At 50.3% G+C, this 71,069-nt stretch overlaps 1 long non-coding RNA gene and 1 pseudogene across 1 annotated transcript; both read right to left on the minus strand.

Moving 5' to 3' along the window:
* Positions 1 to 17,271: 17,271 nt before the first annotated feature.
* On the minus strand, positions 17,272 to 33,444 carry LOC147116160 (uncharacterized). The gene is made up of 2 exons (XR_015078756.1): positions 32,968 to 33,444; positions 17,272 to 21,744 (listed from the first exon to the last, which is right to left on the minus strand). It is a non-coding gene; the product is annotated as an uncharacterized LOC147116160 (long non-coding RNA).
* Positions 30,501 to 32,208, minus strand: LOC147116161 (uncharacterized; annotated as a pseudogene).
* Positions 33,445 to 71,069: the final 37,625 nt, after the last annotated feature.

Genomic DNA, 71,069 nt, shown 5'->3' on the forward strand with positions numbered 1-71,069 from the left:
TGTTAGCTGTCCTCCAGTCCTCTGTGGCTAGAGAGGTTCTGAAAATTTGTGTCAGAGCACCTGCAATCTCTTCTCTTGCCTCACACAGCAGCCTGGGATACATCTCATCTGGGCGTGGGGATTTATTCACTTTTAAGCCCACTAAAACTGCTAGTACCTCCACCATCTCAATACTAATTTGCTCAAGTATATCACAATCCCAATGCCTGATTTCTATGTCTACATCGTCCTTCTCCATAGAAACATAGAAACATAGAAACATAGAAGATAGGAGCAGGAGTAGGCCATTCGGCCCTTCGAGCCTGCTCCGCCATTCAATGAGATCATGGCTGATCATCCAAATTCCGTACCATGTCCCTGCCTTCTCCCCATATCCCTTGATCCCTTTAGCCTTAAGATATATATCCAACTCTTTTTTGAATATATTTAATGAACTGGCCTCCACCGCCCTCTGTGGCAGAGAATTCCACAGGTTCACCACTCTCTGGGTGAAGAAATTCCTCCTCATTTCAGTCCTAAATGGCTTACCCCTTATCCTTAGACTATGACCCCTGGTTCTGGACTCCCCGGCCATCATAACCATCCTTCCTGCATCTAGCCTGTCCAGGCCTGACAGAATTTTCTAAGTTTCGATGACATCCCCTCTCAATCTTCTAAACTCCAGTGAGTATAAGCCCAATCGACACAATCTCTCCTCATACGTCATTCCTGCCATCCCAGGTATCAGCCTGGTGAATCTTCGCTGCACTCCTTCCATGGCAAGAACGTCCTTCCTCAGGTAAGGCGACCAAAACTGCGCACAGTACTCAAGGTGCGGTCTCACCAAGGCCCTGTACAACTGTAGCAAGACATCTTTATTCCTGTACTCGAACCCTCTTGCTACGAAGGCCAACATGCCATTTGCCTTCTTAACCGCCTGCTGCACCTGCATGCTTACCTTCAGCGACTGGTGCACAAGAACACCCAGGTCTCTTTGCACTTCCCCTTCTCCCAATCTATTGCCATTCAAATAATAATCTGCCTTCCTGTTTTTGCCACCAAAGTGGATAACTTCACATTTATCCACATTATAGTGCATTTGCCATGTTTCTGCCCAATCACCCAATCTGTCCAAATCGTACTGGAGTTTCACGACATCCTCCTCACAGCTTACCCTCCCACCCGGCTTTGTGTCGTCTGCAAATTTGGAGATATTACATCCAATTCTGTCATTCAGATCATTAATATATATTGTGAACAGCTGGGGTCCTAGGACCGATCCTTGCGGTACCTCACTAGTCATTGCCTGCCACTCGGAAAATGACTGGTTTATTCCAACTCTTTGCTTTCTGTCCACCAACCAGTTCTCTATCCAAGTCAATACCTTGCCCCCAATCCCATGTGCCTTAATTTTGCACGCTAATCTCTTATGTGGGACCTTATCGAAAGCCTTCTGAAAGTCCAAATACACCACATCCACTGGTTCTCCCTTATCGATTTTACCAGTTATATCCTCAAAAAATTCCAGTAGATTAGTCAAGCATGATTTACCTTTTGTAAATCCATGTTGACTTTGTCTGATCCTGTCACTGCTTACCAAGTGCTATGCTATTACATCTTTTATAATAGATTCTAGCATTTTCCCCACTACCGATGTCAGGCTTACCGGTCTATAATTCCCCGCTTTTTCTCGACCACCTTTTTTGAATAGTGGGGTAACTTTAGCTACCCTCCAATCCATGGGTACTGTTCCAGAGTCTATCGAGTTCTGGAAGATGACCAGCAATGCATCTACTATTTCCAGGGCCACTTCCTTAAGTACCCTGGGATGTAGATTATCAGGCCCTGGGGATTTATCGGCCTTTAGTCCCATCAATTTTCCAGCACCATTTCCCCACAAATACTGATTTCTTTCAGTTCCACCCTTTCATCAGGCCCTATGTTCCCCGGCATCTCTGGGAGGTTATTTGTGTCCTCCCTTGTGAAGACAGAACCAAAGTATGAATTTATTTGGCCTGCCATTTCTTTGTTTCCCATTGTAAATTCCCCTATTTTGCATAGAGAACACAGATGCAAAATATTAATTTAAAACCTCACCTACATCTTGCGGCTCTACACATAGATTGCCACTTTGGTCCCTAATGGGCCCTACCCTTTCCCTGGTTATCCTCTTGCCCTTAATATACTTATGAAACACCTTGGTATTTTACTTTATTTTACCCGCCAGTGTTTTTTCATGCCGCCTCTGCGCTCTCCTAATTTATTTTTAAGTACCCCCCTGCACTTTCTATACTCCTCTAGGGCTTCCACTGTTTTTAGTCCTTTGTATCTGCCAAAAGCCTCCCTTTTTTTCCTAATCCATTTTTGTATATCCCTTAACATCCAGGGTTCCCTGGATTTGTTGGTCCCACCCTTGACATTTACGGGAACATGTTAGCACTGTACTCTCTCTATTTCCTTTCTGAAAGACTCCCACTGCTCTGATGTGGATTTTCCAACAAGCAGCTGATCCCAGTCCACTTTGGCCAGATCCTGCCTTATCATTCTAAATTCGGCCTTCCCCCAATTTAGAACCTTTATTTCCGGTCCATCTTTGTCCTTTTCCATGGCTACCTGAAATCTCACCGAAATTATGGTCACTATCACCAAAATGCTCTCCTACTGACACTTCTACCAGTTGCCCAGCTACATTCCCTAGAATTAGATCCAGTACCGCCCCCTCTCTTGTAGGACATTCTACATGCTGGCTCAAAAAGCTCTCCTGCATGCACTTTAAGAATTCTGCACCCTCTAAGCCTTTTACACACTGACTATCCCAGTTAATATTGCGGAAGTTGAAATCCCCAACTATTATTACCCTATTATTTTGACACTTCTGAGATTTGCCTACATATCTGTTCCTCTATCTCGCCCTGACTGTTTGGAGGCCTACAATACACTTGCAGCAAAGTGCTTGCCCTCTTTTTGATTTTAAGCTCTACCCATATGGCCTCATTAATAATAATAATAATATAATAATAATAATCAACTTTATTGTCATTGTTAGTGCACAAGTGCAGTACAACGAAATGTAAGCTTGTGGCTCCCGAGAGTGTACATTTTGATTAAGACATTTAACATTCATTTGACTTGTAACATAAACATAAACATAATAAAGTGCATTGGCAGATGTGCAGGCTTTAGAGTTTATTTGCAGAGTTCAATAGGATGACAGCCCTGGGAAAGAAGCTGTTCCTAAATCTGGTCGTTCGGTTGCGAATGCATCTGTAACGTCTCCCAGATGGCAGGGGGGCAAACAAACTGTTGCTGGGGTGCGTAGGGTCTTTGTTGATGGTCAGTGACCTCCGTAAACAGCATTTCTGGTAGATGTTCTCAATGGTCGGTAGCCGGGTGCCGGTAATGCGTTGGGCAGTTTTGACTACCTGCTGCAGGGCTTTCCGGTCATAGGAGCTACAGCTGCCATACCACACTGTGATACAGTTCATCAGGAACCTGCTAAGATATCTTCCCTCCTTACTGCAGTAATTGACTCCTTGATTAATATTGTGACACCCCCTCTTTTACAGCCCCCTCTGTCTCACCTGAAGATTCTATACCCCGGAATATTGAGTTGCCAGTCCTGCCCCTACCTCAACCATGTCTCTGTGATAGCAACAATATCATACTCCCATGTGTTCATCAACACCTTCAATTCATCTGCCTTACTCGTAAGACACCTTGCATTAAAATAAATGCCATCCAGCCTTGCCACACTCCCTTGTGCCATTACGTATTTGCTCTGCCTTCCAGACTGACTTGCTTTTTCCCCTATATTTGGCTATGCATCACCCCCTACTATAGCTCCACTCTGTATCCCATTCCCCTGCCAAGTTTGTTTAACCCCCCCCCCGCAACAGCACTTGCAATCCTCTCCGCAAGAATGTTCATCCGACTTGTACAGGTCCCACATTCCCCAGAAACAGACCCAGTGATCCAGGAAACTAAAGCCCTCCCTCCTGCACCAACTCTTCAGCCACGCATTCATCTGCTCTATCCTCCTATTCCTATACTCACTCACACGTGGCACCGGGAGTAATCCAGAGATTACAACCTTTAAAGTCCTGCTTTATAATCTGCCGACTATCTCCCTAAATTCTTGTTGTATGACCTCATCCCTCTTTCTACCTATGTCGTTGGTACCAATGTGAACTACAACCTCTCACTGTTCACCCTCCCCCTTCAGAATGCCCTGCAGCCATTCAGTGACATCATACACCCTGGCACCAGGGAGGCAACATACCATCCTAGAGTCACATCTGTGGCCGCAGAAACGCCTGTCTGCACCCCTCACTATAGAGTCTCCTACCACTATTGCCCTTCCACTCTTACTTTTCCCCCCTTGTGCAGCCGAGCCACCCACAGTGTCGTGAACTTGGCTCTGGCTTCACTCCCCAGAGGAACCATCACTTTCACCATTTTCCAACACAGGCAAATGGTTGTTGAGTAAGATGCACTCCTGGGCGTTCCTGACTACCTGCCTGCCACCCTTCTTCTGACTGCTGGTCACCCATTCCCTCTCTGACGTCACTTTCTTAAGCTGCGGGGTGAGCACGTCTAAAAACATGCAATCCATGTAAGTCTCAGCCTAGCGGATACACCACAGTGCCTCCAGGTGATGCTCAAGTTCCGAAAACCAGATCTCAATTTGGCCAAACCGTTGGCACTTACTGCATATGTGGTGAAAGAAGCGTCTAGGAATTCCCACATGCTGCAGGCCGTGCAGCACACGGGACTGAGGTCCCCTGCCATACCTTTAATTAAAAAACTCTTCCCTCGAATTTAAACTCTCGTATTCTCACTCTGCTGAACTACCTTAACTATGAACTACCTTAAAAGAAATAAACTTAAAATTAAAGAAAATAAAGCACTCACCCACTGCTCACCAATTAGCTTCCTCCCCTGTGCCGGTGTCAATTTCTGTACTGTGATGTCACTCTCGAATTCTGCCCCGCTCCCGCTGCTGCCGCTGCTTGACTGGGCCTGCTGTCCAGTGAGGATTTTTTTGCTCTCTCTCCCCCACTCCCACTCCTTTTAACCCCACCGCTCTCGCTATGCTCTGAGGCCTTGGCTTACCACTCTCTCTCCTCCGCTCCTGCTCAGGAGGTTATTGTTTTCCTATTCATCTCCTGTTCTTTTCACACTTGGCGCTGCCCTGCTCTCTAGCCTTATATTTCATTTGAGAACATTGGTATCTGCTAACAACACTCCAAACTCATCTCCCTGAGAAGTGTACATTTCCCAAAACCTGTAAATAACAAAGATCTCAATAAAGAGATCCGGGCGGTGAGATACTGATCTCCCCGCACCCTCCACCCGCATTCCCACGGGGTGTATACATTTGTCTACGTTCTGGAGACATTTCTTTAATGCTAACCAATGAGCAGTATTGTGAGCGAGACTACCAGACTGTCATGGCTGTTTAATATACATTTCACTACACAAACAGGCAACATAAGTTAGATGGATGTGATTTGATATTCCACAAGTTCTAGGGCATCAAGATTTCTATGGGCTGCCACTCATTAGTCAATCCTAACTGCCAACCAGGGAATAATCAAGAATGTGGCTGAGAGTAATGAAGTTGCAAATACTCAATAATGGGTCATATGTATTATGGACATGAAATTGTGCATGGAGGCTTCCGGCGGGCGAATATCTCTGAACTGTAAGTAAAATCCACACTTAACTGATAGCCCTGGATCTACAAAGACTCACGCTCCTGGGCCTGCAGGCGTACGCCTGCCTAAAGGCCCACGTATTCCGGGGGCGCACGCGGTGTGCAACAGTCCCAGGGATCATGTGTGCTGGCCCAACCAATCAAGAATGGGATTCCCATTATGCTTATGATGATTCCATTTAGGTATGGAATCCCCGTAAGCATAATCGGAATCACATAAGAAATACATTTTCACAGAACCAAAATAAAAATTAATTATCACTTGTTTAGAATAAATTAAAATGCAATTTAATTAAACATGTAAAACAAACTTTTCTTTTAGAAAAATAAATTGAAACATTTTTCAGGGGTCCGAAAATAACCTAAATTAACATTAAATGTTTTTGAATGTTTAAATAATTTTTAAAATGTTATTTTAATATTTATTTAAACCCATACATTGGTAAAAGAAGGCCTTATGCCTACTCTTACAAGGCGTTAGAGTTTCATGGGCATTTGCTGGTGCAATTGTAATGATCAATAACATGTCATTCTATAGTGGACACTAGGTGGAGCCGTAGAGCTGTGTAGAGCTGTATATAGCTGTATGTATATAAGACTACACTACCCAGCTGTATGTATATCAAGACTACATGACCCATGAGGCACTAGGCTACCCACAAGGCAGCAGTCAAGATGGATGCCTCTACAGATACTGTACCTAGTCCACATGTGCTCAATAAAGTGTCTAGCAAAAGCTAGCTGTGTTCATAATAAGAATGTCTATTTATTAATGAACATAAGATGGTACCAGGATTGGTGAAGATCTGCTGAAAATTGTGAAAAGCGACATGGAGAATTTGAAGCAACCGGAGCATTTGAAACTCACAGGAAATATCGACTGCAATTGGCAGACTTTTAAACAACAATTCGAACTCTACATTGCAGCCATCGGATTCGGTACAAAGCCAGGCGCAAGGAAGATAGCGTTGCTGCCTATGGTTGCAGGCCCACAGGCGATAGAGGTATTTAATATATTTGTATTTAATCCAGAGGAGAACAGAGAAAAATTAGAAGATGTGCTAAAAAAATTTGATGCACATTGCTCTCCCAAAAAGAATGAGATCTGTGAAAGATACATCTTCCGTTCTCAGACACAGCAGCAAAATGAGACTTTTCATAGCTTTATAACTGATCTGAAACTGAAAGCACAGACATGTAATTTCTCTGAGCTCAAAGCATCCATGATTCGTGACCAGATTGTGTTTGGTGTTCATGATAAAATAGTCAGGGAACGTCTGTTGAGAGTAAACCGAACTAAATTTGGAAAATGCTGTGAAAATATGCCAAGCCAGTGAGCTAGCTCGAAAGCACGCGAAGACTTCCAGTGAAATCAATAATGATGCGATTGTAATGAGTGATAATGCTGCTGTCGGTGCTGTGCCCAACAAGGGGAAGAAACGTGGGCAGAACAGAAATGAAAAGCAATCGGAGGATGAAATTTTTAATTGTAAACGCTGTGGTTACAAACACCAGTTAAGACAATGCCCAGCGTTTGGAAAAATGTGCACAAAGTGGTGGCATAGTGGTTAGCACTGTTGCCTCACAGCACCAGGGACCCGGGTTCGAATCCGGCCTCGGGCGACTGTCTGTGTGGAGTTTGCACATTCTCCCCGTGTTTGCGTGGGTTTCCTCCGGGTGCTCCGGTTTCCTCCCACAGTCCAAAGATGTGCGGGTTAGGTTGATTGGCTATGATAAATTGACCCTTAGTGTTAGGGGGATTAAATATGTGGGGTTACGGGGATAGGGTGGGATATGTGTTGGTGTAGGGGTTACGGGGATCGGGTGGGATATGTGTCGGTGCAGGCTCGATGGGCCGAAATGGCCTCTATCTGTGCTGTGGGGTTTCTGTGATTCTGTCTGTGAAAGTGTAATGGAAAGAATCACTTTGCCAAATAATGCTTTTCAAAAGTAAAAACTAAGAAAGGGTGTAGTGTATGTGCCTTTAAGAGCCCCAGGTGTGCTGTAATGCCAGTAATGGCCACTCGGGCTATATAAGCCTATATATTGTGTATATTCGTTAGAACCCCCCCCAGACTATGAACCAACTCCTGTCTTCAGTGTCTTTATCAACACACGGACAATACAGTGGCGACGAAGTGGAGACGGACTTACCTGCAATTCAGCAGCAACTCAAGGACATCGATTTCTTGGGCATCCAGAAGACTCAAGAAAGTGAGAGAAGCTGTGGTTTCACCAGCTGGCCAAGCTGGTGGCAGGTACTGCGCTAATCCTTCCTGGGCGTCAGGCTGGGGCTCCAGCGGCTGGCTCTACAGCTGAGACAGGCAGCGAAATCGGAGGCAAGCAATAACGGACTGGGAGGGAGCACTCGGGAGATGGCCGGCGTGGCAAGCAGGTCAGCGTTCAGACCTGGAGAGAAAGTCCGGCGGGAATGAGTCTCCAACTGTAAATAAATTTTAATTTTTTTTAAAAAAGAACGGAAACCACGGGAAACAGCATTGTCATCGGCAGCAGCGGTGGGAAAGCACGGGAAGCGCCATATCTTTGCTGCAGAAAAGAAAGAAAAGCACGGGAAGCGCCATATCTTTTCTGAAATGCCTAAGTCTGGCAATATTGACGCTTTTGATAGCGAAATAGAGGATTGGACCACATACGTGGAAAGAGTAGAGGTATATTGCACTGCAAATGGAATAGAAGATGAAAAAAAAGCTTCAGTACTGCTGAACCTAATGGGCGCAAAGGCATACGGGCTGTTACGAAATTTAATCACTCCAGCCAAACCAAAGGACAAGAATTTTAAAGAAATTGTTGATACCCTGCAGGAGCACTTAAACCCAACACCGCTGCTGATAGCGGAATGATTCAAATTCTTCAAGAGAAATCAACACAAGAATGAAAGTAACGCTGATTACCTAACCGAATTAAGAAAGCTATCAAAGTACTGCCAATTCGGGGCAGGACTAGCAGATTATCTTCGAGACAAATTCGTCTACGGTCTCTTAAGTGAAGGAACACAAAAAATGCTGCTTTCTGAAAAAGATTTAACATTGGACAAAGCTTTCAGTATGGCTGTATCATACGAAGCAGCAGCAAGAGGAGCTGCAGAGATACAACAAAAGACACAGGACTTCGGCACCCATGAAATGACACAGGGTTTCGAAAGATGTTATCGCTGCAGCAGATCCACCCATAACCAGAGGGACTGCTGGTTCAAGGACAAAGCATGCAGGCAATGCGGAAAGATTGGACACATTGCACGGGTATGCCGATCTGGACAAAGTAAATCCACAGACAGAAAAAAAAAATCAATAAAGGAAAGTACAGGAAGGTACAAATGATGACGGACAGTAGCTCCGAAGACCAGAAGAGCGATAGCGACTCCGAAAACAAGAGACTAAGCTGTCTCAAATTACATAATGTACTTACCAAAGATGATTACCAAACCATTTGGGTTACCCTCATGATAGCACGGTCCCCAGTTAAAATGGAGCTAGATACAGGATCAGCTCTAACCGTAATAAATCGACCGGATTACGAGAGGCTATTTTCGCATATACCTCTAAAAGACACATCCATCATCTTAAAAACATATACGGGGCAGAAATATACCCCAAAGGAAAATTAAGGGTGCCTGTTGTATACAACGGCAAAGAAATACAAAAGTTATATTTATACATTCTACAAGATGGTGGTCCACCGTTGTTGGGATGTGAATGGATCAGAAAGATACGTTTAGACTGGCATTCCATTCAGGCACTGACGGTGACCAGTAAGAAAAAAAACAAGGATGACATCATACCTGAACGATTAAAAGACATCTTGGCCAATGCCAAAGAAGTGTTTCAAGAGAAACTAGGAATCTTGAAAGGCATCACCGCCTCAATAAAAGTGGAAGATACAGCAATTCCCAAATGTTCTAAGGCAAGACCGGTGGCATACGCAATTCGTCCAGCAGTCGAGGCAGAGCTGGAGAATTTGGAAAAGGCAGGCGTATTATCCAAAATAGATTGGAGCGAGTGGGCAACAACCATCGTTCCAGTCATGAAAAAAGCATTGAATAATGATAAATCTGAAGAACAGAGAAAAATTCGCATCTGTGGAGACTTCAAGGTGACTGTAAACCCGGTCCTTCACACAGTACAGTATCCTCTTCCGAGGATAGAAGATATTTTCGCCTCACTATCCAGAGGGAAACGTTTCACCAAAATTGACTTGGCACAGGCATATCTACAGATGGAGGTTGAGGAGGCCTCTAAAAAGTATCTCACGATAAACACACACAAAGGCCTGTACCAGTACAATCGACTGGTTTTTGGAGTAGCATCAGCTCCAGCTATCTGGCAAAGAGATATGGAGCAAGTCCTGCAAGGGATTCCGGGGACTCAATGCTACCTAGACGACATCCTTTTAACAGGAGAAAACGACAACGAGCACCTTGCCAATTTGGAGCAGGTGCTCACTAGGCTGAGAGAACGGGGCCTATGAGCAAATTGCCCCAAGTGCGAATTTTTCCAAAATCAGTTATCATATTGTGGCCACATAATTAATAAGGAAGGGTTGCATAAGACACCTGAAAAAATTGAAGCGGTCATAAAAGCCCCAGCACCTGAAAATGTTTCACAATTAAGGTCGTTCCTGGGATTAATAAATTACTATCATAAATTTTTAACGAACTTATCAACTCTTCTACACCCTCTTAATGAACTTCTACAAACAGGAGTGATTTGGAAATGAAACGAAGACTGTAAACGTGCCTTCCATAAATGCAAAGACTTAATCACATCCGAAGAAGTTTTGGCTCATTACAACCCATCGCTGCCAATCAGACTGGCGTGCGATGCATCCCCTTATGGCATAGGAGCAGTATTATCCCATAAATTCCCTGATGGCTCAGAATGGCCGATAGCTTTTGCATCACGCTCATTAAACTCAGCTGTGCGTAACTATGTCCAAATCGACAGGGAAGCACTCAGCCTGGTATGGGGAGTGAAGAAATTCAACCATTACCTACACGGACACAAATTTACCTTGTTGACTGACCACCAACCCCTCATCTACATATTCAAACCTAAAAAGGGTGTTCCCATTATGACAGCGCAAAGGCTACAGAGGTGGTCCCTTTTCCTAGGGGCACACCAATATGACATAGAATACAAAGGATCAAAACAGCATGGGAATGCTGATGGTTTATCATGCCTACCGTTGCCAACGGTAGAAGAGGCACCTACAGTAGACCCAGTAGAGATGTTCCACTCTACCATAGTGGAATGTCTACCAGTAACAAATTCTGCCATTGAAAGGGAGATGAGAAATGACCCGACTCTCTCACGGGTCTACGATTTAACAGTGAAGGGATGGCCAGCACATGGCGAACCACTGTTGCCAGCATTCTCGTAAAGAAGAGAACAGCTGTCAGTGTGCCGAGGAACCTTGATGTGTGGATCCAGAATGGTGATTCCACCCAAACTCCAGGAGAAAATGCTAAAGGAGCTTCACGAGGGGCATCTGGGTGGAGTGAAAATGAAGAACCTAGCTAGTGCATTTGTATGGCGGCCAGGTATCGATGGAGACATCGAAGAAATGACCAAGAGCTGCCTAGCATGCCAGAAGGTCCAAAACGCTCCACCACAAGCCCCTCTACATCCATGGGAGTGGCTTTCATCTCCCTGGCAAAGGGTGCACATCGACTTTGCTGGTACATTTATGGACTCAATGTTCTTAATCGTGGTTGATGCACACTCCAAGTGGCCGGAGGTAATAAAGATGTCCTCCACCACCACGGAAAAAACCATCACAGTATTAAGGACCATATTTGCCAGGAATGGGCTACCGGAACAGATATGTTCTGATAATGGACCGCAATTTGTGTCCGAAGAATTCAGAAAGTTCTTAAAAAACAATGGGGTTAAGCACTACACGTCCGCCCCATACCATCCCGCCACCAATGGATTGGCTGAAAGGTTTGTCCAGACCTTCAAGCAGGCCATAAAGGCCATGGGTAATGAAGACATAAAACTTCAGCACAAGGTGGATAACTTCTTATTCGCATACAGGAATGCAACACATATGGTTACCAGCCAAACTCCCGCCATGATGTTCTTCAATAGAAACTTAAGATGCCGGCTGGATTTGGTCAAGCCCAACATCAGAAGGGACGTGGAGAACCGACAGTTTCAAGGCATGAATGAAAGGCCAACTAGAACCTTCCAGATTGGTCAACAAGTTTTGGCCCGGGACTACCGTACCGAGAAATGGCAGCCTGGAACTATCTGCACATGACTAGGACCACTGATGTATACCGTGGACATCGGAGAAAGCATAATAAGGCGCCATGCTGAACAAATCATAAAGTCATCCGAAAAGGGACAACCTACACCACAACTCTATACGTTTAACGATGAAGTAGAGATACCCATATCTACACCTGATCCGGTGATACTGGAACCCGATGAACACGACACTGGCATTCAAGCCGAATCATCTTTGCCAAAAGAACCTACTACACCACCAGAAACTACTACACCCCCAAGGCGTTATCCGGACCAAGTCAGGAAGCCTCCTGAGATACTGACTTATAATTAATTAACTACAGCAATGTGTATATTATTTTTCTTATAACATGTAATTAATAATTACTTAAAATATGATGTACTGGTTAGATAAAAGGGGAGGAATTGTAGTGTATGTGCCTTTACGAGCCCCAGGTGTGCTGTAATGCCGGTAATGGCCACTCGGGCTATATAAGCCTGTATATTGAGTATATCCGCTAGAACCTCCCCCCAAGACTTTGCTTAGTAAACACCTATGAACCAACTCCTGTCTTCAGTGTCTTTATCAACACACGGACACTACAAAGGGCAACGAGTTAATGTAATTGAGGACACTGATTTAAGTGAGACATTTTTTGTAGGAATTGTGTCATGTGACAATATCAAAAAGGATACAGAAAATGTGCAGCCCTCAGAAATGGACAATGCTGAACATAAAGTTAATGCAGTAAAAGGGGACAAATGGATGATCCCACTGCAGGTAAATGGAGCATTAGTTACCTTGAAACTAGACACTGGGGCAAAAGCAAACTTAATCAGTATGAGTGACATTAACAATATGAAAGAAAAGCCCAAAATACAGAAAATGTCAGTACTACTGAGGGACTGTAATGGACACAAAATAGATAGCTTAGGTGTATGCAGATTTAAAGTGACAGTCAAAGACAAAGTGCATCATCTCATGTTTTCTGTTGTGACTGAAAGACTTGATTCACTACTGGGTGACAAAGCTTGTGAGGACTTAGAACTGGTCAAGAGAGTCTACCCTATAAACTGTGCCATAAGCAGACCAGATGACTCGGTGAATTCTATAGTGAATAATTTCCAGGATGTGTTCAAAGGATTTGGAGTTCTACCATTCACTTAGAAGATCCAGCTAAATGAGGATGCTCAGCCAGTGGTACATGCTCCACAAAGAGATCCAGCACCCCTGCGTGACCGGCTCAAGAATGAACTGGACGGAATGACCACACTAGGAGTCATCAGGAAAGTCGAAGAGCCAACAGATTGGGTTAACTCCATGGTATGTGTAAAGAAAAAGAACAATGATCCAAGAATATGCATGGATCCAAAGGACTTAAATGCAAACATAAAACGTGAACACTACCAGATTCCCAAGTGAGAAGAAATCACCAGTGAAATGTTAGGTGCCAGATACTTTACAAAGCTCGATGCCTCACAAGGATTTTGGCAACTAAAACTGGATGAAGAGAGCACCAAATACTGTACCTTCAACACACCATTTGGCAGGTATTGTTTCCTCAGAATGCCTTTCGGGATAATATCTGCATCTGAAATCTTTCATAGAGCAATGGAACACATAATTGAAGGTCTGGAAGGAGTTCGGGTCTATGTTGATGACATCATCATCTGGGGCTCCACACTGAAAGAACACAATGAGAGACTGACTAAAGTGCTACAGAGCATATGCCGGAATGGACTGAAGCTCAACAAAGCCAAGTGTCAGTTTGGCGTCCAGGAAGTCACTTTCCTTGGAGATAATCTATCTGGTAAAGGAATAGAGCCAGATATGGAAAAAGTAAATGCCATACTCAAAATGCCCCGACCCACTGACAAAAAAGGAGTGCTACGCATCATGGGGATGATAAACTTCATTGGAAAGTTCATTCCTAACTTGTCAGCCAAGACAGCCTGTCTGTGAGGCCTGCTACATAAAACAAATGAGTTTGCATGGACAGAAAGACATGAACAAGAGTGGATAAACCTCAAAACAGTGCTGACAACCACACCGGTGCCCACCTTCTTTGACCCAACAAAAAGAATCAAAGTGTCAATGGATGCATCAACAGATGGCCTAGGTGCAGTTTTGCTGCAAGCAGAGGGTGAAGATTGGAAGCCTATTGCCTATGCCTCCAGATCTATGACTGATACTGAGTGGCGATACGCCCAGATTGAAAAGGAGTGTCTAGGCTTGGTAGTTGGACTAGAAAAGTTTCATGGCTACATATATGGACTTCCCACCTTCACAGTTGAGACAGACCACAGCCCTCTGGTTGCCATCATAAAAAAAAACCTGAATGAGATGTCTCCAAGGATTCAACGACTCATGATGAAGCTGCAAAGATATGACTTTGAACTGATCTACACACCAGGCAAATACATAGTGTTAGCAAATGCACTATCCCGAGCACCCACAATGAGTCATGTGAGCTCTACTGAAGAAGACATGGATGTTCATGTGAGTATGGTCACTGCCGCGCTGCCCGTGTCAGACACAAAATCAAAGCAAATAGCAGAAGAAACAGTAAAAGATACAGTATTACAAACAGTAATAGAGAACATTCATCATGGCTGGCCAAAAGGTTCCTGTCCAAAATATTTTCACATAAGGTCAGAGTTGAGTGTCGCAAGTGGACTATTACTAAAACAGAACAGAATAGTCATTCCACAGGTTCTACATCAAGACATGCTCAAAAGGATTCACCTCGGAATTGAAAAATGCAAAAGGAGGGCAAGAGACCCTGTTTATTGGCCTGGCATAAATAAGGACATTGAGAACATGATAGGCAAATGTGAGACATGTCAGAAACACCAAACCAAACAAGCAAAGGAACCAATGATAGTAGCTGACATACCAAAAGCACCATGGCAAAAGGTTGGTATGGACCTTTTTCATTTAAATGGTAAAGACTATCTAATAGTGATTGACTACTATTCTAACTATCCTGAGATGGCACTGCTCTCAAGCACCACAGCAAGCAGTGTCATAATGCATGTGAAATCCATCTTCGCCAGACATGGAATTCCCAGGATTGCCATTAGCGACAATGGTCCATGCTTCAAATGTAAGGAGTGGCAACAGTTTGCAGCACATTATGACTTTCAGCACATCACATCCAGTCCTTTGTATGCTCAGTCAAATGGTAAGGCAGAGAAAGGTGTTCAAGTTCTCAAGCAGCTACTGAAGAAAGCGACAGAAAGCAAGTCTGATCCTTATCTCGCCCTGCTGAGCTACCGAGCCTCACCTTTAGACTGTGGTTCTTCACCTGCTGAACTACTAATGGGTCACAAGTTGCACAATGCTACCCTGCTGTGCAAAAGAACAGCAAAGTGAGGAACTGAGGCAGAGACTTCAACTGTTAAAGCTCAAACAGAAATCATACTATGACAAGTCATCCAAAACTCTAAAAACATTGACAAGGGATGATGTTGTCAGGATTGAGGATCCAGATGCATGGAACAGGAAAGCTACAGTTCTTGAGGAAGTAGGACCAAGGTCATACACTGTTAGAACTGAGGAAGGACAGATTCTCAGGAGGAACCGCCGTTCCCTCCTAAAAACACAAGAGACTATTCAAGACCAGATTTATGACAATGCCGCAGCTGCATCTTGTCATTCACCGCCAGAACAATCTCATGAAGACACATCAGACTTACCCATGTTGAGAAGATCCACACGTGAAGTAAAAAAGCCTGATAGACTTAATCTTTGAGTACAATGTAAAGCTTTGAAAATGTGTTGACTGTTTTAAAAATGTTTATTGTTATAGAGCACTAACAAAAGTGTTACTGATATTATCTTTATTGTTTTCTTGGAAGTTGATTGATATTGATTTTGTTAAACCTCAAGGAAAGGGGGATGTAATGATCAATAACATGTCATTCTATAGTGGACACTAGGTGGAGCCGTAGAGCTGTGTAGCGCTGTATATAGCTGTATGTATATAGACTACACTACCCAGCTGTATGGTTATCAAGACTACATGACCCATGAGGCACTAGGCTACCCACAAGGCAGCAGTCAAGATGGATGCCTCTACAGATACTGTACCTAGTCCACATGTGCTCAATAATGTGTCTAGCAAAAGCTGGCTGTGTTCATAATAAGAATGCCTATTTATTAATGAACATAAGAGCAATGTTGGGCTATTTGCCAGCGATTGTCCATTTCCTTCAGATTCGTACGATCTGTCAAGCTGAAACTTAACAAGTTCCGGGTTTTCACGGATCTCTTAGAAATCGGGAGTGAGGCAAAATGGCCTTTCAATACACTATCGGCCAAAATCACAATTCGCCGCTGATATCAACAAGAAAGCAGGATAAAGGCACGGTAATGTCGAAACAAATATTGATCATAAAAAATAAAGGTAAATTGCCCCAACAATTCTGGTCGGGATGACGGTGAACTGGCAATGTTCCACCTTTGAAACTGGCCGCAACTTATGGATTTGGCAGGTGTGCAGGTGGAAATCCCAAAGCTGCGGTCAGTCATTGACAGTTCCGTCACAGGCTACACTGTGCCCACCCCCTCCACAGAGCCAGCAATCCGTGTAATCAGCCAAATCAGGGAAAGTGATGAAAACTTCAGCTCTTCTGCAGTGAGTACGCTGTTAAATTCCCCACTAAAAGTTAAACCCAAAAGGATTAGGTGCAACTGGGGTTTTCACAGCATTATTACTGCTAAACAAACGTTAGGGGCCTCGAAAACTACTTTTAATTTTGTCTAGTATGAAATTAGTTCATTTTAATAAAAAATGAATTTTTAAAGAAATTTTCCAATAATGTTTTTTCAAGTTTGGCAATCTTTATTTAAGGTTTTCAATTTACCATCTGAGAGTCCCAATCTTTGTTTTCCTCCCTCGAACTATTTAAAAAAAATTAGAATTGGAGCTTACTCATTTCCTTTTTCACTGTCTGTGAAATCTGTGTTTTAATTGGCTGCTCAGACAGCTAGTTGATGCCACAGCAGTTCATACAAGGGGAACCCCACTACAGTTCATTGATTTGAATTGCACCATGGGAAACCCGAAGTTCTGGACACATGGATTGCAATATCTTTGTGCGAAGCGCACTTTGGGGCCAGTAGCGAAAACCTTCACTTCGCTGCTGACCGCAAATTCCGGGAATTATTTAGTATTTCTACTAAAGTAAGCACAACTTTTAAAACGGGAGCTGGAACTTCCAATTTCATGTAGAGAGAAAGTCAGGTGATTGTAAATGAACGGGTATTCATCCTACATTATTTCAAATGTAAGGATATACATAAGAGCATTTTAATCTATTAAATGCCATAATTCGCTCCATTTTATTCTGTCGCTCTAAAGATACATACAGAAATAGTGCAAAGTGAGAGCAGCACTTACGCAACATACACATGGAAACATTTTTCAATATCTGTGATAATAGGTCAGAGGCATCCGAATTACAAGTGACCTGTGTATTGTGAAATAAGGTGTAGTTTAAAAGATACCATCAGCTGCATTGAATAGTAAATAAAATCTGCTTTTACCTCTTGGACCCAGCGTATGTTGCGACATCGAACTAGCATAGTCTATAATTTTGTACCCATTAACTGACTCTAACTAAACTAACTAAATCCAGAAAACGCAAGTTAACAATGACAATTTGAGAATATGAATTCAGTTTAATAAAACCTGTAAACAAAAAGCTGGTATTAGTAAAAGTAACCACAAAGCTGTCGGATTGGTGTAAAACCCAACTGGTTCATGAATGTCCTTTGTGGTAGTAAACCTGCCATCCTTACCCGGTCTGGACTATATGTGACTCCAATCCGATACTAACTTGGTCGACTCTGAACTTCCCACTGAAGTATCCTATCAAGCGATGGGCAATAAATGTTGGCCTTGTCAACAATGTCCACATCCTGAGAATGAATAAGAAACATGACAGAATTCATGGCTGGCCGTGTCAGTGTGTGCCAGTTTGCGCCACTCACAGATACTTTTTTTATTATGCAGCGGTTGACCACGAAAAATGGCGAGAAATCGGCATAACCTTCAGTTGCCTCATTTACCCATCACAGCATCCAACTTGGACAACCCCAATGTCTTTGCCTCCAACTCCTTGGTCGGAATATGCTGCTCCACCACAGCAGCCGGACGACCAAGCAACCATGGAGAAGCTTATCGGAAAATTGCAGGTTATAATGCTCAATTTCACAAAGAACCTAAATGGTTTTGTCACTTTTTGCTGCAGCAAAAGTGTAACTTCAAGTATATAAACCTTGCCAGTTGCAGGTTATTGCCCCAGACTAGTCCTACCAGTGGACTACAAGAATGACCTATCATCCCTTATTTTTGAGTTGATTGGACTGATTCCACCAGTTGGGCACTGAAGGTGCTGGCATGGCATGCCGGCCGGCAGGCTGTGGGCCCATAGTGACTGAAGTTGCTTCCAATAATTTAATGGATGTTCTTTGGACCGACAATTCTTATGCCAGCTTGCATCGTTCTGTGCAGCAAGCACCCAAACAAGGTATCTGTCGAAGCATAGAATTATAGACTCATACAGCATAGACGGAGCCCATTTGGTCCATCACGTCTGTGCTGGATCTTTGGAAAAGCTATCCAATTGCTTCCACTCACCTGCTCTTTCCCCATATCCGTGCAAATTTCTCCTTTTTGAATATATCCAGTTACCTTTTTAAAGGTAGTATTGAATCTGCTTCCACCACCATTTCAGGAAGTGCATTCCAGATTATAACAAATAGCTGGATTTTTGCCAATTATCATAAATCTATGCCCTCTAGTTACGGACCCCACTGTCAGTGGAAACAGTTTATTCTGATCTACTCTATCAAAACCCTACATGATTATCAACACCTCTATTACATCTCCCATTAACTTTTTTTGCTATAAGGAGGACAATCTGACTTTCTCTCATCTCTCCACATAACTGGAGTCCCTCATCACCGGTACCCATTCTGGTGAATCTCCTCTGCACCCTCTCCAAGGCCTTGATATTCTATCTAAAATGTGGTGCGCAATATTGGCCACAATACCCCAGCTGAGGCCTAACCAGTGATTCATAAAGGTTCAGCATAACTTCCTTCCTTCTGTACTCTATGGCCGGAATTTTCCCGTCGCTGAAGCATACAGGTTTGGGGGCAGATCAGCAGTTAAACTCAGGGAAATTTACAGCATCTCAAGAACCCGCCGTTGATAATTCGGATTCTTTTACCCTCAGTCTGGTTCAGCAATCACTGAGCTGAATACAACTGGAGAGTTCAGCAGATATATTATCCGCGGAGTCTTACTCTGGTATATCGGCACCGACTCCTGCAAGAGTCTGACGAGTCCAACAGAGTAAGCAATTTGACATACAGCGTGCTACATATTTATACATGCATTGCGGAAGCATTAACACAGCATACATTCTGCGCCAATCATGAGCTGTACACATATACTTTTAACGTGATTTCCTTGTCTGGCAGTTCGAGCTGGGCAAGCTGCATTTTGTGATTGAGTTACAGCTAAGTAAAGATCCCGTGATGCGGTTAAGATTACTTGATTTCCTTATCTGGCAGTTCGGGCTGGGCAAGCTGCATTTTGTGATTGAGTTACAGCTAAGTAAATATCCCGTGATGCGGTTAAGATTACTTACTGTCTGTACAATTTTTGCACGCCGCCCTACATTGTTCCTTATCAGCATGGTGCAACATCGTAGGCACCAGCCATTTTAGCAACTTAAGTTCAGGTTAGCTTTTTACTTTTTTTGCTGCCTTTACAGTTTCTCGTTTCTTCTTCATTGACCTTTGTATTCTCATTCCCTCCTTTTATCATTCTATGATAATCAACCGTTATGGGACCCACTCGGTTACGTCTAACCTATTCAGTCGATCAAATTCTTCATCATCATCGTACTTTACTTCATCTTCCACTTCCTTCATTTCACATTCATTGGTCTGTCTTACTATTAACATCTTCGGGGCACCTATTTTCTCCAAAGCTAGCTGCATTTTTCCTAACACAAATTTCATGATTGCTAGTCCAACAAAGATACAGACGATTGCAACTGCTAAGTGCATAGCCATATTTATCAACCAGTCAGACCATCCTCCAAATCCCCAGTTTCCCCAGTTACTTGCTTCCTTCATATCATCCATTTGTTCCCTTATCTTAGTGATAAAACGGGTGATGTTCTCTGTCTGGTCTCGGACTCCCATAATGCATTTACCTTTTACTATTGCACAGACACCATCTTCTCGGGCCAGCAGGTAGTCTAGGGCATATCTATTCAGCATAGTGAATAACCTGAGTTCCGACAATTCTTCAGTGACTGCGTTGAGGGCCCCCATGGTAGCATTACCCAGGATGGTGAGGCCGCAGATAAGGTAGTTCCGGTTATTGGCGGCCAAATAGGCTCCAGTATAGCCTATAGAGAACAGACCAGCAAATCCATATCCTATAGAGGTTCCGTGTCCTCCTAGGGATTCAGGATCTTTCCACTTGGAGCAAAACTTTTCCGAGGCTGCCCTGGCTACTATTCTTCGGTGGGGTGTCCATTGGGAGGGGCAAGGTGCTGTGGTAGGGATTAAGGTAGCGATGGCTACAGTCTGGCGGGCGGTATCTATTACCATGTAATTAGTAGCTTTTCCTTGGCTCAAGAAAAAATAGCCGGGTTTGGTATATATCACGGATATACTTTTCTGCCTTGTGCTTAAATGGCTCGGGGGAAGGAAATAGTCCAAACCTCAGATCTCAAGAGTATCAGCAGGCTGGGTATTAGCTATTTCTACTAGAATAAAGGTTTCCCCCCCTACCTTCAGAGTTGTCCCATCCCCTTCTCCACATAAAACTTGTACTCCTTCGGTTATCGACATACATACGGATTGCTCACATGTGCAGCTACCGGTGTCAGGTCTTACCGTACATTGATGGTGGAGGCAGCGTGTCACCAAGCAGGTGTAGTTCTGTTTAACCCATACTGACCTACAACCATTGCCCGTCCCATTCCAACAATTCTCATAGCCACCAGGGTTCCTGCTTAGTCTCAGGCAATTGGCGGGCGGGGTTAAGGTATAGGGTAATGTTATATTGGTTGTGGGAGGGGGGAGATAAGTATCTAAATGAAAGTCTGTGGGAACAATAACCGGGGTTGGGGCAAACATCCCCTCAACAGATTTCAGGGGCGGATAACAAACAATTGACTTTGGTGAGTATAGGGCTGCGTGAGTCTGGAGGAATAGGTTACCCGTCGGGGTTTCTTCAGGGAAAGTGTGTTGGAGATCTCGTTTACGTCTTTTTGTGAGGGCACCTTCTAACCTAAAATAGTCGAAGCTGCTCATAGGGGGCAGCCCATTTCTCTTCCTTTCCTGATTGAACTTTAGATAACGATTTTGTCTTTTGGTATCTGTAGTTCTACGGCATGGCCCTGCAGTAACAGACTTGGTCACCTGGCATCGACAAACATAATCAAATTTACACTCAGTCCAATAGCATGGCAATGTCCCTCTGTGATTGTTTCTCAGCACTAGCGAGCGGTGGGGCTGTCTAAAAAGCCCAATGTCGGTGTCCAAGTTGATCACGTTCCATTTCCCGAACCCTCTTGGGTTATCATCATTGCACAGAAGCACATCTCCTTGGCATAGATGGTGTACCCGCTTGGGTTGGTCCCGCCGGCATGTTCTCCTTCTGGACTGTTGAGTTATTCCAGGAGTGAGCAGGACACCGATGGAGAGGATCCACTCTGGCGTCTACATGGCCAGTCGGCACGGCACGTCTGTTTAAGGAGAGATTTCTTGGAAGAAAGAGAGAGGTTAGTATTCTTTAAGTTTTAGGCATAACATTACTGACAATTTTACAGTGGTGGAGGTGAACCCAAGCACTCTTTCCCTCTACTTTAGCAGCAGTTGGGGTGGTGAGTAGGACTTGATAGGGTCCTTCCCAACGGGGTTCCAATCCTTTTCTTGTCCAATTCTTGATCAATACATAAGCTCCGGGCTCGATTTTGGACGGACTGGCTATAGGAGGGAGGTTGACGTAGGCAGCGCGCACCCGGGAGTGCAGACTTCTCAATGCCCTGGTTAACGACAAAATATAGTTAGTCATTTCTGCCGTCATGTGGTGAAAGTGGACAGTCTTTGGGACTTCCTGGTTCCACGGGGTTTTGAGAGGTCTGCCATATATGATTTCAGCAGGGCTCAACCTTGCTGCACCATCCGGGGTAGTACGTATTTGGAACAAGGCCACGGGGAGTAGTTTGAGCCAGGTAGTTCCCGTCTCGGCCTGTAATTTGGCAAGTTTATTTTTCAAGGTCTGATTAGCACGTTCGACCAGTCCGGCAGCCTGTGGCCTGTAGGCACAATGTAGCTGCTGTTGGATGCCCATCTGGGTGCAGAATTCCTTGTTTACCTGACCCACGAAGTGAGGGCCGTTGTCTGAACTTAATCGGTTTGGAATTCCGTACCTGGGAATAATTTCTCTCATTAAAACTTTTACAACAGTGGAGGCTTTGTTATCCGTAGTCGGGTAGGCCTCAATCCATTTACTAAATACATCAACAATAACCAGTACATATTTATAACACTGACACCTTTCCAACTCAATGTAGTCCAACTGGAGATTCTCAAAAGGACCCGTGGGTAACGGCGTCTTACCCATTTCACAAGGTATGCCTTTTCCCGGGTTATGCTGCTGACAAATGAGGCAGTGACTGCTAATACCTTGAGCCAGAGATTGTAATCTAGGATGCCACCATGTAGCTAATAATGTGTCACTAGTTGCTCTGGCACCAAAATGAGTTGCAAAGTTGAAATAAAGAATAGATTTGCCTTTCTAATCTAGGCTTTATTAACTTTAAAAACCCAGTAGCACATCTTTCAACACCAGTCTCCAACAATGACTAGAGAGAACTGAATTTAAGATGGCCACCACAAATCACCTGACATCCACTACCAATGAGTTTAAAACATATATCTCAAGGTAGAAACAAACAACCAATTACAATACTTCTTACTAATACAGAGAACAGCCACACCATTCACCAATCACAATACTTCTTATTAAAAATAGGAAATAATCACCACATGCACCCCTCCTTTTAAAACATGCTCCAACCTAAATAACCTTTACAATTTATAATTAATTTATTTACAACTAAAATACAAATATAATATTTCAACAACTTTAAAACATTACTATCAATTTAAAAGTCCACTTTCAATCGGTCAACCGGATATCTTGTTCGTGTCGACCTTCTTAACCTTGTTGAAATTCCTTGCCCTCCCACACCCGGAGGCACCGAAGTATCTTCTGCAGACAGGCTATCCATATCCCGATTATCAACGGTTTCCGGATTGGAAATCCCATCAGGAAGTAAACTAGGATGGTCATGAACATCCATCAAAGGCTGACTAATAGAAGTATAATTATCTGCAATAGGATTGGAAACATTCGTAGTATCTATAACAACATCCACATTATCTGAATCATGACTATTATTAGTATCCTCGGAAGAGGGCTGGCCACCACAAGGAGCCAAATCTTTAATTGAAACAGTACTTTCTTTCCCATCTTGGAATCAAATATGAGCATATTGGGAATTTGCCTCCAACAGCTCCACTTCCTCCACTAAAGGATCATATTTTGACAATCTAACATGACGTCGAAGCAACACAGGTCCCTGCATAGTAAGCCATGAAGGTACCGAATATCCCGTAGTAGATCTCCGCGGGTAATTAAAGAGCCTTTCATGGGGGGTCACATTAGTAGCCATTGAAAGCAATGATCTAATGGAATGCAGGGCATCAGGCAGTACCATTTTCCACTGTGTATTCTTAAGATTCCGGGATGTCAAAGCCAACACAACTGCCTTCCAGATCACCCCATTGTATCGTTCGCACTGTCCATTACCCTGGGGGTTATACGGGGTAGTTCTACTAGTAGAAATTCCCCGACTCTGAAGGTATTCCTTCAACTGGGAAGACATAAAAGAACTTCCTTGATCCGAATGGATATACGCCGGCATCCCAAAGATGACAAAAAGTTGAGTCAGACATTTGATAACTGTAGCAGCTGATACATCTGCGCAAGGAAAAGCAAAAGGAAACCTTGAAAACTCATCCACAACAGTAAATATGTATCGATTTTGAGTCGTTGAAGGAAGAGGCCCCTTAAAATCAACGCTCAAATGTTCAAAAGGAGAAGTAGCCTTTATAATATGAGCTCATTGAGGCTTAAAGAAATTCGGTTTACACCGAGCACAGATCGAACATGATGAAGTCATCCACTTGACGTCTTCAACTGAAAAGGGCAAATTCTTACTGCGTACGAAGTGTATCATCCTCGTAACCCCAGGATGACATAAAGCATTGTGAAGATTAATAAGCGTATCTCCGTGAATCACATAACAATAAGCCCTTGACAGTGCATCAGCAGCAACATTATCCTTCCCCGGACGATAAACTATATCAAAATGGTAACATGCCAACTCAATCCTCCACCTCATTATTTTATCATTCTTAATCTTTCCAAAATGTTTAACATCAAACATAAAGGACACCGATTTTTGATCGGTTACCAACGTGAAATGTCGCCCCGATAAATAATGTCTCCATTTTCGCAGTGCTTCTACTATTGCATATGCCTCTTTCTCTATTGAAGAATGCCTTTTTTCACTATTGTTCAAAGTACGTGAGAAAAAGGCCACAGGTCTTCCATTTTGGTTCAGAGTAGCCCCAATTGCAAAATCAGAAGCATCCGTCTCAATCACAAAGGGAACCTGCTCATCAATAGAATGCACAACTGCTCCTAGGATATCCTTTTTAAATTTATCAAAACATGTCCTGGCCTCCCATGATAGAGGATATGTCGTAACCCGTATAAGGGGCTGGATCTTCTGCGAAACGTTTGCAATCCAATTAGAATAGTAAGAAAACAGTCCAACAACTCGTTGCAAAGCCTGAGAATTAGTAGGATAAGGTAAATCGATCAATGGTCGCAGACGTTCTGGATCTGGTTTAATCTTATTTCCCGAGATAATATACCCCAGTAGATTTACCTCAGTAGTCGAAAAGATACACTTCTCTTTATTAAAAGTTAAACCAACTTTTTCCGCAGCTTGAAGGAATCTTTCTAAATTAGAATCATGCTCCACCCTTGATTTACCACACACCGTAATATCATCTAAATATGAAAAGGTGTCAGAGAGAGAGTTATCACTTATAAAAGCATCCATTGCCCGTTGAAAACAAGCAACACCATTAGTAGCACGGTGGCATAGTGGTTAGCACTGTTGCCTCACAGCGCCAGGGACCCGGGTTCAAATCCGGCCTCGGGCAACTGTCTGTGTGGAGTTTGCACATTCTCCCCGTGTTTGCGTGGGTTTACTCCGGGTGCTCCGGTTTCCTCCCACAGTCCAAAGATGTGCAGGTTAGGTTGATTGGCTATGATAAATTGACCCTTAGTGTTAGGGGGATTAAATATGTGGGGTTACGGGGATAGGGTGGGATATGTGTTGGTGTGGGGGTTACGGGGATCGGGTGGGATATGTGTCAGTGCAGGCTCGATGGGCCGAAATGGCCTCTATCTGCACTGTGGGGTTTCTGTGATTTCTGTGATTCTGTGATAACACCAAATGGTATTCGGCAAAACTGATACAGCTTTCCACCAGCCTCAAAGGCTGTATATGGTTGATCCCTCTTAACAATAGGAATCTGATAATAAGCACTCTTTAAATCAATAGTGCTAAAAAACTTATACTGAGACACTTTGTTGATAAGCTCATTAATCTTAGGCAAAGGGTACGCATCTAATTGAGTATACCTATTAATAGTTTGAGAGTAGTCTATCACCATTCGTTTCTTATGCCTCTCGTTAGTGGTGACAACTACCTGAGCCCGCCAAGGCGAACAACTAGGTTCAATGATTCCTTCCAATAAAAGATGTTGGACTTCAGAATTAATAAATTCTCTATCCTGACTGCTATACCTTCTTGACTTGGTAGCAATTGGCTTACATTCCGGCATCAAATTGGAAAAAAGTGATAATGGAGGAATGGATAAAGAAGTTAATCCACAAATGGATAAGGGTGGCTTAGTCCCTCCAAACGAAAGACTAAGACTCTCGTGTAATTTAAGCACATCATGACCAATCAAAATATCCACACAAAGATTAGGCAAAACAGATAGGCATATATCAGCATACGTATTACCTAGAAGAATCAATTTCACAAGGCAACAACCAGCTACTTGTGAAGTAAGGGTCGGCTGAGCCATACACACCTGATAAGTAACAGGCAAGATTTTCAAACACCTTTCCTTCACAAACTGAAGACTTATAAAACTCTCAGTACTGCCCGTATCTATGAGAGCCTTCACTTCTAACCCATTAACTTGGGCCACAACTATAGCTTTGTTTAGGCCATGAGCAAATGCAGCAGAAATTGATGCAATAAATGCCCTCTCTACAGGTTGAATAGTCGCAGAAGAGGAGGTAATTGAACCTAATGATTTACAAACACGTGCATAATGACCTCTCTTGCCGCATTTACTACATACAGCCTCCCGGGCAGGACACTTCAAACGAGGATGCCGGACGTTCCCACAAAAATAACACTTCTGAATCCTAGAGGCAACAGCCGCCAAAGTAAAAGGTGGAGCTGTTGGAGTAGAAACTATTTCAGAATCTAGTAAACCACTCCCATTAAGTCCACCTAATTCCTTTTCATCCGGAACTGCTGAAACCACAGTCACAGGCCGATTAGAAAGAGCATAAGAATCCGAACTTCTCTGAGCCATATCCAATGTAGAAGCTTGCTCAAAAGCACTCTTGAGAGCCAAAGTCTTATTTTCTAACAACCGCTGACGAATTGATCTAGACAGTAGTCCATTAATAAAAGCATCCCGTACCGGTTCTTCCTTATATTCTTCGGCCGTCACGGCTTTATAATTACAGTTAGCACCAAGGTGCCGAAGTGCTTGTAAATAAGTATCCAAAGATTCTCCCACCTGCTGCCTACGGGCAGATAGAAGGTAACGTGCAAATGCCTCATTCTTTGGTTTAACAAAAATCTTCTCCAATGTAGAAATAGCCAATTCGTAAGTTTTACAGTCCAAAATATACTTATACACATCCGGAGCAATGTAGTTGATCAGCATATTCAGCTTATTCAGAGACTCTTGTTCCAACACACCCAAAAAATTTGTAAATGTACAATACCAATGTTTCCATTTATCATCCACTCCTGCAGAATTAGGGTCAGCATTGAATCGTTCTGGTTGAAGATATCACTCCATTCTGATAAAAAGTTAATAAATTGAAATAAAGAATAGATTTGCCTTTCTAATCTAGGCTTTATTAACTTTAAAAACCCAGTAGCACATCTTTCAACACCAGTCTCCAACAATGACTAGAGAGAACTGAATTTAAGATGGCCACCACAAATCACCTGACATCCACTACCAAAGAGTTTACAACATATATCTCAATGTAGAAACAAACAACCAATTACAATACTTCTTACTAATACAGAGAACAACCACCCCATTCACCAATCACAATACTTCTTATTAAACATAGGAAATAATCACCACAAAAGTGTATACATTCAATAACCCATAATGCTAGCTCATCTGACATACAAGTTTGCTCGGCAGGGGTGACCCATAGTTTAGACACACAATCATATGTACAACCGAGCTGTTTCCACAGTCCCTTATCACAGTCAGGAGCGTCCTCCTGTAACTTAATGACCTCTTGGATGGTTGGCATTGGCTTTTCCGAGGGAGACTTGCTTTTATTTGAGCTTTTAGTCTGGCTCATCATTCTAGGCACAACCACTCGTTGTTCCTGGGACGCTTCCTTAGCTTCCTGGTCAGCGCATCTATTCCCTATATCTATTGGGGTTTGTCCTGCTGTGTGTGCGGAGCACTTTATCATGGAAATCTATTTTGGTAGTATGAGGGCTTGTAGCAAGTCAGGTATTAATTTCTGATGGGATATCTGTGTTCCTGCAGAGGTTAGGAACCCTCTGTTTTTCCATAATTGTCCGAAATCATGAACCACTCCGAAGGCATATCTCGAGTCTGTATAAACGTTAACCTTTAAGTCCTTTCCTAAGATACAAGCTCGTATTAATGCGAACAGTTCTGCTTGTTGGGCGGAATACGGAAACTCAAAGGCGGCAGACTCCAAAGTTTTACCGTCCTGATCTACGATGGCATATCCAGAAAGTCTTTTCCCAAGGGGACTGACGGACGCACTTCCATCTACATACATGGTTGTGTCAGGACTCTGCATTGGGGCATCAGATAGATCATCCGTGATGGAGGTATCTTCCTTGATTAAAAATAGACAATCATGTCCTGGGTCCGTTTGTTCGAGGGGTGGTTCTGTGAGAAAACATGCTGGGTTGATAGTAGTACAATGCTTAAATTGCAGTTTAGGATTATTCAACAGGTATATCTCGTACTTATTTTGTCGGGCCATAGTGAGGTGCTGAGTTTGTAATTGGCCTAATAGTGCAGTTACCGAGTGCGAACTGTATACTGTAATATCTTGTTGCAAAGTTAGATTGGCAGCCGACTGTAGGTTATTATAGATGGCGGTCAGAATCTGGGTGCATACGGGATGCCCTAGCGCTACCGGATATAACTTCGAGGAGTAGTAAGCCACCGGCCTATGCTTGTCCCCATGTTTTTGAGTTAGGACAGCAGTCGAACAATCAGTGAGGATAGTGCAGTATAGCTGGAAGGGCCTGTCATACAGGGGTCTCCCCAACGCTGGTGCTTGTGACAATGCTCCCTTTAGGTTTTCAAACGCTCTCAGGGCGACAGGATCTAGCTGAAACTTGCCCTCCATACTGGTGTATGGTGTCAGTCGTTTGGTTTCCAGAGCGATGTTGGGTATCCATTGTCTACAGTAGTTTACCATCCCCATCCATTGCCTCACTTGTTTCGCATTACGGGGTACGGGGAACTGACAGATTGGCTCAATCCTGCTTCTCTCTAGACTCCACTCGGTTGCTGAGAGCATGAAGCCGAGGAACTTAACTTTCTGTTGAGCCACTAGTACCTTTGATTGAGATACTACATACCCTAGTGAGGATAGGTGATTAAGCAACTGGGCAGTGTCTTCCCGGTTACTTTGTTCATCAGGGCTAGCTATTAGCAAATCGTCCATGTATTGGACCAGAGCGGAACCATGTTTTAAGGTCAAAGTCTGCAACTGTCCTTGTAGGCACCTAGAGAATAATGTTGGAGAGTTTACAAAACCTTGCGGCAGTCGGGTCCACGTATACTGTTGTCCATTATAAGTAAAGGCAAAGAGGTACTGGCTTGCCGGTTCCAGTGGCAAGGTGAAGAAGGCGTATTGGAGATCGACTACTGCAAAGATTTTCACTTGTGCAGGGGCCTGGGCCAGAATGTGAGCTGGATTAGGTACCAGTGCATGAAGCGGTTGTACAATAGCATTGATAGATCGTAAGTCCTGTACTAGTCTGTACTGGTTTGGCTTTCCTGGTTTTGAAACTGCAAGTATGGGCGTGTTGCACGGGGACTGGCATTTAATCAGGATTCCTTGTTTCAGTAGTCCCGTGATCAGTTTATCAATGCTTGGTATCGCTTGTTGTTTCAGCGGATACTGTCATATGGAGGGTAGTACAACATTTTCCTGTAGGGCGATTTGGATGAGAGTTATTTTAACGCATCCTACCTGTGTGGGGTCTTCTGCCCACACTCGCGGATTGACGTATTCCGGTACCTCATTCCCGACGTGGTGGTGCAACTGTGTCAAGGCTACCTTTGGTTCTTGGTAGAACAGGATAGTTCGACCGCCTGACAGGGCCTGCTCCTGCCGGTCATCTGGGTTAGCTTGTTCAACTGCCTGTTTTACCATGGGTCCCAGATCTTTCGCATGGTAGGGGAAGTTCACTTCCCGGGTGATGTGTGGGGCTACAGTTAGGGGTTGCTTCCACAATTCCGAGGGAGCCTCAACATATTCTGCTTTCCCCTCCGGTCCCGTAACTATGGCTTGGAGAACAACATCCCACTCAGTCCCTCCATAAGCTTGGTAAAAATTCTCCAACTCCTTATCTTTTCCACTTCGATCATAAGCTAGGGTTACATGAGATGGGGGTTCATCCTTTAAGTCCAGAGTCCACCATTGTGGGGTGATAGAGGCATAACATTGTCTTTTAGGGGCCCATGGTTTCACAGTTATTCCTTCGTTCCCACACTCAAGTCTTAATTGAAATGCACATAACAGGTCTCTGGCCATGAGATTGCAATCCAGCCCATTTGTGATTACGAATTGGTGTTTTACGGACTCATTTCGAAATGCTACTTCAACTGGTTCTGATATCGGGTACTGGCACACTTGTCCTTGGAATCTGGACAGGCTTTGTGTCTCCCCGGATTTAGGGAGATTGAGCTCCAATTGGACGGATGACATAGATGCTCCGGTGTCTACCAGAAACATATGCCAGTTCCCTCCAATCAGTAGTGATAGAACGGGCTCCTTGTCCGACTGGAACCCGTTCACCACGAGGTGGGCCAGTCAGTACTGGGGAAACGGATTATTTTGGGAGAAGTCTGTATATCTTCCTCGTCCCCGATTTCCCTGCCAACCTCCCCGTTGTCCTTGCATATGGTCTCCTCTTCCTTGTCTTCGGGAGGGACATTCCTTGCTCCAGTGGCCTTGCTGACCACAGTTGAAACAGGCATCTGACCCTGCTTGCCTCCCTCCTCTTCCTCTACCGCTGAAATTTTGTCTCGGGGGAGCGTAGGGTGGGCCATGATATCCGTACCCTTGTCCATCAACCTGCCCTGGGACACAGTACTGGGGCTCCGTCTGATATCCTATCACATCTTGGGTGGGCTTTGGCTCTTCCTTTTTCATCACATACTCAGTCTTGACTTTGACCTGGGGCTGACTCTCCTGATTCTTACTCTCTTTCCAATAATATTTCACTGCCCTGGCCATCTGGCTGGGACAATTCTCTGAACAGTCCATATTGTTAGTCTTAATTGCTTCAGACACCGAGGTTGGTAGACAATTTATCAGAATAGCACAGTATTGCGGCGAGTTTGCTCCATTCTGGTAATTAGCATCTCCTGACTGACTCCGATATACCTCAGAGAATCTCTCTAGAAATTCCTCTGCTCCCTCGCCCTTTCGTGGTTTAGTACCCAACACCTTGGATATGTCAATCGGCTTCTGTAGGGTGGTGGTTAAAGCAGTGAGTATGGCACGTTCACGAGCATCTCTCTGTGCATGTTGATTCTCTAATGCGGCATGGTCCGCAAGGCCTAGGTTAACCAAGAACCTTGCATGTTCGGCGGGAGTCAAGACCTGCTGTACTAACGCCCATAAGTCTCTTGATTCAGCATGATAGACGAGTATAGTAGTCCGGAGGAAGTCTACAAACAAGGTGGGGGATTTCTTCCTATCTGGCATCCTGGTTAAGTTAGCCATTATCTTGTTAGGTTTCCAGGGGTAGTAGATACCTATGGTCTGGGGGTTACCGGCGGCCACTGGATTAGCCGTGTTAAAGGCAGGGCTAGGCATTTGTTTCACTGGCAACTGCCGGGGTGTCGGTTTATGTCTGGCGGGTCTCTCGGTATCGGATTCTGATTCCAGGGATGACAAGTCGTCTCCTGAATCTCCACTGTCAATGTCACTATGGTCCCAGCACTCTAAAAAGGACCTTAAAGCCTTGAGGGTACTCTGGCTCTGACTCTCTAGTCTCTGACTTTGAATCATCTGCCTTTGATTTCTCCGTTTTCGTGACCTTGATGGGCTGGGTTGGGGTGGGGAGGGTGGCCTCGGGGGCCGATTATTCTTAGTCCTGAGTCGGGTGTAAAAAGCAACAGGGTCAGTATACTGGGGACCCGGTTGTTGGTCTCCCATCTGGACCGGCGGGGGATTATTCACTTGAACCGTGACTGACGGCGGCGGGGAAACGGCACTGGCAGATACTTGAGGTGTCGGCGCGGGGGTTTGTACAGTTGGTACGGGTGCCACCGGGGGATAAATGTTAACGTACAAGGGGGGGAGCATGGGGAACAACATGAGCCCTGTGATTCCATTCTTCCAAATCATCATCATCTCCCTCTGTTAAGGCAAGGCCAGCCATTGGATTACGTAATCCACTCTTATCAGTCTTTCCAGACTCGCCCATGGTCTTTTCAGACTCCTGTTTCAAGCGTTTCTCATGAGCGCATTCCTTTTTCAGTACCTCTACTGGTTTGACTACCCCTCCTCCGGTAAGTCCTATTCCTAATTTTAAGGCATTATCCTGCCAACTTGCTAACAAGGAAGTTTCTTTTAGTTCCTGGCAGTACTGTCTCCATAGGGCAATTAGTTCTTTGGCTGTGGTACCCCTGTTACTTCTCCAAATTAGTTCTTGAGCCTTTTTAGCGGCATCTAGATTCTTAGTTCCTCCTAGTGGCCAGTGATCACTTCCTAATTTCTTATTTAATCCTCCCGACAACTGTCTAAGTTGCTTTGCTTTGTCAGGATGTTGTTCACAAAGGGTCTGTAAGGCGCTACCCGATTCAGTCATGGTATCTAAACAATTGCCCATCTTACTCCCCTTGTGAACTTTACACAGTCGCGTTTTAAACTTGTTCAGAGCCTAGGCGGGCCAAGTGATATACAAGGTCAATGCTTTACCTGACACAAGTGCTTATTTCTAAGTTTACACAGTTCCTAGTTATTTCCTCAGTACGTATACTGACCCTCAGTGATATCCGATCACTGACCTAATCACCTATCTCTTCCAATATTCGCCAGACTGACCTGGATCTCGGCGGGACACCACACGGGAGCTAGCGATTGGCCGACTCGTCATCGGACTGGCGGAATCGGAGGAAAACCAAGGTAGTAAGAGAAAACTACTTACATCGGGGGCCCATTTCCTCCTTCCCTGTCCGAGAGGATTCAGCTCTTAATTCGCGAACTCTCGGTGACTGTCCGTTGAGATCCCACTTCTGACACCAAATGATAATTCGGATTCTTTTACCCTCAGTCTGGTTCAGCAGTCACTGAGTTGAATACAACTGGAGAGTTCAGCAGATTTATTATCCGCGGAGTCTTACTCTGGTATATCGGCACCGACTCCTGCAAGAGTCTGACAAGTCCAACAGAGTAAGCAATTTGACATACAGCGTGCTACATATTTATACATGCATTGCGGAAGCATTAACACAGCATACATTCTGCGCCAATCATGAGCTGTACACATATACTTTTAACGTGATTTCCTTGTCTGGCAGTTCGAGCTGGGCAAGCTGCATTTTGTGATTGAGTTACAGCTAAGTAAATATCCCGTGATGCGGTTAAGATTACTTACTGTCTGTACAATTTTTGCACGCCGCCCTACATTGTTCCTTATCAGCATGGTGCAACATCGTAGGCACCAGCCATTTTAGCAACTAAAGGTCAGATTAGCTTTTTACTTTTTTTGCTGCCTTTACAGTTTCTCGTTTCTTCTTCATTGACCTTTTTATTCTCACTGTCATCCCATCGACTTCTGCTTTTAACTTGGGAGTGTTTGGAGGTGTGCCACGGACCCGCTCAGGAGAGGCGGGCGACCTCATTCAAGTACATAAATGCTTGATGAGAGAACCTTAAGAGGGTTTTTACCAGCAGCTTTTGACTTTAACTTCAGGAGCATGGGTTTCATGCACGTCGGGAACCTCACCTGTGAAGGGGAGGTGGAAGCTCAGTGGCCATTGTGCGAGTCCATTAGTTGAGAGTTGGGAAAAACACATTACACCTGATTACTTGACTAATGGAAAGGATCTTGCTGACTCCATTTTGTGCAGAGATTTAGCTGTCAGCAGTTTGCAGATCATTTCTGTAACCTCGGAATCCACTTCCACCACTTTGCTAGTCGCTATGATTGAGGGATTGGCCCTTTGATCTCCACTTTACCTGCCCTCTATTACATCAGCTTGGGTGCCACTTATGCTGTCTCACCTTGGACCTCAGAATTGGAACAAGATGAGCCGCAGCACCAACAACACCAGCAGCAGCACCAACAACACCAGCAGCAGCAGCAGCAACCACTGAGGAGTTCTCCTCACCATGCTGATGCTGCACAGGAGGTGGTCAGCAGAGGGCTGCACCGTGCCAGAGGCGATGCCCCCAACACAGGGTATTCAGGAAGAGGATGAGCTTCCTGGACATGACTGAGCAGCAGTTCTTCAGAAGGCTCAGGCTATCACGCTAGGTCATCGCAGACATCTGTAGCTTGCTGGAGCAAAACCTGCTGCCCAGCAGACCTGGTGGGCGTGTCTGACCAGTGGCTGTCAAAGTCATCACTGCCCTCAACTTCTTCACCTCAGGCTCCTTCCAGGGATGTGCAACAGACATTTGGAGGAGCTCGCAGTCGACCGCCCACAGATACATCACCCAGGTGAATGATGGAATGTTTGACAAGTCAACCAATTATATCAACTTTGCCACTGATGAAGCCAGTGTTACTGATCGGGTGGTTGGCTTTGCCACACTGTCTGGCTCCCCACGGGTGCAGGGCGTCATCAACTGCACACATGTGGCCATCAGGGCACCCCATCATCACCCAGGAGTCTTTGTGAATGCAAGGGCTTCCACTCCCTCAAAGTGCAGCTCGTCTACAAACATAAAAAAATCATCATGCATGTGAGTGCCAGATTCTCTGGCAGCTGTCATGATTATTTCATGCTGCACCATTCCACCGTCCCTCAGACCTTTGCACCTCCAAATAGACTTACTGGCTGGCTGCTTGGAGACAAGGGCTATTCACTGAAGACATGGGCCATGACACCCTTGAGGAGGCCAAATACTGAGGCCCAGGAGTGTTATAATGAGAGCCACATGACCACACGATGTGTCATAGAGCAAGCAATAGACATGCGGAAGATGCACTTCAGTTACCTTGACAGATGTGGAGGAGCCCTTCAGTACACACCAGCCAGGGTCTCCAGAATCATCGTTGTTTGCTGTGTGCATCACCACATAGCACAGCAGCAAGGACTGGAGCTGCAGGAGGAGCAAGGCACAGATCGCATCTCCACTTCAGAGGAGGAGGAGGAGGAGCAGGTGGAAGACGAGGAGGTGGAGGAACTTGAGGAGGAGATGGCACCAGCAGTGGTGCACATTGCTGCCCGGGAGGCCTGGGATGGTCTCATCATGACCAGATTTACTTAAATTGCTCCAACGTACCCATGTGGCTGCCACATGCTGTACTAAGTCCCCCCCCCCACCAACAACAACACCATAAAGCATCCCTACAATGACCAAGCCATTCCTGTCACCGAAACCCCCATTGCTCGAGGTTAACTAATGCCTCACCATTCACCCCAAGTGACAAAGCCAATGCAAGATAGCAGGCAAAAATGGACAAGATCAGAAAGTGGTGCAAAAATACATTTGTCTGTGCCATAAAAATAACTGAATCTTAACATTAACATTTGTTCATATACCCATGTGCAGATGCTTGTGCATCTAGGATTGTGTCTTTTTTCTTTTCCGTGTGCTTCTACGAGATACAACCCCTGTGGCTTCAGCAGGGGTGGAGGCAGGCTGCTCACTTCCCTGCTGCGACTGGTTAGACACTTTTGGCGGACGTCCTCTGGGTCTTGGAGCCTGTGAGATCCCTGCCATACACTGCTCCTCCTGCAACTGTCAGGGGCAGACTCAGCCATCGGGATCCGAGGAAGCATGTGGGGCCCAGAATGAGGGGGAGGCAACGGGGAGAAGTGGGAGTGCTTTGAGAAAAGCCACCACTTCCATGTCCCCTCTCACCATCAACCCTTATATGGGACTCCCACACTTTCCTGCTAGCAAGGAGCTAGAGAACATCATGCTGCACAGCAGTGGGGTGATGAATGCTCAAATCAATGTTTATATCCCTCCTAGAGATGAGGTCTATGAGCCTCTGCCCTCTGTTGCCCACAGCGAGCACGTGCTCATTTGACTGGAACATTTGCTGTGCCATGCAGGTGGCCACCCTTTCCATGGAACAGCACATCATCGCCATCGGCAGCGACATGGTGGTTCTCATGTTGGAGATGGACTCCTCCATTCTCTGCACATTTGCAGAAATCGTGGCTGCAAAAGCTGCCAGAGCCTCATGCAATTGTTGCTGCCCCTCTGAGATCACCCTCTTTCTCGATGGCCCCCGAGGTTCAGCATCTGTATGCAGCTCAGCAGAGCTTGGAGCATTCTGTGCCCTCCGGCAAGGAGCCTCCACTGCTGTCCCTGTCAACACCAGCTGCTTTTGCTCACTTGTGAAGTAGAGACACCAGGTGACAACACTACTGTATCTCACACAGGACTCACCAAGGTGTGTATACCTGCGCTGGTGCTAGCTACGCTTGGGTCTGCTGACGGTGCATCCTCAAATGCTAGTGTTTGCTCTGAGGAGTCATCTTCCTCCTCTGGTTGTACAGTGGGAGACCGGTGGGAGAGTAAAGAGTGAATTAAAGGTGTTATGATAAGAATGGGAAAAGTTGCAATTATGCACATGATGATATTTCATGCTAGCTACTGACATCAGTCACCATAAGATTGACTATTGTATGCCATGTGGCTGTATTGGATGTAATTCTGTTACCAGGATGCTGGGGTGTCCCCCTCTCTCCGTCTCACATTGCCAGCAGCTCTGCAACTCGAGCGACCTCCATGGACTCCTGCTCTGCTGGAGTCAATTGAATGAATATTGGTGGGCCACCTCCGCTTCTCTGCCTCATTGAATCATAGAATGGTTACAGCACAGAAGTAGGCTATTCAGCCCGTTGAGCCCGTGCCAGCTCTCTGCAAGAGCACCTCTGCTCGTCCCACTCCCCTGCCCTTTCCCCGTAGTCCTGCAAGAAATGTTTCCTTCAGCTACTGTTCCGATTCCCTTTTGAAAGCCACAATTGAATCTGCCTCCAACACCCTTTCAGGCAGTGCATTCCAGATCCTAACCACTTGCTGCATAAAAAGGTTTCCCTCATGTCGCCTTTGGTTCTTCTGCCAATCACATTAAAACGGTGTCCTCTGGTTCTCGACCCTTCTGCTAATGGGAACAGTTTCTCGCTATCTACTCTGTCCAGACCCCTCATGATTGTGAACACCTCTATCAAATCTCCTCTCAACCTTCTCTGCTCTAACAACAACCCAAGCTTCTCCAGTCTATCCACATAACTGAAGTCCCTCATCCCTGGAACCATTCTTGTAAATCCTTTCTGCACTCCCTCTAAGGCCGTCACATCCTTCCTAAAGTGCGATGCCCAGAATTGGACACAATGCTCCAGTTGAGGCCGAACCAGTGTTTCATCATCACTTCCTTGCTTTTGTACTCTATGCCTCTATTTATGAAGCCCAGGATCCCGTATGCTTTTTTAACAGCGTTCTCAACCTGCCCTGCCACCTTCAACGATTTGTGCACATATACCCCCAGGACTCTCTGTTCATGCACTCCTTTTAGAATTGTATCCTTTCTTTATATTGCCCCTCCTCGTTCTTCCTACGAAAATGTTTTACTTCGCAATTTTCTGCGTTAAATTTCATCTGCCACATGTCTGCCCATTCCACCAGCCTGTCTATGTCCTCTTGAAGCCCTACTCTCCCACTTGTTCTGGACTCTCATCTCCTGCAAGGAGGGAAAGAAGAGAACTTTGAGTGAGAGTGATGGAATGAGTGTAAGGGATGGATGGGCTACATGTGTAGAGGGTGACTATGACGGAGTGGCGTGACATTGCCAAAGGGTGAGTTATTTTTTATTCATTGATGGGATGTGGGCGTCGCTGGCTGGCTAGGCCTGCATTTAGTGCCCCTCCCTAATTGCCCTTGAGAAGATGGTGGTGAGCCGCATTCTTGAACCGCTGCAGTCCCTATGGTGTAGGTACACCAACAATGCTGTTAGGAAGGGAGTTCCAGGATTTTGGCCCAGCGACAGTAAAGGAACAGTGATACAGGTCCAAGTCAGGATTGTGTGTGGCTTGGAGGGGAACTTGTATGTGGTGATGTTCCCATGCGTCTGCTGCCCTTGTCCTTCTAAGTGGTAGAGGTCGCGGGTTTGGAAGGTGCTGTTGAAGGAGCTTTGGCGAGTTGCTGCAGTGCATCTTGTAGATGGTACACACTGCAGCCACAGTGTGCCGGTGGTGGAGGGAGTGAATGTTGAAGGTGGATGGAGTGCCAATCAAGTGGGCTGCTTTATCCTGAATGGTGTCGAGCTTCTTGAGTGTTGTTGGAGCTGCACTCATTCAGGCAAGTGGAGAGTATTCCATCACACTCCTGACTTGTGCCTTGTAGATGGTGGAAAGGCTTTGGGGAGTCAGGAGGTGAGACGCTCGCCGCAGAATTCCTAGCCACTGGCCTGCTCTTGTAGCCACAGTATTTATATGGCTGGTCCAGTTCAGTTTCTGATCAATGGTAACCCCCAGGATGTTGATAGTGGGGGATTCAGTGATGGTAATGCCATTGAATGTCAAGGGGAGATGGTTAGTGTCTCTGTTGCTGGAGATGGTCATTGCCTGGCACTTGAGTGGTGCGAATGTTACTTGCCACTTGTCAGCCCAAGTCTGAATGTTGTCCAGGTCTTGCTGCATATGGACACGGACTGCGTCAGTATCTGATGAGTCTTGAATGGTGCTGAACTGTGTGCAATCATCAGCGAACATCCCCACTTCTGACCTTATGATGGAGGGAAGGTCATTGATGAAACAGCTGAAGATGGTTGGGCCTAGGGCACTGCCCTGAGGAACTCCTGCAGTGATGTCATGTGATTGAGATGAATGACCTCCAACAACCACAGCCAACTTCCTTTGTGCTAGGTATGATTCCAACCAATGGAGAGTTTTCCCCTTGATTCCCATTGACTTCAGTTTTGCTAGGGCTCCTTGATGCCACACTCGATCAAATGCTGCCTTGATGTCAAGGGCAGTCACTCTCACCTCACCTCTTGAGTTCAGCTCTTTTGTCCATGTTTGGACCAAGGCTGTAATGAGGTCAGGAGCTGAGTGACCCTGGCGGAACCCAAACTGGGCATCAGTTAGCAGGTTATTGCTGAATAAGTGCCGCTTGATAGCACTGTTGACGACACCTTCCATCACTTTGCTGATGATTGAGAGTAGACTGATGGGACGGTAATTGGCTGGGTCGGATTTGTCCTGCTTTTTGTAGACAGGACATACTTGGGCAATTTTCCACATTGCCGGGTAGATGCTAGTGTTGTAGCTGTACTGGAACAGCTTGGCTAGGGGCGCAGCTAGTTCTGGAGCACAAGTCTTCAGTACTATTGCCGGAATGTTGTCAGGGCCCATAGCCTTTGCAGTATCCAGTGTCTTCAGCCGTTTCTTGACATCATGTGGAGTGAATTGAATGGGCTGAAGACTGGCATCTGTGAAGCTGGGGGCCTCAGGAGGAGGCCGAGATGGATCATCCACTCGGCACTTCTGTCTGAAGATATTTGCAAATGCTTCAGCCTTGTATTTTGCACTCACGTGCTGGGCTCCACCATCATTGAGGATCAGGGTGGTGAGTCAGGTATGGATGTGAGTAGGTACATAGACAGAGAGGGATGGGTGGACCAGCAAGGTAGTTTGTTGTGAGGAATGATGTGCAGGAGTAGCCTTGGGAAGCCAGAGTGATGGGGATATGGTGACAGGCACATCAGGATGAAAGTGAGTGTGGCATTGAACTCACCCTTCCTGAACTCATGAGATCATTGAATATTTTCCTGCACAGGATCCACGTCCTACTGACCACTCACCTGCTGCTGACCTCCTCTGTGATCTCCAACCATACCCTTTTGGTGTCTTTGGGTTGTCTTTTGCGTCTATCGCCTGGAAGAGGGTCTCCCTGTGTGCTCTCACTGCGTGCACAAGAACATCGAGACCTGCAGCTCTTAATCTTGGTGTGGCCCTCTGCCTTTGTGCATCCATGACCGACAATTTTATAAGCTTTGTAACAGTAGTCAGGCCACTGTCAATCACCTTGAACACTCCTTCATCAACCTTCAATGAGATGTGTGCAAGGCTGCTTTAAATATCGGCGGTGGAAGCAAACCATCGATGACGTCGTCAGACCCACTCCATTTAATTGGACCAGGAAACATGCATGATTGGTGTAACTGGGGCCATTATGTAAAAGTTGCACTGAAGAACGCGCTGCTCACAACATCGGGTTCCCAACCCGCTATGCCGCCCGCACGCACGCAACCGGATTCCAGCCTATGTCTCTATTTATAATGCCTAGGATCCCGTATTCTTTTTTATCAGCGTTATCAACTTGACCTGCCACCTTCAAAATGTGTGCATGTGAAAACCCAGGTCTCTCTGTTCCTCCACCCCTTTTTAAAATGGTACCACGTAATTTATAATGCCTCTCTTCACTGTTCATTCGAAAATGCATCACTTCACACTTCACAGCTATGTGCTGAAGACCGGCACTTCCGATGTGTCAAGGATCCTCTTGACAGACCCTCCCCCTGGAGAAGGGCCTCTGCGGGCTGAGAGTTCCGCTTTCTGCACAACCTCCGCCCGCTGAAAACCTTTAAAAATCTTATGCCTGGTAAAAGCCTGGTAAGGCCTGCTTTTACCAGCATAGGAGTTTAAAATATAAAAAAATAAAACCATTTTCACTCATTTATAATTTAAAAATACTTTTAAAAAGGTAAGTTTATTTTTAGCCTCGTAAATAACTTTAATTTTTTTTCAAAAAATTAAATTTTTGTTTAATATATTTAATTTAATGTAATTTTAACTAATTTTAACTACATGATTTAAAAAAATGATTTAATGTTTTGATTGGTTCCCATGGCTCACGTGATCCCAGAGATGCTTGCGAACCGCCTGGGATACCTGGGCCTCTGCGCCCGCGCACCAGGAGAAGCCCAGGAGCAGAAGTGTTGGGACCTACGAAGTCAGCAGGTAAGTTCATAGATTTTTTCCAGGCCTGTAGTTACCTGGTTTATTTATCTCCTTTTTTGAACAGGGTTGTAACATTTGCAACTTTCCTGTCCTTTGGCACTACTCCCATATCCAAGGAAGATGGAAAGATTGTGGCCAAAGCCTCTGCTATTTCCACCCTTACTTCCCTCAGCAACATGGATGCATCCAATCTGGACCAGGTGACTTTTCTACTTTGCATGCTGCCAGACGTTTAAGTGCCTCCACTTTATCAATTGCTACCCTATCCAATGTTTCTACCGCCTGCTCCTTTACTGTGACATTAGCAGCATTAACCCAACATTTGGAGGTTTCTTGCGGGCGGATGCCTCCGACATGTAAAATATCTACGTATTTACCTGGTGGCACAGGAGATGTGGAGGCTTACGATCCTGGGCCTCTCCGGGTAAGCGAGGGCAGAGGCCCACGTATCCCAGGTGCGCACGCGGTTCACAAGCGCCCCGGGATCACGTGGGCTGGTCGAACCAATAAAAGAAGGGAATCCCCATTCATACTTATGGGGGTTGCGTACGTATGTTTTTTTTCATGTTTAAAATTAATTAAAATGCCATTTAAATACTTTAAACCAAAATTTAAATTTTTGAAAAAAAAAATTGATATGTTTTACGGGGCTAAAAATAAACTTACCTCATTGGACAATGTTTTTAATGCATAAATGAGTGATAAAATTTTATTTTTTTATGTTTTAAAACTTATGCTGGTAAACCAGGCAGAAGAATTTCACGGGCATTCAGTGGCTGGAAGTTGGGATTGCGGAGGATCTGTCAAGAAGATTCTTGACAGATGGCAAGTTCCGGGTTTTAGTGCAAGCGCTTCGCATACCTAAACCCGGAACTTGTGCGGCCCCTACAGGCGCTTACACGCCCATAATCTTCTTTAGTGAAGACAGATGTAAAGTAGTAATTTAGTACCTCCTCACTCTTTAATATATTTTCAAGTTTTGTGTCATCTGCACACTTTGAAATTATGCGCTGTATATCACAGTCCAGATCACTACTATATATCAAAAAGAGCAGTGGTCCTAATACCACCCCTGAGGAATATCACTGTATACTTCCCTCCTGTCTTAAAAACAACCATTAACCTGTATTCTCTGCTTTCTGTCTCTTACTAATGTCATATCCACACTGCCACTGTCCCCTTAATCCCACGGCCTTTAATTTTGCTAACAGCTCTATTATTGGCATTTTTTCAAACGCACTTTGAAAGGCCATATACACAACACCAACCACACAACCTTCATGTACCTTCTCTCATAGTTCAGTAAAGAAAGCAATCAAGTTTGTGGGACACGATTTTCCTTCAACAAATCATTTGGTTGGATCAAGGGATGAGCTCTATAATATAAGATATAATGAACGAGATGTGTTGCTGTGGTTTGGTAATTACGTTGGTGCGCATCCATACAGCTGAACTGCGCAGAATACAATACTCATTAGAATAATTTTATTAGAACAGGTCACACTATTGCAGATTTAATCATTGTAACAGTTATGAATGCTGATCTTGAACTACAATGCAGAATAAAACATTAAATAATATGGATAATGTCAATGCAGAAATGTCAAAGTAAATCTGGGAAGTAGTAGCAGAGTACAGAAAGTAACTAAAGTAAGAAATATTTTTAAAAGAGGTATCAGAAAATATTGTTTGTTACTCAGAGGCTGGAATATTTGGTCAGAGTGGCTACAGAACCAACACCAGGTGGATTGAAAATGTGTCTGGATGATATAACGGGAGAGCTGGGGTACTGGGGTGTCATCCAATCGGCGGCGAGTGTGGGTTCGTAGAGCCAGGTGTGGGTAAGGAGGGTCGGTGGTGGATAAGGTGGGCTGGGTGTGGGTAAGGAGGGTCGGTTGTGGGTAAGGAGGGCCGTGTGTGGGTAAGGTGGGCTGGGTGTGAGTAAGGAGGGTGGGGAGTGGCTTAGTAGGGTCGGGTTTGGGTGAGGAGGGCCGGGTATGGGTGAGGAGGGCCGGGTGTGGGTGAGGAGGGCCATGTGTGGGTAAGGAGGGCTGTGTGTGGGTAAGGTGGGCCAGGTGTGAGTAAGGAGGGTGGGGAGTGGCTTAGTAGGGTCGGGTTTGGGTGAGGAGGGCCGGGTATGGGTGAGGAGGGCCGGGTGTGGGTGAGGAGGGCCGTGTGTGGGTAAGGAGGGCCGTGTGTGGGTAAGGAGGGCCGAATGTGAGTAAGGACGGCCGGGTGTGAGTAAAGAGGGCTGGGTGTGAGTAAGGAGGGCCATGTGTGGTTAAGGAGGGTCGGGTGCGTGTAAGGAGGGCCGTGTGTGGGTAAGGAGGGCCGTGTGTGGGTAAGGAGGGCCTGGTGAGGGTAAGGAGGACCGAGTGTGGGTTAGCAGGGCCGGGTGTGGGTTAGGAGGGCCGAGTATGAGTAAGGAGTGCTGGGTGTGAATAAGAAGGGCCGGGAGTGGGTAAGGAGGGCCGGGTGTGGGTAAGGAGGGCCGGGTGTGGGTAAGGAGGGCCAGGTGTGGGTAAGGAGGGCCAGGTGTGAGTAAGGAGGGCTGGGTGTGAGTAAGGAGGGCCATGTGTGGGTAAGGAGGGTCGGGTGCATGTAAGGAGGGTCGAGAGCGTGTAAGGAGGGTCGGGTGCGGGTAAGGAGGGCCTGGTGCGGGTAAGGAGGGCCTGGTGTGGGTAAGGAGGGCATGGTGTAGGTAAGGAGGGCCTGTGTGGGTAAGGAGGGCCGAATGTGAGTAAGGAGGTCCGGGTGTGGGTGAGGAGGGCCGGGTGTGAGTAAGGAGGGTCATTTGTGGGAAAGTGGGGCCGGGTGTTGGTAAATAGGGCCATGTTTGTGTAAGGAGGGTTGGGTGTGTGTAAGGAGGTTCGGGTGTTGGTAAGGAGGGCCTGGTGTGGGTAAGGAGAGGCGGGTGTTGATAAGGAGAGTCGTGTGTAGGTTAGGCGGGCAGGGTGTGGATTAGGAGGGCCGAGTTTGGGTAAGGAGGGCCAGGAGTGTGTAAGGGGGTGTCGGGTGTGGGCAAAGAGGGTTGGGAGTGTATAATGAGGGCCAGGGGTGCGTAAGGAGGGTTGGGTGTGGGTAAGGAGTGCCGGGAGTGTGTAAGGAGGGCCGGGTGTGGGTACGGAGAGCCGGGAGTGGGTAAGGAGTGCTGGGAGTGGGTAAGGAAGGCCTTGTGTGGATAAGGAGGGCCAGGTGTGGGTAAGGAGGGATGGGTGTGGGTAAGGAGGGTCGGCTGCGTGTAAGGAGGGTTGGGTGTGGGTAAGGAGGGCCATGTGTGGGTAAGGAGGGCCTGGTGTGGCTAAGGAGAGTCGTGTGTAGGTTAGGAGGGTCAGGTGTGGTTTAGATGAGCGTGTGTGGGTTAGGTGGGCCGAGTGTGAGTAAGCAGGGCCAGGTGTGGGTGAGGAGGGCTGGCTGTGTGTAAGGAGGGTCATTTGTGGGTAAGGAGGGCCGTGTGTGGGTAAGGACGGTCAGGTGTGCGTAAGGGGGGCCGAGTGTGAATAAGAAGGGCCGGGTGTCGGTAAGGAGGGCCGGATGTGGGTAAGGAGGGCCGGGTGTCTTTAAGGAGGGCCGGGAATATGTTAGGAGGGCCGGGTGTGGGTTAGGAGGGTCGGCAGTGGGTAAGGTGCGCTGCGTTTGGGTTAGGAGGGTCAGGAGTGGGTAAGGAGGGCCGGGTGTGGATAAGGAGGGTCGGCTGTGCGTAAGGAGGGCAGGGAGTGGGTAAGGTGGGCCGGGTGTGGGCAAGGAGGGCTGGGTGTGAGTAAGGAGGGCCGTCTGTGAGTAAGGGCAGCCGAGTGTGAGTATGGAGTGCCATGTGTGCATAAGCAGGGCCATTTGTGGGTAAGGAGGGTCGGGTGTGTGTAAGGACAATTGGGTGTGGGTGAGGATGGCCGGATGTGGGTAAGGAGGGCTGGGCATGCGTAAGGAGGGCCAGGTGCAGGTAAGGATGGTCGGGTGTGTGTAAGGAGGGTAGGGTGTGGGTAAGGAGGGCCGGGTGTGGGTGAGGTGGGCTGGGTGTGGGTAAGGAGGGATGGGTGCGGGCAAGGAGGGTAGGGTGTGAGTAAGGAGGGCCAGGTGTGAGTAAGGAGGGCCATGTGTGGGTAAGGAGGGTCGGGTGCGTGTAAGGAGGGTCGGGTGCGTGTAAGGAGGGTCGGGTGCGGGTAAGGAGGGCCTGGTGTGCGTAATGTGGGCCTGGTGTTGGTAGGGAGGGCTGAATGTGGGTTAGTAGGGCCGGGTGTGGGATAGGAGGGCCGAGTTTGAGTAAGGAGGGCCGGGTGTGGGTAAGGTGGGTCGTGTGTGGGTAAGGAGGGCCGTGTGTGGGAAAGGAGGGCCGGGTGTGGGTTAGGAAGGGCCGAGTGTGAGTTAGGAGGGCCGGGTGTGGGTGAGGAGTGCCGGATGTGAGTAAGGAGGGCCGTGTGTGTGTGTAAGGAGGGTCGTTTGTGGGTAATGAGGGCCGTGTGTGGGTAAGGACGGCCAGGTGTGTGTAAGGGGGGCCGAGTGTGAATAAGAAGGGCCGGGTGTCGGTAAGGAGGGCCGGATGTGGGTAAGGAGGGCCAGGTGTGTGTAAGGAGGGCCGGGAATGTGTTAGGAGGGCCGGGGGTGTGTTAGAAGGGTTGGGAGTGGGTAAGGAGCACCGAGTGTGGGTTAGTAGGGTCGGGAGTGGGTAAGGAGGGCCGGGTGTGGGTAAGGAGAGTCGGTTGTGGATAAGGAGGGCGGGGTGAGTGTAAGGAGGGTCAGCTGTGCGTAAGGAGGGCAGGGAGTGGGTAAGGAGGGCAGGGAGTGGGTAAGGAGAGTCGAGTGTGTGTAAGAACGGCCGGGTGTGAGTAAGGACGGCCGGGTGTGAGTAAGGAGGGTCATGTGTTGGTAAGGAGGGTCAGGTGTGTGTGAAGAGTGTCGGGTGTGAGTGAGGAGGGCTGGGTGTGGGTAAGGAGGGCCATGTGTGGGTAAGAAGGGTTGGGTTTGGGTAAGGAGGGCCGTGTGTGGGTAAGGATGGTCGGGTGTGTGTAAGGAGGGTAGGGTGTGGGTAAGGAGGGCCAGGTGTGGGTAAGGAGAGTCGTGTGTGGGTAAGGATAGTTGTGTGTGAGTAATGAGAGTGATGTGTGGGTAATGAGAGTGCTGTGTGGGTTAGGAGGGCCGGGTGTGGGTAAGGAGGGCCGGGTGTGGGTAAGGAGGGCCGGGTGTGGGTAAGGAGGGCTTGGTGTGGGGAAGGAGGGCCTGGTGTGGGTAAGGAGGGTTGGGTGTGGATAAGGAGGGCCGTGTTTGTGTAAGGAGGGTGGGGAGTGGCTTAGGAGGGTCGGGTGTGGGTGAGGAGGGCCGGGTATGGGTGAGGAGTGCCGGGTGTTGATAAGGAGGGCTGTGTGTGGGTAAGGTGGTCCGGGTGTGAGTAAGGAGGGCTGGGTGTGAGAAAGGAGGGTGGGGACTGCCTTAGTAGGGTCGGGTGTGGGTTACGAGGGTCGGGTGTAGGTAAGGATGGCTGTGTGTGGGTAAGGAGGGCAGTGTGTGGGTAAGGAGGGCTGTGTGTGGGTAAGGAGGGCCGAGCGTGGGTTTGGAGGGCCGGGAGTAGATAAGGAGGGTCGGGTATAGGTAAGGATGGCTGTGTGTGGGTAAGGGGGGCTGGGTGTGGGTAAGGAGGGCCGGGTGTGAGTAAGGATGCCCGGGTGTGAGTAAGGAGGGCCAGGTGTGAGTAAAGAGGGCCATGTGTGGGTAAGCAGGGCCTGGTGTGGGTAAAGAGGGCCGGGTGTGGTTTAGGTGGGCCGGGTGTGTGTTAGGAGGGCCGAGTGTGAGTAAGGATGGCCGGGTGTGGGTGAGGAGGGTCGTTTGTGGGTAAGGAGGGCCAGGTGTGGGTAAGGACAACCAGGTGTGTGTAAGGGGGGCCGTGTGTGAATAGGAAGGGCCGGCTGTCGGTAAGGAGGGCCGGATGTGTGTAAGGAGGGCCGGGAATGTGTTAGGAGGGCCGGGTGTGGGTTAAGAGGGTCAGGAATGGGGAAGGAGGGCCGGGTGTGGGTAAGGAGGGTCGGTTGTGGATAAGGAGGGCCTGGTGTGGGCAAAGAGGTCTGGGTGTGTGTAAGGATGGCCGTGTGTGGTTAAGGAGGGCCATGTGTGGGTAAGGAGGGTCGGGTTTGTGTAAGGAGGGTTGGGTGTTGGTGAGGATGGCCGGGTGTAGATAAGGATTGCCATGTGTGGGGAAGGAGGGCTGTGTGTGTGTAAGGAGGGTCGGCTGCATGTAAGGAGGGTCGGGTGTGGGTGAGGTGGGCCAGGTGTGAGTAAGGAGTGCCGAGCGTGTGTAAGGAGGGCTGGGTGTGTGTAAGGAGGGTTGGGTGTGGGTAAGGATTGTGGGAAGTGTGTAAGGAGGGCCGGCTGTGTGTAAGGAGAGTCGGGTGTGGGTAAGGAGAGCCGGGAGTGGGTAAGGGGGGCTGGGTGTTGGTAAGGAGTGCCGGGTGTGGGTAAGGAGGGCCGGGAGTGGGTAAGGAGGGCCGGCGATGTGCAAGGAGGGTGGAGTGTGGGTAAGGAGGGCCGGGTGTGGGTAAGGAGGGCCGGCTGTGGGTATGGAGGGCCATGTGTGGGCAAGGAGGGCCCGGTTTGTGTTAAGAGGGCCGGGTGTGGTTTAGGAGGGCCGAGTGTGATTAAGGAGGGCCGGGTGTGGGTGAGGAGGGCCAGGTGTGTGTAATGAGTGCCGAGTGTGTGTAAGGAGGGCCGGGTGTGTGTAAGGAGGGTCGTTTGTGTGTAAGGAGGGCCGGGTGTGTGTAAGGGGTCCAAGTGAGAATAAGAATGGCCGGGAGTGGGAATGGAGGGCCGGGTGTGGGTTCGGAGGGATGGGAGTGGGTAAGGAGGGCCCAGTGTGGGTTAGGATGGTTGGGAGTGTGTAAGGAGGGCCAGGTGTGAGTAAGGAGGGCCGGGTGTGAGTAAGAAGGGCCGGGTGTGAATAAGGTGGGCCGTGTGTGGGTAAGGAGGGCCATATGTGGGTAAGGAGGGCCGGGTGTGGGGTAGGAGAGTCGGGAGTGGGAAATGAGGGCCTGGTGTGGGTAAGGAGGTTCGGATGTGTATAAGGTGGGCCAGGGTGTGGGTAATGTAAGGTTCGTAAGAATTTTGGGAAATTGCTACAGCCCCCGAAGATTATTTTTGACTAAAGAAAACCTGGGTGGAATATAACTTAAAAACCCAGGGTATCAAAATGGCTGTCAGGCCTCGTGGCAGAAGACAAATACAGCCTGCTTGTATATCTTCAATCACGGGCTGACAAAGGATTTGAAAAAAACACCAGCCTGTGCGAATTTTGAAGTACTTGAAACTGTCAATCAACTGCAGTTTAGGACGTTTCACCCACAAGACAAAGGATGTTTGTTTACAGGACACTCTACAATGTTGACTCAAAGGCTTAAGTACTTAAAGCTGTCAATCAATTTCAGTTGGGCGGTGACCGCAGGACAATGCTTTGTTTCCAAAGCACTTGAGTGCTGTTGACTGAAATTCAGTAGGACATTTCAAACTGGTCGCAAGCCAGTCAAATGAATGGGAAAAAACATTCAAACCCATTACAGTCAATGGGGACAGAGCGATCCCTTTTGTATAGCTCAGATACATCCAGATATAGGTGCCAAGATAACTGCTCCCAATGGGGTATAAAGATAGCCCCTCAGGAAGCCACATTCTCTCTCTGCTGCCTCGCCTCCGTGCCCTGCCTACAAGAAGAACAGCTCAGCAGCCCACCCAAAGAAGTGGAATACCAGCAGTTGCTTTCAATTACTGGGATATCTCTACTTCAGGGTGGTGAAGAATCCAAGGCAGACCGCAAGGGCACGGAGCAGGCATTTACTGGTGAGCATAAAACTTTCTGGCCCATTACAAGGCAACCTAGATAGGTAGAAGGGGTGGGAATTAAAGGGGAATTTTGTTAAATCGTAATTTTAGTCAATTTTCCCTTGATGTGTCCATTTCTCCTCCCCTATTAAGTAAAGGTGTCCTGTATTAAGCAAAAGAGTGTTGTATTAAGCAAAGGTGTGCTGTATTAAGCAAAGGTGTGTTGTATTTATTATTTTCAATTTATTTCCTTTTATTTCAATAAATACTGGTCTTCTTTGCACCCAACCATGAGTCTCGTTTTGTCTATATCGCGACTGAAATAAGTGCAGCGGTCAGAACCAGAAAAGGGGAGCGATTCGAAACCACACAGGCCTCTGGAGCAGCTCAGATACTTCTGACTGGCTAGAGACAATAACCCCAGTACGAACAGCTCCCCCCCCTATTTCTACAAATGGGGACCGTGGCAGAACCGTCGCGATGTAGCAGCCATTGGACTGGGTCTGGAGAGAGCAGCAGTTATTGGTTTTCTTTTTATCCCACTGATCTGTTTGTGGTTAGGTGCCCGCAAGTTTGGGGAAGTTACCTGCAGGCTTAGGGAAGTTAAAGCAGAGAGTTGGGATAAGGAAATGGAGATTGAAGAATACCAAGCCAAGATAGAGCACCTGGTGGACCAGCTTAGTGAGGGCAAAAGCCACACGAGGTATGAATTAGAGTACCTGAAGTGCCTAGTTGCAGAGGCCAAGAGCAATGAGATGAGGGTGTGGGAGGAGAATACCCGCCTCAAACAAAAGGATTTAGAACAGGGTTACTGGCAGGCGGCTAGTTATATTGAACAATGCAATTTGTTTAAGCCGGAGGCAGGGAAACGGGCAGCTGGAATTGAACCTGAGAATAGAAATCCTCAGCCTGCAGCGCATACACTCACACAGACTGCACACGCAGGCGTAGTCATGTGCGTGAGAGGAGAAGTTCCCCAGCACTTGGCCCGAGTGATTTCCCCCTCTCTTGTGGGACCCTGGGGAGGAGCCTGAACCAGGTTTCAGACCGGAAGGGGAAGACTCTTAGCCACCGGCAGCCGGTGGCAAGGGATTGCCTGTCCCCAGCCCAGGTTTAGGAAGGGATGGACCCGAGGGAGAAGGTCCCCAGCCAGCAAGGACTGTGACCCGAGCTAAGGGTCCGCTCACCAGGGTAGCCCCACCAGCGACACTCCCTAGGAGGTCTCTTCGGGTACCCCAGCCCAAGAAAGTATGGTCACCAGCTTTCCAGTGGAAAAAGGCGTTCTCCCGAGTCAGTGAGAAGCCAAAAGCCAGAAGTCCCCAACCAGCAGCCATAAGCTGCGAGGGACCAGGAGTTGGAATCAGTCCAGCCACGCCGCAGGGAGCAGCCTGTGGCAGCCCAAACAGGGATTAGGCTGGCTGCCTGGAGATGGGCAGCGCTTGTATATAGCTTTGTTTAAGTAAGATGTATAGAGGATTAAGTTAGAATGTGTTAATTTAAATTTTATATTGCAATTCGGTAGTGTTAATTATTAGAGTATAAGTTTTAAGAATGGTACCATTCCAGAGTGTTGTCTATGTGAACCGATGTTGCAGGACCCGATCACACTCCCCCAAGCCAGGGGACCTGGCTAGATTTAAAAAAAAATCTTTTTCAGAGTTCCGGAAGGTACAGAGGACCATCGTGTCTTTGGATGCTCGAGGAAGGGAGCACCCATAGCCCACAAAGGGAGGGATCTGCAGGAGGCAGATGCCCACAGCAATTAAACTGTTATTGGAAATCCCAATGAAGATTAAGAGTTTTGAAAAGCTTGTTAATTATTTCATATTTTGTATTATGTACTGGTCCCAACTCCAAAGGAAATAATGTGTGAATTTTGTTCCTAACTGTGAGATTGTACTATTTGTTTAGAGTCAATTGAACAAATTGCATACGCCTGTGAATTGTTGTGTTTGCAGATTGTGGAAATTTGAAATACATTTATGGCTGTAGAATGCTGCCATTTATTAAAGTGTCAGGCTAATGCATTATAAAAAAAAAGAAAGGGAAGCTCGTTTTCTTCCCTTTGTATTTTTAACAGATATGTTTTGGCCTGGTGGTAATCCCATTAAACGATGTTGTATCGTGTTAAAACTATGTCACAAGTGGTGCAGGGGCATTGGAACCCCTCCATGCTTGAATTATTGTAAGTACTCAGTGGTGCAGGGGCTTTTGGCCCCCTCCGTGTTTGAATTATTGTAAGTAACCATGTTTTTCTGTCGATAGATGCCTACCATGTACTGCAATTCTCTCTGGGTAAGGGGGATGGAGGTGTCGGGGGATCAAAGATAGATATCGATAAGTATAAGGGAAGGTTGTTTGTGGGGGGTGAGGAATTATTGGTCACCTTTGAACAGGATACTACAAGCAAGTTTTAGTATCCGATGGGGGACTGTAAGGTTTGCAAGAATTTCGGAAAATTGCTACTGCCCCCGAAGATTACTTTTGATTAAAGAAAACCTGGGTGGAATATAACTTAAAAACCCAAGGTATCAAAATGGCTGTCAGGCCTCGTGGCAGAAGACAAAGACAGCCTGCTTGTATATCTTCAATCACGGGCTGAAAGGATTTGAAAAAAACACCAGCCTGCGAGAATGTTGAAGTACTTGACACTGTCAATCAACTGCAGTTTAGGAAGTTTCACCCGCAGGACAATGGATGTTTGTTTACAGAACTCTCTACAATGTTGACTCAAATGCTTAAGTACTTAAAGCTGTCAATCAATTGCGGTTGGGCGGTGCCGCAGGACAATGCTTTGTTTACAAAGCACTTGAGTGCTGTTGACTGAAATTCAGTAGGACATTTCAAACTGGTCGCAAGCCAGTCAAATGAATGGGAAAACACATTCAAACCCATTACAGTCAATGGGGACAGATCAATCCCTTTTGTATAGCCCAGATACATCCAGATTTGGGCACCAAGATAACGGCTGCCAATGGGGTATAAAGATAGCCCCTCAGGAAGCCACATTCTCTCTCTCTCTCTTGCCTCGCCTCCGTGCCCTGCCTACAAGAAGAACAGCTCAGCAGCCCGCCCAAAGAAGTGGAATACCAGCAGTTACTTTGAATTACTGGGGTATCTCTACTTCAGGGCGGTGAAGAATCCAAGGCAGACCGCAAGGGCACGGAGCAGGCATTTACTGGTGAGCATAAAACTTTCTGGCCCATTACAAGGCAACCTAGATAGGTATAAGGGGTGGGAATTAAAGGGGAATTTTGTTAAATCATAATTTTAGTCAATTTTCACTCGATGTGTCCGTTTCTCCTCCCCTATTCAGTAAAGGTGTGCTGTATTAAGCAAAGGTGTCCTGTATTAAGCAAAACAGTGCTGTATTAAGCAAAGATGTGCTGTATTAAGCAAAGGTGAGCTGTATTAAGCAAAGGTGTGTTGTATTCATTATTTTCAATGTATTTCCTTTTATTTTCATAAATACTGGTCTTCTTTGCACCCAACCACGAGTCTCGTTTTGTCTATATCGCTACTGAAATAAGTCCGGCGGTCAGAACCAGAAAAGGGGAGCGATTCGAAACTGCACGGGGCTCTGGAGCAGCTAATATATGTCAGGGTTGGGGAGCCACGGGGCCGTGCTCTCCGGGCAAGGTAGGTTCTGGACCCAAGTGCAGAAACCAGGCTAGAGGCAGGTATACAATCTTAAGGAACAGCACTTTATTCATTACTTAATTAGATTCACACATAACTAGATTCATACAAGGAACACAACAGCATGCGTAAGAACTCGAGACAGGAACACCACATCATAAATAGAACTCGAGAGAAGAACAATATACATAGAACTCGAGACAAGTTACAAAACTGCTAGTCAAGAATAGGAACTCAGGACAGCTTCCATGAGGCAACATACTTGTCCACACTGAGCTGGGATAAGCTTACCACAAGCGCAACCAGCTTGCCGAGACGGGACTCGAGACAACCTATCACGAGGGGCTGCCGTGGGGTAACAGGCTTCTCAATAGAGCTCAAGACAAGCGCCAGCATGGCAACACGCCAGTCCAGTCCAGCACCTTATCAAGACTAAGAAAACAAGGACACAAAGTTAGTTACATCTTAAATACAGAGCTCGAGAATACATCTTAAATACAAAGCTCGAGAATACATCTTAAATGCAAAGCTCGAGAGAACTATGGCAACCAACTTGGTAAAGCCAGGAGCCACAGAGCAAGGGCTAGTCCCCCCGGTTACCCGGCTAGGACTGAGCAAGGAATGAAGCAACCACAGAACTTATATACCAAGAAAACCAGGTGCAACCCATGAACAGCTAACAGGCCGTTAAGCATAAACACAGGAGGCTAGGAAACAATTAACAAAGGCCTAGAAAACAAACAAGTGAAGGTGCCATCTAGAGGTTACAGAAGGAACTGACTGGCACCCTCACAATATACTTCTGACTGACTAGAGACAGTAACCCCAGTACTAACACCCCCGCTATTTCTCCAGTAAGGAGGGCCGGGTGTGAGTGAGGAGGGTGGGGAATGGGTTTGGAGGGCTGGGAATGTGTTAGGAGGGTTGGGAGTGGGTAAGAAGCCCCCAGTGTGGGTTAGGAGAGTTGGGAGTGGGAAAGGAGGGCCGGGTGTGGGTAAGGGGGATCGGTTGTGGATAAGGTGGGCCGGGTGTGGGTAAGGAGCGACTGGTGTGTGTAAGAAGGGTGGGGAGTGGGTTAGGAGGGTCGGGCATGGGTAAGGAAGGCTGGGTGTGGGCAAGGATGGCTGGGAGTGGGTAAGGAGTGCTGGGTGTGGGCAAGGAGGGCCGTGTGTGGGCAAGGAGGGCCGGGTGTGTGTAAGGAGGGCCGGGTGTGTGTAAGGAGGGCCGGGTGTGTGTAAGGAGGGCCGGGTGTGAGGAAGTAGAGCTGGGTGTGAGTAAGCAGGGCCGTGTGTCGGTAAGGAGGGCCGTGTGTGGGTAAAGAGGGCCATGTGTGGGTAAGGAGGGTCGGCTGTGGGTAAGGAGTGCCTGGTGTGGGTTAGGGGGACCGTGTGTGGGTAAGGAGGGTCGTGTGTGGTTTAGGAGCGCCGGGTGTGGGTTAAGGGGGCCGGGTGTGGGTAAGGAGGGTCAGGTGTGGGTAAGAAGGGTCAGGTGTGGTTACGGAGGGCCGGCAGTGGGTAAGGAGGGCCTGCTGTTTGTAAGGAGGTTCGGGTTTGGGTAAGGAGAGCTGTGTGTTGGTAAGGAGGGCTGGGTGTTGGTAAGAAGTGCTGGGTGTGGGTGAGGAGGGCCGTGTGTATGTAAGGAGAGCCATGTGTTGTTAAGCAGGGCCTGGTGTGGGTAAGGAGGACCGGGTGTGGGTAAGGAGAGTCGTGTGTGGGTTAGGAGGGCCGTGTGTGGGTAAGGAGGGCCGTGTGTGGGTAAGGAGGGCCTGGTGTGGGTAAGGAGGGTCGAGTGTGGGTAAGGAGAGTTGTGTGTCAGTTAGGAGGGCCGGTTGTGGGTTAAGAGTGCCGGGTGTGGGTTAGGAGGGTTGAGTGTGGGTAAGTAGGGTCGGCTGTGGGTGAGGAGGGCTGGGTGTGGGTTAGGAGGGCCAGGTGGGGGTAAGGAGGGCCAGGTGGGGGTAAGGAGAGCTGGGTGTGGGTAAGGAGGGATGCGTGTGCGTAATAAGGGTCGGGTGTAGGTAAGGAGGGCCGTGAGTGGGTAAGGAGGGCCGGCTGTGTGTAAGGAGGGTCGGGTGTGGGTAATGAGAGCCGGGTGTGGGGAAGGGGGGCTGGGTGTGGGTAAGGAGGGCCGGATGTAGGTAAGGAGGGCCGGGAGTGGGTTAGGAGGGCTGTGTGTGGGTAAGGATGGCCGAGTGTGGGTAAGGAGGGACAAGAGTGTGTAAGGAGCGCACAGTGTGGGTTAGGAGAGTCGGGAGTGGGAAAGGAGGGCAGGGTGAGGGTAAGGGGGATCGGTTGTGGATAAGGTGAGCTGGGTGTGGGTAAGGAGGGCCGGATGTGAGTAAGGAGGGTGGGGGGTGGGTTAGGAGGTTCGGGCGTGGGTAAGGAGGGCTGGGTGTGGGCAAGGATGGCTGGGAGTGGGTAAGGAGTGCTGGATGTGGGCAAGGAGGGCCGGGTGTGGGTAAGGAGGGCTGGGTGTGAGGAAGTAGGGCCGGGTGTGAGTAAGAAGGGCCGTGTGTGGGTAATTAGGGCCGTGTGTGGGTAAGGAGGGCTGGGTGTGGGTTAGGAGGGTCGTGTGTGGTTTAGGAGGCCCGGGTGTGGGTAAGGGGGGCCAGGTGTGGGTAAGGAAGGTCATGTGTGGGTAAGAAGTGTCTGGTGTGGTTACGGAGGGCTGGCAGTGGGTAAGGAGGGCCTGCTGTTTGTAAGGAGTGTCAGGTGAGGGTAAGGAGAGCCGTGTGTGGGTAAGGAGGGCTGGGTGTGGGTAAGGAGAGCCATGTGTGGGTAAGCAGGGCCTGGTGTGGGTAAGGAGGGCCAGGTGTGGGTAAGGAGAGTCGTGTGTGTGCTAGGAAAGCTGGGTGTGGGTAAGGAGGGCAGTGTGTGGGTAAGGAGGGCCGGGTGTGGGTTAGGAGGGCCGGGTGTGGATTAGAAGGGCCGGGTGTAGGTTAGGAGGGCTGAGTGTTAGTAAGTAGGGGCGGCTGTGTGTGAGGAGGGCCGGGTGTGGGTAAGGAGGGCCGGGTGTGGGTAAGGAGGGATGCGTGTAGTTAAGGAGGGCCGGGAGTGGGTAAGGAGACCCGGCTGTGTGTAAGGAGAGCCGGGTGTGGGTAAGGGTGGGCTGAGTGTGGGTAAGGAGGGCCGGATGTGGGTAAGGAGGGCCGGGAGTGGGTTAGGAGGGCTGTGTGTGGGTAAGGATGGCCGTGTGTGGGTAAGGATGGCCGTGTGTGGGTAAGGATGGCCTGGTGTGGGGAAGGAGAGCCGGGTGTGGGTAAGGAGTGTCGTTTGTAGTTAGGAGGGCCGTGCGTGTGTAAGGAGGACCGTGTGTGGGTGAGGAGGGCTGTGTGTGGGTGAGGAGGACCAGGTGTGGGTAAGGAGGGCCGTGTGTGGGTAAGCAGGGTCAGGAGTGGGTTAGGAAGGTCGGGTGTAGATAAGGAGGGCCGGGAGTGGGCAATGAGGGCTGGGAGTGGGCAATGAGGGCCAGGAGTGGGCAATGAGGGCCGGGAGTGGGCAATGAGTGCCGGGAGTGGGCAATGAGGGCCGGGAGTGGGCAATGAGGGCCGGGAATGAGCAACGATGGCCGGGAGTGGGTAATGATGGGTGTGGGTCAGGAGGGCCGGGTTTGGGTCAGGAGGGCCGGGTTTGGGTCAGGAGGGCCGGGAGTGGGTCAGGAGGGCCGGGAGTGGGTAAGCTGAGCCGGGTGAGTGTAAGGAGTGCCGGGTGTGTGTAAGGAGTGCCAGGTGTGGGTAAGGAGGGCCGGGAGTGGGTAAGGAGGGCCGGGTGTGGGTAAGGAGGGCCGGGTGTGGGTAAGGAAGGCCGGGTGTGGGTAAGGAGGGCCGGGAGTGGGTAAGGAGGGCCGGGTGTGGGTAAGGAGGGCCGGATGTGGGTAAGGAGGGCCGGATGTGTTTATGGAGGGCTGGCTGTGGTTAAGGAGGGCCGAGTGTGGTTAAGGAGGGCCGAGTGTGGTTAAAGAGGGCCGAGTGTTGTTAAGGAGGGCCGAGTGTTGTTAAGGAGGGCCGTTTGTTTGTAACCAGGTAGGGTGTGCGTAAGGAGTGCCGCGTTTGTGTAAGGAGGGCCGGATGTGGATAAGGAGGGCCGGGAGTGGGTAGGGAAGGCCGGGAGTGGGTAAGGAGGGCCGGGAGTGGCTGAGGAGGGCCGGGAGTGGCTATGGAGGGCCGGGAGTGGCTAAGGAGGGCCAAATGTGGTTAAGGAGGGCGGGTGTGGGTAAGTAGGACCGGGAGTATGTAAGGAGGGCCGGGAGTGGGTAAAGAGGTCTGGGTGTGGATAAGGATGGCCGGGTGTGGGTAAGGAAAGTTGGGTGTGGTTAGCGAGGGCTGGCTGTGGCCAAGGAGGGCCGGCTGCGGCCAAGGAGGGCCGGCTGCGGCCAAGGAGGGCCGGCTGCGGGCAAGGAGGGCCGGCTGCGGGCAAGGAGGGCCGGCTGTGGTCAAGGAGGGCCGGCTGTGGTCAAGTAGGGCCGGCTGTGGGCAAGTCGGGCCGGGTGTGGGCAAGGAGGGCCAGCTGCGGGCAAGGAGGGCCATGTGTTTGAAACCAGGCAGGGTGTGGCTAATGAGGGCCGGGTGTGTGAAACCAGGTAGGGTGGTGCTAAGGAGGGCCGGGTGTGTGATAGGAGGGCTGGTCGAGGGTAAACAGTGCCAGGTGTGTGTAAGGAGGGCCGGGTGTGGGTGAGGAGGGCCGTGTGTGGGTGAGGAGGGCCGGGTGTGGGTAAGGAGGTTTGTGTGTGGGTAAGGAGGGTCAGGAGTGGGTTAGGAAGGTCGGGTGTGGATAAGGAGGTTCGGCTCTGGGCAATGAGGGCCGGGAGTGGGCAATGAGAGCCAGGAGTGGGCAATGAGGGCCGGGTGTGGGTGAGGAAGGCCGGGTGAGGGTGAGGAGGGCTGGGTGTGGGTGAGGAAGGCCGGTTGAGGGTGAGGAGGGCCGGGTGAGGGTGAGGAAGGCCGGGTGAGGGTGAGGAGGGCCGGGTGAGGGTGAGGAGGGCCGGGTGTGGGTGAGTAGTGCTGGGTGTGGGTGAGGAGGGCCGGGTGTGGGTGAGGAGGGCCGATAGTGGGTAAGGAGGTTTGTGTGTGGGTAAGGAGTGGCGGGTGTTAGTTATGAATGTCAGGAGTCGGATAGGAGGTGCGGGTGTGTATTAGGAGGGTCGGGAGTGTGTTAGGAGGTCCGGGAGTGTGTTAGGAGATCCGGGAGTGGGTAAGGAGAGCCGGCAGTGGGTAAGGGCGGCCGGGAGTGGGTAAGGAGGGCCGGGAGTGGGTAAGGAGGGCCGGGAGTGGGTAAGGAGGGCCGGGAGTGGGAATGGTGGGCCGGGAGTGGGTATGGAGTGCCGGGAGAGGGTAAGGAGGGCCAGGACAGGGTAAGGAGGGCCGGGAGTGGGTAAGGAGGGCCGGGAGTGGGTAAGGAGGGCCGGGAGTGGGTAAGGAGGGCCGGGTGTGGGTAAGGAGTGCCGGGTGTGGGTAAGGAGTGCCGGGTGTGGGTAAGGCATGCCGGGTGTGGGTAAGGAATGCCGGGTGTGTGTAAGGAGGGCCGGGTGTGCGTAAGGAGTGCCGGGTGTGGGTAAGGAGTGCCGGGTGTGGGTAAGGCGTGCCGGGTGTGGGTAAGGAGTGCCGGGTGTGCGTAAGGAGGGCCGGGTGTGCGTAAGGAGGGCCGGGTGTGGGTAAGGAGGGCCGGCTGTGGGTATGGAGGGCCGGTTGTGGGTAAGGGGGGCAGGGTGTGGGTAAGGAGGGCCGGGAGTGGGTAAGGAGGGCCGGGTGTGGGTAAGGAGGGCCGGGTGTGGGTAAGGAGGGCCGGGTGTGGGTAAGGAGGGCCGGGTGTGGGTAACGAGGGCCGGGTGTGCGTAAGGAGGGCCGGGTGTGTTTATGGAGGGCCGGGTAGGGTTAAGGAGGGTGTGTGGTTAAGGAGGGCCGAGTGTGGTTAAGGAGGGCCGAGTGTGGTTAAGGAGGGCCGAGTGTGGTTAAGGAGGGCCGAGTGTTGTTAAGGAGGGCCGTTTGTTTGTAACCAGGTAGGGTGTGGGTAAGGAGGGCGGGGAGTGGGTAAGGAGGGCCGCGTGTGTGTAAGGAGGGCCGCGTGAGTGTAAGGAGTGCCGCGTGTGTGTAAAGATGGCTGCGTGTGTGTAAGGAGGGCCGGATGTGGATAAGGAGGGCCGGGAGTGGGTAAGGACGGCCTGGAGTGGGTAAGGAGGGCCAGGAGTGGCTATGGAAGGCCGGGAGTGGCTAAGGAGGGCCGGGAGTGGCTAAGGAGGGCCGAGTGTGGTTAAGGAGGGCGGGTGTGGGTAAGGAGGACCGGGAGTATGTAAGGAGGGCCGGGTGTGGGTAAGGAAAGTTGGGTGTGGTTAGCGAGGGCCGGGTGTGGCCAAGGAGGGCCGGCTGTGGCCAAGGAGGGCCGGCTGCGGGCAAGGATGGCCGGCTGCGGGCAAGGAGGGCCGGCTGTGGTCAAGGAGGGCCGGCTGTGGTCAAGGAGGGCCGGCTGCGGCCAAGGAGGGCCGGCTGTGGCCAAGGAGGGCCGGCTGCGGGCAAGGAGGGCCGGCTGCGGGCAAGGAGGGCCGGCTGTGGTCAAGGAGGGCCGGCTGTGGTCAAGTAGGGCCGGCTGTGGGCAAGTCGGGCCGGGTGTGGGCAAGGAGGGCCGGCTGCGGGCAAGGAGGGCCATGTGTTTGAAACCAGGCAGGGTGTGGCTAATGAGGGCCGGGTGTGTGAAACCAGGTAGGGTGGTGCTAAGGAGGGCCGGGTGTGTGATAGGAGGGCCGGGCGAGGGTAAACAGTGCCAGGTGTGTGTAAGGAGGGCTGGGTGTGGGTGAGGAGGGCCGTGTGTGGGTGAGGAGGGCCGGGTGTGGGTAAGGAGGTTTGTGTGTGGGTAAGGAGGGTCAGGAGTGGGTTAGGAAGGTCGGGTGTGGATAAGGAGGTTCGGCTCTGGGCAATGAGGGCCGGGAGTGGGCAATGAGAGCCAGGAGTGGGCAATGAGGGCCGGGTGTGGGTGAGGAAGGCCGGGTGAGGGTGAGGAGGGCTGGGTGTGGGTGAGGAAGGCCGGTTGAGGGTGAGGAGGGCCGGGTGAGGGTGAGGAAGGCCGGGTGAGGGTGAGGAGGGCCGGGTGAGGGTGAGGAGGGCCGGGTGTGGGTGAGTAGTGCTGGGTGTGGGTGAGGAGGGCCGGGTGTGGGTGAGGAGGGCCGATAGTGGGTAAGGAGGTTTGTGTGTGGGTAAGGAAAGTTGGGTGTGGTTAGCGAGGGCCGGGTGTGGCCAAGGAGGGCCGGCTGTGGCCAAGGAGGGCCGGCTGTTGCCAAGGAGGGCCGGCTGTGGGCAAGGAGGGCTGGCTGTGGGCAAGGAGGGCCAGCTTTGGGCAAGGAGGGCCGGCTGTTGCCAAGGAGGGCCGGCTGTGGGCAAGGAGGGCCGGCTGTAGGCAAGGAGGGCCGGCTGTTGCCAAGGAGGGCCGGCTGTGGGCAAGGAGGGCCGGCTGTGGGCAAGGAGGGCCGGCTGTGGGCAAGGAGGGCCGGCTGTAGGCAAGGAGGGCCGGCTGTTGCCAAGGAGGGCCGGCTGTGGGCAAGGAGGGCTGGCTGTGGGCAAGGAGGGCCGGCTGTAGGCAAGGAGGGCCAGCTTTGGGCAAGGAGGGCCGGCTGTGGGCAAGGAGGGCCAGCTTTGGGCAAGGAGGGCCGGCTGTGGGCAAGGAGGGCCAGCTTTGGGCAAGGAGGGCCGGCTGTGGGCAAGGAGGGCCAGCTTTGGGCAAGGAGGGCCGGCTGTGGGCAAGGAGGGCCGGCTGTGGGCAAGGAGGGCCGGCTGTGGTTAAGGAGGGCCGTGTGTGGATAAGGAGGTCCGGATGTGGGTAAGGAGGGCCGGGATTGGGTAAGAAGTGCCGGGTGTGGGTAAGTAGGGTCGAGTGTGGGTAAGGAGGACCGGGCGTGGGTAATGAGGGCTGGGTGTTGGTAAGGATGGCCAGGTGTTGGTAAGAGGCCGGGTGGGGTTAAGGAGAGCTGTGTGTAGGTAAGGAGTGGCGGGTGTGCGTACGGAGGGTCGGGTCCGTGTTGGAGGGTCGGATGTGGGTAAGGAGGGTCGGATGTTTGTTACGAGGTCCGGGTGTGGGTGAGGAGCGCCGGGTGTGGGTGAGGAGGGCCAGGTGTGGGTGAGGAGGGCCGGGTGTGGGTGTGGAGGGCCGTGTGTGGGTGAGGAGGGCCAGGTGTGGCTGAGGAGGGCCGGGAGTGGGTGAGGAGGGCCGGGTGAGGGTGAGGAGAGCCGGGTGAGGGTGAGGAGGGCCGGATGAGGGTGAGGACGGCCAGGTGAGGGTGAGGAGGGCCGGGTGTGGGTGAGGAGGGCCGTGTGTGGGTGAGGAGGGCCGTGTGTGGGTAAGGAGTGGTGGGTGTCGGTAAGGAATGTCAGAAGTGGGTTAGGAGGGGCGGGTGTGTATTAGGAGGGTCAGGAGTGTGTTAGGAAGTCCGGGAGTGTGTTAGGAGGTCCGGGAGAGGGTAAGGAGGGCCGGGAGTGGGTAAGGAGGGCCGGGACTGGGTAATGAGGGCCGGGTGTGGGTAAGGAGGGCCGGGTGTGGGTAAGGAGGGCCGGGTGTGGGTAAGGAGGGCCGGGAGTGGGTAAGGAGGGCCCAGTGTAGGTAAGGAGGGCCGGGTGTGGGTAAGGAGGGCCGGGTGTGGGTAAGGAGGGCCGGTTGTGTTTATGGAGGGCCGGGTGTGGTTAAGGAGGGCCGAGTGTGGTTAAGGAGGGCCGAGTGTTGTTAAGGAGGGCCGAGTGTTGTTAAGGAGGGCCGTTTGTTTGTAACCAGGTAGGGTGTGGGTAAGGAGGGCGGGGAGTGGGTAAGGAGGGCCGCGTGTGTGTAAGGAGGGCCGCGTGAGTGTAAGGAGTGCCGCGTGTGTGTAAGCAGTGCTGCGTGTGTGCAAGGAGGGCTGCGTGTGTGTAAGTAGGGCCGGATGTGGATAAGGAGGGCCGGGAGTGGGTAAGGAGGGCCAGGAGTGGCTAAGCAGGGCCGGGAGTGTGTTAGGAGGGCCGGGCGTCGGTAAGCAGGGCCGGGTGTGGGTAAGGAGGGATGCGAGTGTGTAAGGAGGGCTGGGAGTGCGTAAGGAGAGCTGTCTGTGGTTAAGGAGTGTCAGGAGTGTGTTAGAAGGGCCGGGTTTGGTTTGGAGGGCCGGGTTTGGGTTTGGATGGCCAGGTGTGGGTAAGGCGGGCCAGGTGTGGGTAAGGCGGGCCGGGTGTGGCCAAGGAGGGCCGGGAGTGGCCAAGGAGGGCTGGGAGTGGCCAAGGAGGGCCGTGTGTGGCCAAGGAGGGCGGGGTGTGGGTAAGGAGGGCGGGGTGTAGGTAAGGAGGGTCAGGAGTGTGTTTGGTGGTTCGGGTGTTGGTAAGGAGGGCCGTGTGTGGGTAAGGCGGGCCGTGTGTGGGGAAGGATGGCCGTGTATTGGTAAGGAGGGCCGGGAGTGGATAAGGAGGGTCGTGTTTGTGTAAGGAGGTTCGGGAGTGGGTAAGCAGGGCCGGGTGTGGGTAAGGATGGCCGGGTGTGGGAAAGGAGGGCAGTATGTGGGGAAGGCGGGCCGTGTGTGGGTAAGACGGGCCGTGTGTGGGTAAGGCTGGCCGTGTGTGGGTAAGGCGGGCCGTGTGTGTGTAAGGCGGGCCGTGTGTGGGTATGGCGGGCCGTGTGTGGGTGAGGAGGGTTGTGTGTGGGTGAGGAGGGTCGTGTGTGGGTGTGGAGGGCCGGGTGTGGGTGAGGAGGGCCGGGTGTGGGTGAGGAGGGCCGGGTGTTGTTGAGGAGCGCCGGGTGTGGGTGAGGAGCGCCGGGTGTGGGTGAGGATGGCCGGGTGTGGGTGAGGAGGGCCGGGTGTGGGTGAGGAGGGCCGGGTGTTTGTGAGGAGGGCCGGGTGAGGGTGCGGAGGGCCGGGTGTGGGTGAGGAGGGCCGGGTGTTTGTGAGGAGGGCCGGGTGTGGGGAAGGATGGCCGTGTATGGGTAAGAAGGGCCGGGAGTGGATAAGGAGGGTCGCGTTTGTGTAAGGAGGTTCGGGAGTGGGTAAGCAGGGCCGGGTGTGGGTAAGGAGGGCCGTTTGTGGGGAAGGCGGGCCATCTGTGGGTAAGGCGGGCCGTCTGTGGGTAAGACGGGCCGTGTGTGGGTAAGGCGGGCTGTGTGTGGGTGAGGAGGGTCGTGTGTGGGTGAGGAGGGTCGTGTGTGGGTGAGGAGGGTGGTGTGTGGGTGAGGAGGGCCGGGTGTGGGTGAGGAGGGCCGGGTGTGGGTGAGGAGGGCCGGGTGTGGGTGAGGAGGGCCGGGTGTGGGTGAGGAGGGCCGGGTGTGCGTGAGGATGGCCGGGTGAGGGTGAGGAGGGCCGGGTGTGGGTGAGGAGGGCCGGGTGTGGGTGAGGAGGGCCGGGTGTGGGTGAGGAGGTCCGGTAGTGGGTAAGGAGGTTTGTGTGTGGGTTAGGAGTGGCGGGTGTTGGTAAGGAATGTCAGGAGTGGGTTAGGAGGGACGGGTGTGTGTTAGGAGGTCCTTGAGTGTGTTTGGAGGTCCAGTAGTGGGTAAGGAGGGCCGGTAGTGGGTAAGGAGGGCCGGGAGTGGGTAAGGAGGGCCGGAAGTGGGTATGGAGGGCCTGGAGTGGGTATGGCGGGCCGGGAGTGGGTAAGGATGGCAGGGAATGGGTAAGGAGGGCCGGGTGTTGGTAAGGAGGGTCGGGTGTGTCGGTAAGGAGGGCCGTGTGTGGGTAAGGAGTGCCATGTGCAGGTAAGGTGGGCCGTGTGTGGGTAAGGATGGCCATGTATGGGTAAGGAGGGCCGGGAGTGGATAAGGATGGTCGCGTTTGGGTAAGGAGTTTCGGGAGTGGGTAAGCAGGGCCGGGAGTGGGTAAGGAGGGTCGGGTGTTGGTAAGGAGGGTCGGGTGTGTGGGTAAGGAGGGCCGTGTGTGGGTAAGGAGGGCCGTGTGTGGGTAAGGCGGGCCGTGTGTGGGTAAGGATGGCCGTGTATGGGTAAGGAGGGCCGGGAGTGGATAAGGAGGGTCGCATTTGAGTAAGGAGGATCGGGAGTAGGTAAGCAGGGCCGGGTGTGGGTAAGGAGGGCCGGGTGTGGGTAAGGAGCGCTGTTTGTGGGTAAGGCGGACCATGTGTGGGTAAGGCGGGCTGTGTTTGGGTAAGGCGGGCCGTGTGTGGGTTAGGCGGGCCGTGTGTGAGTGAGGAGGGTCGTGTGTGTGTGAGAAGGGCCGGGTGTGGATGAGGAGGGCCGGGTGTGTGTGAGGAGGGCCGGGTGTGGGTGAGGAGCGCCGGGTGTGGGTGAGGAGGGCCGGGTGTGGGTGAGGAGGGCCGGGTGAGGGTGAGGAAGGCCGGGTGTGGGTGAGGAAGGCCGGGTGTGTGAGGAGGGCCAGGTGTGGGTGAGGAGGACCGGTAGTGGGTAAGGAGATTTGTGTGTGGGTAAGGAGTGGCGGGTGTTGGTAAGGAATGCCAGGAGTGGGTTAGGAGGGGCGGGTGTGTATTAGGAGGTCCGGGAGTGTGTTAGGAGGTCCGGGAGTGTGTAAGGAGGGCCGGGAGTGGGTAAGGAGGGCCGGGAGTGGGTAAGGAGGGCCGGGAGCGGGTATGGAGGGCCGGGAGTTGGTAGGGAGGGCCGAGAGTGGGTAAGGAGCGCCGGGAGTGGGTAAGGCGGGCCGGGCGTGGGTAAGGAGGGCCGGGCATGGGTAAGGAGGGACGCGAGTGTGTAAGGAGGGCCGGGAGTGTGTAAGGAGAGCTGTCTGTGTGTAAGGAGGGTCAGGAGTGTGTTAGAAGGGCCGGGTTTGTGTTTGGAGGGCCGGGTTTGGGTTTGGAGAGCCAGGTGTGGCTAAGGCGGGCCCGGTGTGGGTAAGGCGGGCCAGGTGTGGCCAAGGGGGGCTGGGTGTGGCCAAGGAGGGCCAGGAGTGGCCAAGGAGAGCCGGGTGTGGCCAAGGAGGGCCGGGTGTGGCAAAGGAGGGCGGGGTGTGAGTAAGGAGGGCGGGGTGTGGATAAGGAGGGCCGGGTATGGGTAAGGAGCGCCGGGTGTGTGTAAGGCAGGTCGGGTGTGGGTAAGGAGGGCCGGGTGTGGGTAAGGAGGGTCAGGAGTGTGTTTGGTGGTTCGGGTGTGGGTAAGGAGGGTCGGGTGTGGTTAAGGAAGGTCGGGTGTTGGTAAGGAGGGTTGGGTGTGTAGGTAAGGAGGGCCGTGTGTTGGTAAGGATGGCCGTGTGTGGGTAAGGAGGGCCGGGAGTGGATAAGGAGGGTCGCGTTTGGGTAAGGAGGATCGGGAGTGGGTAAGCAGGGCTGGGTGTGGGTAAGGAGGGCCGGGTGTGGGTAAGGAGGGCCGTTTGTGGGTAAGGCGGGCCATGTGTGGGTAAGGCGGGCCGTGTGTGGGAAGGCGGGCCGTGTGTGGGTAAGGAGGGCCGTGTGTGGGTAAGGATGGCTGTGTGTGGGTAAGGAGGGCCGGGATTGGATAAGGAGGGTCGCGTTTGGGTAAGGAAGTTCGGGAGTGGGTAAGCAGGGCCGTGTGTGGGTAAGGCGGGCCGTGTGTGGATAAGGCGGGCCGTGTGTGGTAAGGCGGGCCGTGTGTGTGTAACGCGGGCCGTGTGTGGGTAAGGCGGGCCGTGTGTGAGTAAGGCGGGCCGTGTGTGGGTAAGGCGGGCCGTGTGTGCATAAGGAGGGCCGGGTGTGGGTAAGGATGGCTGTGTGTGGGTAAGGAGGGCCGGGATTGGATAAGGAGGGTCGCGTTTGGGTAAGGAAGTTCGGGAGTGGGTAAGCAGGGCCGTGTGTGGGTAAGGCGGGCCGTGTGTGGGTAAGGCGGGCCGTGTGTGGATAAGGCGGGCCGTGTGTGGTAAGGCGGGCCGTGTGTGAGTAAGGCGGTCCGTGTGTGGGTAAGGCGGGCCGTGTGTGAGTAAGGCGGGCCGTGTGTGGTTAAGGCGGGCCGTGTGTGCATAAGGAGGGCCGGGTGTGCATAAGCAGGGCCGTGTGTGCGTAAGGCGGGCTGTGTGTGTGTAAGGAGGGCCGGGTGTGTGTAAGGAGGGCCGTGTGAGGATAAGGAGGTCCGTGTGAGGGTAAGGAGGGGCAGGAGTGCGGAAGGAGGGCTGGGAGTGGGTAAGGAGAGCCGGGTTTGTGTATGTATGTCTGGGAGCGGGTAAGGAGGGCCGGGAGTGGGTAAGGAGAGCCGGGTTTGTGTATGTATGTCTGGGAGTGGGTAAGGAGGGCCGGGAGTGGGTAAGGAGAGCCGGGTTTGTGTATGTATGTCTGGGAGTGGGTAAGGAGGGCCGGGAGTGGGTAAGGAGGGCGGGGTTAATTTATCCAGTCAGCAACCTGTGACCTGGGAGTGGGGGGTTTCCTTCAATTTTACTATTATGAACAAATCAAATTCAAATCCAACAGCATCTCATCTTCCGATTAGGCACTTTACAGCCTTCCGGACTCAACATCGATTTCAACAATTTCAGACCATAACCTCGGCCCCCATTACATTTTTGCTTATATTTTATCCACATCTATGTTTTGGCCTTTCCCCCCCCCTTTTTTTTCCCACATGGCAGCTGTCTCTCATTCTGCCAGAACACTTCACACCTAATCTAGAGCTGTCTTTTGTCTCCACTAGTCCTATCACCATCTTGTCTCATTTTGAATACCTCTTAATGTGTCTCACTTCTTTTGTTCTCTTGCAGCCCTGCCTTTTGACCTATTTCATTTCCTTTCCAGTTTTGAAAAAGGGTTAGTCCCAAAACATCGACTCTATCATCTCTCCACGGATGTTGCCTGGCCTGCTGAGTTTTTCCAGTATTTTCTGCTTTTATTTCAAATCCAATATTGTCTGTTTCACGGTGCTGATGGATTGAGCAAGAGCAGGGGAGTGAGGGAGTGGGAGACAGTATTCTGACAGTAGGGGGCGGTGTTGCACCAGGTGAGAAACCTGCAGCCATTCAATGGCCAGAGTCTCACCATCAACAGTCCGTGTATCATTGCAGCAAATTAAATGACTGTCACTTAAAGGGGAAGGACACGGGCCTGTCGACATCCAATCTCGGACCGAGCTCTGTGATTTATGTTGATAAGCTTCGTGGAAGGTTTCTGTTTTTCAGTTATTGCTCCAGGTTTCTCCACAACTCTCATTGGGTGCCTCACAGTTCCCTGGACTGAGGAAGGAGATTCGAGCCCCAGGACATTCACACCATGACCTCTGAGCCTCTGCTCGAGAAGGTCCTGAGGCCCCAAGATCATCACTGGGGCAGGAAATGCTCTCATACACCTCTTCCCCAATCAAATCACACACACACACACAGACATACTTCCCTGTAGGAGCTGCAGGATAGTGATCAGGAGCCGGATCCCTGGCTGATTTTACTTTATCCCGGGACAATGAGGCCAATTGTAGAGGCCTAGCTAGGACCATCTAATTAAGCACAGGTCAAGGACTGAGCTGGTTGCTTTCTTGTTTGCGTGGGTAAGGAGGGCCTGGAGTGGGTAAGGAGGGCCGGGAGCATGTAAGGAGGGACGGGTGTGTGTAAGGGGAAGTGGGTGTCTGTAAGGAGGGCCGGGTGTGGGTAAGGAGGGCCTGGTGTGTGTAAGGAGGGCCGGGTGCGGGTAAGGAGGGCCTGGTGTGGGTAAGGAGGGCCGGGAGTGAGTAAGGATGGCTGTGCGTGGGTAAGGAGGGCCTAGTTTGGGTAACGAAGGCGGGGTGTGTGTAAGGAGGGAGCTGTGTGAGTAAGGCGGGCCCTGTGTGTGTAAGGCGGGCCGTGTGTGGGTAAGGCGGGCCGCGTGTGGGTAAGGCGGGCCGCGTGTGGGTAAGGCGGGCCGCGTGTGGTAAGGCTGGCCGCGTGTGGGTAAGTCGGGCTGTGTGTGGGTAAGGCGGGCCGCGTGTGGGTAAGGCGGGCCGCGTGTGGGTAAGGCGGGCCGTGTGTGGGTAAGGCGGGCCTCGTGTGGGTAAGGCGGGCCGTGTGTGGGTAAGGAGGGCCACGTGTGGGTAAGGCGGGCCGCGTGTGGGTAAGGCGGGCCTCGTGTGGGTAAGGCGGGCCGCGTGTGGGTAAGGCGGGCCACGTGTGGGTAAGGCGGGCCGCATGTGGGTAAGGCGGGCCGTGTGTGGGTAAGGCGGGCCGCGTGTGGGTAAGGCGGGCCACGTGTGGGTAAGGCGGGCCGCGTGTGGGTAAGGAGGGCCACGTGTGGGTAAGGCGGGCCGGGTGTGCATAAGGAGGGCCGGGTGAGTGTATGGCGGGCCGGGTGTGCGTAAGGAGGGCCGGGTGTGCGTAAGGAGGGCCGGGTGTGCGTAAGGAGGGCCGGGTGTGGTTAAGGAGGGCCGTGTGAGGGTAAGGAGGGGCGGGAGTGCATAAGGAGGGCTGGGAGTGGGTAAGGAGAGCCGGGTTTGTGTATGTATGTCTGGGAGTGGGTAAGGAGGGCCGGGAGTGGGTAAGGAGGGCCGGGTGTGGGTAAGGAGGTCTGTGTGAGTGTAAGGAGGGGCGGGAGTGCATAAGGAGGGCCGGGAGTGGGTAAGGAGAGCCGGGTTTGTGTATGTATGTCTGGGATTGGGTAAGGAGGGCCGGGAGTGGGTAAGGAGAGCCGGGTTTGTGTATGTATGTCTGGGATTGGGTAAGGAGGGCCGGGAGTGGGTAAGGAGGGCCGGGAGTGGGTAAGGAGAGCCGGGTTTGTGTATGTATGTCTGGGATTGGGTAAGGAGGGCCGGGAGTGGGTAAGGAGAGCCGGGTTTGTGTATGTATGTCTGGGATTGGGTAAGGAGGGCCGGGAGTGGGTAAGGAGGGCGGGGTTAATTTATCCAGTCAGCAACCTGTGACCTGGGAGTGGGGGGTTTCCTTCAATTTTACAATTATGAACAAATCAAATTCAAATCCAACAGCATCTCATCTTCCGATTAGGCATTTTACAGCCCTCCGGACTCAACATCGATTTCAACAATTTCAGAACATAACCTTGGCCCCCATTACATTTTTGCTTATATTTTATCCACATCTTTGTTTTGGCCTTTCCCCCCCCCCCCGCCTTTTTTTTCCCACATGGCAGCTGTCTCTCATTCTGCCAGAACACTTCACACCTAATCTAGAGCTGTCTTTTGTCTCCACTAGTCCTATCACCATCTTGTCTCATTTTGAATACCTCTTAATGTGTCTCAATTCTTTTGTTCTCTCGCAGCCCTGCCTTTTGACCTATTTCATTTCCTTTCCAGTTTTGAAAAAGGGTTAGTCCCGAAACATCGACTCTATTTTCTCTCCACGGATGTTGCCTGGCCTGCTGAATTTTTCCAGTATTTTCTGCTGTTATTTCAAATCGAATATTGTCTGTTTCACGGTGCTGATGGATTGAGCGAGAGCAGGGGGAGTGAGGGAGTGGGAGACAGTATTCTGACAGTAGGGGGCAGTGTTGCACCAGGTGAGAAACCTGCAGCCCTTCAATGGCCAGAGTCTCACCATCAACAGTCCGGGTATCATTGCAGCAAATTAAATGACTGTCACTTAAAGGGGAAGGACACGGGCCTGTCGACATCCAATCTCGGACCGAGCTCTGTGATATATGTTGATAAACTTCGTGGAAGGTTTCTGTTTTTCAGTTATTGCTCGAGGTTTCTCCACTCCTCTCATTGGGTGCCTCACAGTTCCCTGGACTGAGGAAGGAGATTCGAGCCCCAGGACATTCACACCATGACCTCTGAGCCTCTGCTCGAGAAGGTCCTGGGGCCCAAAGATCATCACTGGGGCAGGAAATGCTATCATACACCTCTTCCCCACACAAATCACACACACACACACAGACATACTTCCCTGTAGGAGCTGCAGGATGGTGATCAGGAGCCGGATCCCTGGCTGATTTTACTTTCTCCCGGGACACTGAGGCCAATTGTAGAGGCCTAGCTAGGACCATCTAATTAAGCGCAGGTCAAGGACTGAGCTGGTCGCTTTCTTGTTTGCGTGGGTAAGGAGGGCCGGGAGTGGGTAAGGAGGGCCGGGAGTGGTAAGGAGGGCCGGGAGTGGGTAAAGAGGGCCGGGAGCATGTAAGGAGGGATGGGTGTGTGTAAGGGGCATTGGGTGCCTGTAAGGAGGGCCGGGTGTGGGTAAGGAGGGCCTGGTGTGGGTAAGGAGGGCCGGGAGTGAGTAAGGATGGCCGTGCGTGGTTAAGGCGGGCCTAGTATGAGTAAGGAAGGCCGGGTGTGTGTAAGGAGGGAGCTGTGTGAGTAATGCGGGCCGTGTGTGCGTAAGGCGGGCCGGGTGTGCGTAAGGTGGGCCGCGTGTGGGTAAGGAGGGCCGGGTGTGCGTAAGAAGGGCTGGGTGTGCGTAAGGCGGGCTGTGTGTGGGTGAGGCGGGCCGTGTATGGGTAAGGCGGGCCGTGTTTGGGTAAGGAGGGCCGGGTGTGCGTAAGGAGGGCCGGGTGTGCGTAAGGCGGGCCGCGTGTGGGTGAGGCGGGCCGTGTATGGGTAAGGCGGGCCGTGTGTGGGTAAGGAGGGCCGTGTGTGCGTAAGGAGGGCCGGGTGTGCGTAAGGAGGGCCGGGTGTGCGTAAGGAGAGCCGGGTGTGCGTAAGGAGGGCCGGGTGTGCGTAAGGAGAGCCGGGTGTGCGTAAGGAGGGCCGGGTGTGCGTAAGGAGGGCCGGGTGTGCGTAAGGAGGGCCGGGTGTGCGTAAGGAGGGCCGGGTGTGCGTAAGGAGGGCCGGGTGTGCGTAAGGAGAGCCGGGTGTGCGTAAGGAGGGCCGGGTGTGCGTAAGGAGGGCCGGGTGTGCGTAAGGAGAGCCGGGTGTGCGTCAGGAGGGCCGGGTGTGCGTAAGGAGGGCCGGGTGTGCGTAAGGAGGGCCGGGTGTGCGTAAGGAGGGCCGGGTGTGCGTAAGGAGGGCCGGGTGTGCGTAAGGAGGGCCGGGTGTGCGTAAGGAGAGCCGGGTGTGCGTAAGGAGGGCCGGGTGTGCGTAAGGAGGGCCGTGTGAGGGTAAGGAGGTCCGTGTGAGGGTAAGGAGGGGCGGGAGTGCGTAAGGAGGGCTGGGAGTGGGTAAGGAGGGGCAGGAGTGCGTAAGGAGGGCTGGGAGTGGGTAAGGAGAGCCGGGTTTGTGTATGGATGTCCGGGAGTGGGTAAGGAGGGCCAGGAGTGGGTAAGGAGGGCGCGGTTAATTTATCCAGTCAGCAACCTGTGACCTGGGAGTGTTGGGTTTCCTTCAATTTTACTATTACGAACAAATCAAATTCAAACGCAAATTTCTCTGTTTCACGGTGCTGATGGATTGAGCGAGAGCAGGGGGAGTGAGGGAGTGGGAGACAGTGTTCTGACAGTAGGGGGCAGTGTTGCACCAGGTGAGAAACCTGCAGCCCTTCAATGGCCAGAGTCTCACCATCAACAGTCCGGGTGCCATAGCGACAAATTAAATGACTGTCATTTAAAGGGGAAGGAGACGGGCCTGTCGACATCCAATCTCGGACCTGTGATTTATGTTGATACATTTCCTGGAATGTTCCTGTTTTTCAGTTATTGCTACAGGTTTCTCCACTCCTCTCATTGGGTGCCTCACAGTTCCCTGGACTGAGGAAGGAGATTCGAGCCCCAGGACATTCACACCATGACCTCTGAGCCTCTGCTCGAGAAGGTCCTGAGGCCCAAAGTTCATCACTGGGGCAGGAAAATATCTCATACAACTCTTCCACACAAAACTCACACAAGGACACACACACAGAGACACACTTCCCTGTAGGAGCTGCAGGATGGTGATCAGGAGCAGGATCCCTGGCTGATTTCACTTTCTCCCGGGGCACTGAGGCCAATTGTAGAGGCCTAGCTCAGACCATCTAAATGAGCACAGGTCAAGGACTGAGCTGGTCACTTTCTTGTTTGCATGGGTAAGGAGGGCCGGGAGTGGGTAAGGAGGGTCCGGTGCGGTAAGGAGGGCTG

This window comes from Somniosus microcephalus, chromosome 6, assembly GCF_052327205.1.
Source record: "Somniosus microcephalus isolate GS21.2 chromosome 6, FLI_Smic_1.0, whole genome shotgun sequence".
In the NCBI taxonomy this organism is placed as follows: domain Eukaryota; kingdom Metazoa; phylum Chordata; class Chondrichthyes; order Squaliformes; family Somniosidae; genus Somniosus; species Somniosus microcephalus.